Here is a 60,948-nt window from a genome sequence, read left to right as displayed (position 1 = left end):
TCAGCACAAACAGAAAACTGACCACACTGGGATGGATGTGCTCTCATGCCAAACATGGTGAGTTTGAAATAGGAAAGCAGAGGGACTGGCAGGATCACCGGGTATATCACACAAAGGAAGCAATACAAAGAGAACAGAATACTTTTTAACACAAGTACATGGCACAGCAGGCAGATATCAAGAATATGAAATGCTGGGGTAACATATTCTTTAAAGTGGTTGTAAATCCTTATGCAGGCCATAGACGGGTCGTGTGGACGAAAATTCAGCCTATAATCACGCCGTTACTGGGGCCAGCCTGTCCGCAGTTTTTCGCAGATCTCCTCATTTATTTTCATCAGTCATGCTGGAAAATCCGCAAAAAATGACCGTTTTTCGTGGACATGGATGGCAGCATTGGCAACGGGGCCAACCGATTTTTCATTTATCGGCCGAAAATTTGGCCGATAAACAGCCCTGGGTGTCTATGGCCTGCCTTAGGGGGGGAAAAAATCTTCCCCCTGCAAGTCAATGGCATAATGTGCTAGTATGCAAGTCAATGGCAGAAGACACCTGCACAGTCTCCTTTGCAAAAAAGTACCTTTCATCCATGCTCCTAGCAATTTTTGATTCTCTTCATTCGCAGAATGCCAAGAATAGAGCTGTTTGCCAGGTACAATGTAAATCCTGTGCACATGCATTGGTGGCCCATCAATGGATTAGGGTGCAGATTGCTGGACCCAGAAGACGTGGCAGAGAAGATAGTAGATGGGGCAACAACTGGAGCATGGACCTAACATTACTGGAAGAGGGCACACAGGGGAAGCTGATGTGCTATAATGAGCAAACATGCTATGCATGCAACAAGCTTAGACTGGGAGAGGGAGAAACTGCACAATTGTGCTGCAGTGCTCACGTGTCTGCCTTACCCTATGGGGGAGATTTCCTAAAACTGGAGCACTCAGAATCTGGTGCAGCTGTGCATGGTAGCCAATCAGCTTCTAACTTTGGCTTGTTCAATTAATCTTTGACAACAAAACCTGGAAGCTGATTGGTTTCCATACAGAACTTCACCAGATTTTGCACCATGCAGTTTTAGTAAATCTCCCCATCTGTGTTTTCCTTTCACTATCCAGTCACCGGCTGAAGCTGGCCATACACTGTTAAACTGGGTATACACTAGTAGAATTTGAAACAAACATTTGGATGAAAATTCTCAGAAAATGTGATCGTCGTTCTTAGTTCTCATGCACACTGGACGTTTTTACAGCGGCTGTTTTTGGATGTTTACAGCCAGTAAACCCCCCAGCATGTTATCCAATGTGTCCATGCACACATGGACTGTAATCAACGTTTTTTGGCAGGGACATTTTTTGGCTAGAAACTATTACTAGTGGGTTTCTAGAGGAGTTTTTTAGCTGTAAAAATGCTCTAACCCTGAAAAACACTGTAAAGCGCGGTAAACCAGCGTTTTTGGATGTTTTCTTGACCAAAAAAAAATTTTTTTTTGTAAAAAAAGCTAAAATATGCAAACGTGAAAAAACGCAGCATAATGCTAACATAAAAACACTGAAAAACTCACGTTCTTAACCACTTTCCACCCAGCCACTGTAGAAATACGGCGGCAGGCAAAACCACGTTTTAAAACGTGTGTTTTGTAAACAAAAAGGGGGCACGCACGAGGCGCGCTGCCGCCCTATCTGTCCCGCCGATCACCGCCGCGGATGTCAGTAGCCGGGTCACAGCCGGTCCTTAGCAGCTGTTTCCCGGCGATCGGCGGTAAACAGTGACAGAGAGCACAGCTGCAGTAGCTGTGCTGTCTGTCACTTCCTTGTCAGCTCGAGGACCAGCTGATCGAGACAGAAGAATTTCTCTCTCGATCAGCGGTGTCCCACGCAGCACACACCCCCGCCCCCTAGTAAAACACTCCCCCTCACTCAGATAACCCTTCCCTGCAAAATAAAGTTAACCCCTTCCTCCCCATTGCCATTAGTACAGTGTCAGTGTTTTTCTTTTTGCACTGATCACTGTATTAGTGTTTTTGGGGATGTCAGTGACCCCAAGTCAGTACCCCCCAATGTCAGAATGTCCGCCGCAGTCCCGCAGTCCCGCCATAAGTCGCTGGTCGCTGCCATAAGTCACTGATTGCCGCCATAAGTCGCTGATCGCCGCCATTATTAGTATAAAAAAAAACTAAAAATCCCAGTATCTTTCCCGCCATTTGTAAATGCTATAACTTTCACGTAAACCAATTAATTTACACTTATTGTTTTTTTTTTAGCAAAGACATGTCGCAGAATGCATTTTGGCAGAAATTTATGACTAAATTTGATTTTTGCATTTTTTTTTTACTGGACATGTTTTAAAGCAAAAAGTCCAAAATATTTTTTTTTCCTCAAAATTGTCAGCCTTTTTTTATAGCGCAAAAAATAAAAACCGCACAGGCAATCAAATACCACCAAAAGAAAGCTCAATTTGTGGGGAAAAAAAGGATGTAAATTTCATTTATGTACCATATTGCATGACTGCGCAATTGTCCGTTAAACTAGCGCAGCGCTGTATAGCAGAAAAATGGCGTAAATTGCAGTATCTATACCATAGTTTGTAGACGCTATAACTTTCACACAAAGCAATCAATATACACTTATTGGGATTTTTTTAACCAAAAACATGTAGCAGAATACATTTTGGCCTAAATTTATAACCAACTTTGAGTTTACTATATATTTTTTATAGCTGAAAGTAAAAAATATTGTTTTTCTTCAAACTTTTTGGCCTTTTTTGTTTATAGCGTGAAAAATAAAAAGCGCACAGATGATCAAATACCACCAAAAGAAAGCTCTATTTGTGTGAAAAAAAGGACGTAAATTTCGTTTGGGTGCAGCATTGCATGACCGCGCAATTATCAGTTGAATTAGTGCAGCGCCGAGTAGCAAAAAGAGGCCTGGTCATTAAGGGGGGGTAAATCCTCTGGAGGTCAAGTGGTTAACGTGACTTTACACAGCTAACGTTACCAGCATTATTAAAAAGCCCCGTGTGCTTGGAGCCTAAAGCAGTTAAAGATTTTGTTTGTTTTTAACAATCCGTTTTGAAATGAATGGACTTTACCGAAAGAATACCTCATACACAGTTAGAAATCCATTCATTCAAGAAAAAATGTCTATCCTGTTCTTCGAATTTTCTCATCACTGCGGTTGAAAACAAATGTCGATTTGACTAATGTTTAGAAAAACAAATGAATGTTTTTACAATGAAAATGTCGAACAATATTCTACTAGTTCATACCTAGCTTTACACTTCTGGATGGCCATGCTAAACCGCCTGGATGGGGAAATCCCCTTGCCAATGCCAGCTTTCTGAAATCATACAGCAACCACATCTGATTGGATACAGCCACTGTCTGGCTGAAATGTTTCAAGCAGGCTCCTTCAATAAAATCATCATTTCATGGTGCGGGAACGTCCACGGAGAAAATTTCAGCTGGTTCATCAGGAGCTGGCCGAAATTCTCTCAGTGCATGGCCAGCTCTCAGTGCATGGCAAAGCAGACCTTTGTGCATGCCATACAAGGGTCAAATTCTGAACTAATTTTCTTTCGAAAATCGGAGATTTCATGCATGTTTGGTAACCCAATGCTGCCACCATTGATTTTGAAATTCAACCAAGTCTTCAATTTCTTCTTATGTTGCTACAGAAAAGAATTTTCATGGCCAAGAATGTTCTTTTCTTTCCAGGTCACAGCTTTATATTTCTTGCACGATTCTCCCATCATTGATTCGAAATTTGTTAGTTTTTCAAAAAATTTCCAACATGTCCGATCACTCAAATTCAATGGTCACATGAAAATCGCCTGTTTTTTTTGACCAACTAATGGTGAAATTCAATGGTGACTAATGCGAAATTCAAACGAAAATTCTTAGAAAAGATTTTTAAATGAAAATTATTTCAGAATTCGACCCGTGTATGACCGGCTTTACCATCGTTAAACAAAATCAATTTCCCACCAGGCACTTTCACCTTGTTCCTGCTCAGGTCAATTTTCAGCTTTCAGCGTTGTCGCACTTTGACTAAAACATTAAACTAAAACACTAAATTTTTATAATTTTTTTAGACAGAGATTTCTTTTGGTGGTATTTAATTACCACTGAATTTTTTATTTTTTGCCAAATTAAAAAAGGCCAAAAATTTTGAAAAAATATTTGTCTTAGTTTCTGCTAAAAAAAATTTGGTGAAGAAATTTTTGTTCTTCATTGATGTGCGCTGATGAGGCTGCACTAGGTCACAGATGGGGGGGCTGGTGGGCAGTGGTTTGGCTGAGGCGGGTGCTCAGGGTGTGATGTCCTCTCCTCCGGTGTGATGAGGCTGCTGGCCCATGCCAGTCTTTGCCTCGCCCTGGCTGCGGCTCTTAGCACCGATCACTGGTATGAGATGGACGCCTGAAGACACCAGGACCAGTGCAGGAAACCGGGGGAAGAAGAATGACCTGGGATACATGTACACCCCAGGACAGCACCTCCCCCTCCAGGGGGAAAAAATCATGGACCGCCTGGGGAAGACAGCCAATGTCCAGAGGAGTCCGCCTGATCTCCAGGGTGGAGGAAATGTCACACCGGGAAAACCGGCACTGGGAGATCCCCTCCCCCGCCCATACATGGCCATGGACAGCCACTGCACACGCTGCTTCAACTCCACCGTCTCTGGGCTCTAGAGGAGATGTCACCAGGAGGGTGGTGGAGGGGCTGTTTTTTGTCTTGCCTAGGGCAGCACAAATTCTAAATACTCCTGGATATAGTTTAGTGTAGTTAATGAAGGGGCAAAACCTGCAACTAATACTAATCTGCAGCAGTGGAAAATCTGCTTACCTAACAGACAGGGTTGTGCTTTGTAGCAGGACTGGATGGACAGAAATCAAAAGCTCCCTTATATTCATTTAATGTGTATTTAGCCATTTGCCTGGAGTTCAACTTTAACCACTAGCCTACAGGGCACTTATACCCCCTTCCTGCCCAGGCCAATTTCCAGCTTTCCAATTGCGCGGTCATGCAACACAGTACCCATATGAAATTTTTATCATTTTTTTTTTGACAGATAGAGCTTTATTTTGGTGGTATTTTATTACCTCTGGGTTTTTAATTTTTTCGTAAACAAACCAAAAACCACTGAAAAGTTTGAAAAAAAAATTTTTTTCTTAGTTTTTGTTATAAAATTTTGTAAATAAGTGATTTTTCTCCTTCACGGATGTGCGCTAATGAGACTGCAGTGATGGGCACTGATAGGTGGCACTGGTAGGTGGCACTGACAGGCATCACTGAAAGGCAGCACTGATACATGGCACTGATAGGTGGCACTGACTGGCACTGTTAGGTGGCACTGACAGGCGGCACTGATGGGTGACACTGAAAGGCAGCTCAGATGGGCACTGATATGTGGCATTGATGTGCACTGGTAGGCACTGATATGTGGCATTGATGTGGCACTGGTACGAGGCACTAATGAGTACTGACACAAGGCACTGATGGACAGTGACAGGTGGCACTGCTGGGGCTACACTGATCATCAGGGCACACTGATCATCCCTGATGATCAGTGTACATGTCCCCTCCGCGGAAAGCCGATTACCGGCTCTCCTCTCCTCTCGAGCTGTCAGCGTGACAGCTCGAAAGGAGAGAAATGCCAATAACCGGCATTTCCCCGTTTACATGTGATCAGCTGTGATTGAACACAGCTGATCACATGACCGAGCCGATATCTTCGGCTCTTTCCGTGATTGGTGATCCGCTGTGTCCGAGGGACATGCGCGGTGAGAATGGGAATACGTCATGACATCCTCCCAGAGCGAGAGAACCACCTTGCGTCGGTCATATTACTATATGGCGGGCGGGAGGTGGTTAAAGGGTTAATTGACCTTTGGCAAAAACTGCCCATGCAGGTAAAGGGTGCCTGCAGATAAAAACAAACTGTGCAGCTTTGGCCGAAGTTAAATAATGCCCCTGTCATAGGTGGAAGGCCATCTACATACCTCCTGAAGCCTGACTAAAAAACTCCCAGAGGTGGCATCATCCCATCATGCCTTCTTATTAGGATTCTGCAAAGACACTGCCAGCTGTTGCTGCTCACCCCCACCATCACAGGAGCAAGCTCTAAAACCCCTCTACATGCATGGTTCATATCTCCTCCATTGTAGCATAATTGAGCTCTCATTTACTGTGACAGGATAGAGAGAACGCATGCAAGGGGGTCTGAATCCAGTGGGAGTGTCTTAGAAACATGGCAGGATGGTAAGATGCTATCCCTGGAAGTTTTTACTCATGCTTCGGGAGGTACATAAATGGTCTATATCAAGGACATTATTTAAAGTGTTACTAAACCCAGGACCCTGCATTCACTATATCTGGTCTCCAACAGCACACAGAACATGGAAATGCAATTATTTTAGTAAATATAAACTGCTAAATATCTTTCTCATCAGTCATATATAGCAGTCTTGTGACTTCTATCCATGTCCAGCTGAGCACTGGTTAAAGCTTGTAGAAGGAGTTTTCTTTTTGCTCTGACTGTCCTATGAGGCTGCATAACCCCTGACCCTCTCTCTGGACAGTGCTGATTGGCCCTGTCACAGGCACCCTCCCAAAGAAAAAAAAACTCTCTAGCAATACACACCAAACTGAGCATGTGCAGAGTGACTCCTAGGGCTCTGTACTATCAGCAGATAGACTGGGGACAGTTGAAGAAGGGGAGGATCAGAAAAGCCAGGATCAAACAGCCTTTTTAGACAATGTGGAGGATTAACTCCTTAGGTTCTACAGTGAGTATAACAAGCATGTTTTACTGCACATACAGACTGATTTTACTGTTGTGGGTTTAGTAACACTTTAACCACTTCCCAACCGCCCTATAGCAGATATACTGCTACAGGGTGGCACGGGTGCGCAAAATCACATATATAAACGTTATTTTGCATTTCCGGGTAGGAGGCGTGTGTGCCCTACCCACACCACCATTCACGGCCGCCAATCACTGGGTCCCAGCCGGTGATTACTCGCCAGAGCCTGGTGATTGCCAAGCATCTCCGACAGGGAGGAGAATTGTATGTAAACAATACAGTTCTCCTCCCTGTCAGCTCATGCACACTGCTTTGGATGGCTGTGCACAGCACAGCCATGCAAAACAGTGTGATTACAGTGTAACGCACACACACAGACACAAGTAAAACAGCACACAGTTAACCCTTTGATCAACCCTCATGTTAACCCCTTCCTGCCCAGTGCCCTTAGTACAGTGTCAGTGCTTTTTTTAGCACTGATCACTGTATTGGTGTCACTGGGGATGTCAGTGACACCAAGTCAGTTCCCCCCAGTGTCAGAATGCCTTTGATGCCCAAGTCGTTGATCGCCGCCATTACTAGTAAAAATAAAAAATTTCAGTATCTATACAGCCACTTGTAAACGATATAACTTTTAAGTAAATCAATTAATTTACACGTATTGGGATTTTTGTTAGCAGACATGTCGCAGAAGACATTTTGGCCTAAATTTGAATTTTTAAGTTTTTTTACTGGACATGTTTAATAGCAAAAAGTCAAAAATATTGTTTTTTTTTCCTCAAAATTGTCGATTTTGTTTTTTTTTCTAATAGAGCAAAAAATTAAAATGCATAGGTGATCAAATACCACCGAATGCTCAATTTGTGGGGAAAAAAAGGACATAAATTTATTTTGGGTGCAGCGTTGCATGACCGCACAATTGTCAAAGTAAAGCAACGCCGTAACGCAAAAAATGGCCTGGTCAGGAAGGGGGGTAAATCCTCAGGAGGGCAAGTGGTTAACTTTGGTCAGGGCTGCACAGTTTGTTTTCGTCTACAAGCAACTCTTATCTACATACGGCTGCTTTTTTGTTACAGGTGAACTAAGCCTTTAAGACTGTATAGTCAGTATAAATCAGGTACATTAAAATGTATATATCAGCATATACACCCTGATCCTTGGAAGAATTCCTCAATCGGCCGTAAGTAATACGGCATAACAATAGCAAAGAGGCCCATAACAGAAAGTCATGGCTTACACTCAGCTAAAATTGCACATATGCATTGCAAAATAATCGTCAGGCAGGTAATTATTGTGGGATCTGTGCACAGCTAAGTCTCACAGCTTTTGTCCTGGGTGAGGACGCTCTGTGGGAACGGCTTCGCAGATACCGATTGCCTCCTCTGACATGCTGGCAGATGGCCCAGAGACTAAACCTGCAATCCATATTCTCTTACACCTGTTCATCGGAGTGCTGAGAGCCGGCTGAGGGGCAGGTTTTTCTGGCCAAGGCCTTCATTGTTCAGCCAAACTTTTCTGCACACCAGAGCAGATTAGAACAGTCAGCAGAAACTAAAACCAATCTCAAGGGATGTGGCGGCTACTCCGCTTACTGCAAAGCCACTTTCACTGCTGGATCCCTATTGTTCTGTGGAAGAGTTGGAATGTAAACCGAGACCTGCAGATTGTAGGGGGAGTATTGCCAGGCAGACAGTGAAAAGTGCAAGTGAAATCAATCACGGACTACCATGGGAAGAGGTGCCTATTCCAGTCCGCATTATTTAAAGGGAACAGGCTATGATTAGACTAATTTCATCTGTTTTAATTTGAGGATTAACATTGCATACATGTTTTCATTTCATATAGGTCTTGTCCATCTCTGAGCCTGTGACGGAACAGTGAAAAGAGAAGCAGCCCACTGAAGAGCTCATCGCTCTGTTCTGTCCTATCTGCATGTCTATTGTAAGTGCATGACAACAGAAAGGCTCCTTGTGCTGCTTCTCTCTATTCCACTGGGGATGGCAAGAGTCTGTAAAGCTCCAGCCTTGCAAAGTTGTACTGAAATGGCTTGTTTTATTTTTTTATTGCAGGTACTTAAATAGCGCCATCAATTTACACAGCGTTTTACATATATCTAGTACATTATTTATGTCTTTATTTCAGGTACTTATATAGCGTCGTCAATTTACGCACCGCTTTGCATATATATATATTGTACATTAACATCAGTCCCTAACCCTCAAGGAGTGTACAATCTAAATTCCCTAACTCACATTCATACATACACATACTAGGAACAATTTAGACAGGAGCCAATTAACCTACCAGCATGTCTTTGGAGTGTGGGAGGCAACCGGAGTACCCGGAGAAAACCCACGCAGTCACAAGGAGAACATGCAAACTCCAGGCAGGTGGTGCCGGGGTTGGGATTCGAACAGACGATCCTAGTACTGCCAGGTGGAAGTGCTAACCAGTCACAGCAGACCCTAACCCTCAAGGGGTGTACAAACTTACTCTGCATTTCCACAAAGTGTGCATTAGAAACTGTAGCAAATCAGAGTCCACCTCATTTCTTGGCTGGGTGACACCCAGCATTATGTAGCCCTTTCCTTCCCAGCCTCAGTCCCTGGTCACCCCTTTCATTCAATTAATTTTAGTGCTTTCAATCATGGAGGCTCAGCATAATATGTGGGTGTTACCTAAGATGATCTGCATGTAAAATTACCCCAGAACAACATATTTAAAGAGGCATTGGGAGCTTTTAGACATGCAGGTGTAGTCAGATGAGGAAAATGTCAAACAAGCTCAATAGCCCTGGTGAGGGAGCTCACCATCAAGGCTACCAACAATATAAATACAGAAAGGAACGCCAGACCAAAACGCAATGAAAGAGTCCAAAATGATTTGAATTGCTTATAAAAAAAGGTTGTATAAAAACCCCCAAACCCCCCCCTTCATCAGGGCTACAAATATAAACCTAAAACAATAATAATGAAGAAAAATGATGTTTAGAAATGCATAAACATTAGAGAATATCACAATGATCATTATGTGATGTTCTAGAATGTGTGGTACATGCATGTCTAGACACTATTTTCATCATTATGTTTTATGTACAAGGGTTGGACATAATTGTGGAAACACCAGAAGAATGAAATTGTTACCTAGTATGGTGTTGGATCGCCTTTGGCATCCAGGAGAGCCTGAATTCTCTTGGGAACTGACAAATATAAATCTTAGATGGTGGATAATGGAATCTGATACCACTCTTCATGCAAAAATTGCTCTAGTTCTTGCAGAGATGCTGGAGGCGGAAAACAAGCCCAGACCTTGCTCTCCAAAATTGACCATAGTGACTCTATGATATTTAGGTGCGGCACCCAGAGAAGGTGCAAGACTTCCTCTGCATGCTTGTCAAACCACGATTTGACAACACCAGCTGTGTGAATTGGAGCATTATCGTCTTGGTAAATGGTGCAGTCATTGGGAAACAATGTCTGCGCCATGGGGTGCACATGGTCGGTCAAAATTTGTAAATAGTCCCTGGAAGTGACTATACCTTTCAAGGGGATGATGGGGCCTAAAGAATTCCAAGATATGGTTGCCCAAACCATAATTGCACTGCCACCATGCTTTACTGTTGGCACAAGACAATCCTGGTCATAAGATTGGGACAGTGTTTGCCAAGTAAACACATCCAGTGGTTGGGAACAGTGTGAAGCTCGATTCATTTGACCATATTACAGTCTTCCATTGATCGATAGTCCACGATTAATGGGTGTTGTACCACTCTCTCCTCTTCTGAGCATTAATATCAGTCATTGGTGGTTTGGAATTTGGCTTTGGAAGACTGAGATTGAACTCTGCAGTCACTTTAGCAGAAGTTTTCTTACTGCGGTTCACTATCCTGCGCAATGTCCTTTTTGTCTCTTTCGGTCAGGTGACCATGTCAATTGCACTTATGCTTATCAGATGATGTTTTCTTTGGAACTATATGTGCCATCTTAACCTGTATGTACAGCATCTCACAGAAGTGAGTACACCCCTCACTTTTTTGTAAATATTTTATTATATCTTTTCATGTGACAACACTAAAGAAATAAGACTTTGCTACAATGGAAAGTAGTGAGTGTACAGCAACAAAAGTGAGTACACCCCTAAGTGAAAATGTCCAAATTGGGCCCAATTAGCCATTTTCCCTCCCTGGTGTCATGTGACTCAGTGTTACAAGGTGTCAGGTGTGAATGGGGAACAGATGTGTTAAATTTGGGGTTATCGCTTTCACTCTCTCATACTGGTCACTGGAAGTTCAATATGGCACCTCATGGAAAAGAACTCTGAGTATCTGCAAAAAAGAATTGTTGCTCTACATAAAGATGGCCTAGGCTATAGGAAGATTGCCAAGACCCTGAAACTGAGCTGCAGCATGGTGGCCAAGACCATGCAGTGGTTTAACAGGACACGTTCCACTCAGAACAGGCCTCGCCATGGTCGACCAAAGAAGTTGAGTGCACGTGCTCAGCTTCATATCCAGAGGTTGTCTTTGGGAAATAGATGTATGTGTGCTGCCAGCATTGCTGCAGAGGTTGAAGGGGATCAGACTGTCAGTGCTCAGACCATACGCCACACACTGCATCAAATTGGTCTGCATGGCTGTCTTCCCAGAAGGAAGCCTCTTCTAAAGATGATGCACAAGAAAGCCCGCAAACAGTTTGCTGAAGACAAGCAGACTAAGGACATGGATTACTGGAACCATGTTCTGTGGTCTGATGAGACCAAGATAAACGGATTTGGTTCAGATGGTGTCAAGCTTCTGTGGCGACAACCAGGTGAAGAGTACAAAGACAAGTGTGTCTTACCTACAGACAAGCAAGGTGGTGGGAGTGTCATGGTCTGGAGCTGCATGAGTGCTGCTACTGGGGAGCTACAGTTCATTGAGGGAACCATGAATGTCAACATGTACTGTGACATACTGAAGCAGAGTATGATCCCCTCCCTTCGGAGACTGTGCCGCAGGGCAGTATTCCAACATGATAACAATCCCAAACACACGTCCAAGATGACCACTGCCTTGCTAAAGAAGCTGAGGGTAAAGGTGATGGACTGGCCAAGCATGTCTCCAGACCTAAACCCTATTGAGCATCTGTGGAGCATCCTCAAAAGGAAAGGTGGAGGGGCGCAAGGTCTCTAACATCCACCAGCTCTGTGATGTCATCATGGAGTGGAAGAGGACTCAAGTGGCAACATGTGAAGCTCTGGTGAACTACATGTCCAAGAGGGTTAAGGCAGTGCTGGAAAATAATGGCGGCCACACAAAATATTGATACTTTGGGCCCAATTTGGACATTTGCACTTAGGGGTGGACTCACTTTTGTTGCCAGCAGTTTAGACATTAATGGCTGTGTGTTGAGTTATTTTGAGGGGACAGCAAATTTACATGTTATACAAGCTGTACACTCACTACTTTCCATTGTAGCAAAATGTAATTTCTTCAGTGTTGTCACATGAAAAGATATAATAAAATATTTACAGAAATATGAGGGGTGTACTCACTTCTGTGAGATACTGTATGTTCTTCTAGCCCTGATGAAGGGGGAGTGGTGTTGGCAAGACTTTTTTATTTTTTAACCAGCGAATAAAATCATCTTGGATTCTTTCCTCTAGCTCTGGTCTTGCGCTCCTTTCTGTATTTCTATGCATACAAATGCAGTCTGCTAAGGAATGCCTACTGCTCCAGAAAAATAACCACCCATTAAAAGGTATTTTATCATTTGCAAAACTCCTCCCAAGAGGCAGCCCACTGCTTGCATCAAGGCTGAGGGCTCCCAAGAGGAGGACTTAGGCAGGGATTGTTGAGGTTTTCAGAAAACTATGTAGAGCACCCTGTTGGCCCATCCCACCATCCATGATATGCTTGCACTACATAGAGAAGCATAGATGCCCAATTGATGAAGTCACAGTCTTTAAACACCTACATCAGAAAGAAATGAACTGGTATTTATGAAGTTAATACACAAACATAACAAAGCAGTTCAATCACAATGTAACCAATGCTAAATCTACTCCCAACCCATCCTAATATTATTCTCTTTACCCTGTGACAGAAAAGATGCTTACACTTAGCTATTCTGAAGCTGCTCCAGGAATGGAAAAGATGCTTATACTTCCCTTTCAGAAGGCAGAAGAATAGTCTGAGAATGGGGTTGGAAGTAGGTTTAGCCTTAGTTAGATTTTGACTGAACTTCCACTTTAAGTGAAGGCTTACATACATGATGCAATACAAAGTTAAAGGAAAAATTAGGAGCACAAGAAAATCAAAAACAGATTAAATATCCTTTATTAGTTTTGTCAAATAAAATGAGGTGAAACACTGTAAGGCAGATGACTTGCAACGTATCTTAAAGACAATTTCTCCATAGCCCTAAAAATTAATAATAATAAAAAACCCCTGTATAATATTTACATGCTGCCTAAGTGTTAATCGTTTTGGAGAGTGAGCTGTCCACAGGGGATTTCAAATACGTTCTTCCATTTTCAATAATAAATAGAAGCTTTCACATGAAAGCATAGCACTTTCCAAAAAAACAAAAAAAAACAAAAAACAACCCACTACTGAGCACCGTTGGCAAGATTAAACGCCGGCTCCTTATCTGATTCGCCACCTCTTTGTATGAAAGTCATTTCTCCGTCTTGATGGACTTTAAAAAAAAAAAAAAAATATCTGTACGCTCAGGTTGGTCCTATCTGGGGACTCTCAGTCTGTTTCCATGGCGGCACTGCGGGATTCCCTGGCAACCATGAGCCGCATCAGCTGACTGTGGAATTTCTCAATCTTCTTTACGTCTTGAGCCTGGTCTGTGCTGTACAGCAAACACTGGAAGAGACAGAGAAAAGCAGCACGTCAGAGATCCATAGAGAAGGAGAGCGGGTACTTAATTCATTAAAGGGAACCTATCAATGGAAAGTGTTGTGCAAATTAGTGTTACTACGTGATGGCAAGCAGTAGGACGTGTGGGAACATATACTGTGAGGACCACAGGGTACAGATCAGTGCAATTAAAGGATAAATTCACCTTTTTTCAAAGTATTCAGGGTGTAACAGGTTACTGTTCAAGCAGCACTCGCAGCCACATTTTTTTTGAAAATGCAGCTGTACAGGGCTCTGCGCACCCAGCCTTGTCATGCTTTCATAGTTCTGTGAATGGGATAACTACCACTACCATTGCGGCTGTTGGATTTAAGTTATATCATAATTTTGTGTATGAACTATCAGGTGTTCACTGAAGACTTACCATCTTGGGGTGATAGGGCAGCTACAGAAATGGTCAGTGGTCAATCTGTATTGTTCCTAGTAATTATATCACAGACTGGCAACCAGAATGATGATAAAAATTTGGTTCTGCCTATAGTCAGAGGACTGAAGAAGAGTGCTATCAATTAAAAAAACACAAGCCCACAACATCATACTCAAGAGCTGCCATCTCCGTTGTCCAGTGTTGTTGGATAGCAGTGGAAGGAGGAGAGGCCAGCTATCCAGTCACACTACTCAGGAACCACAGCACAGTTTTAAACAGAGACAAGTACTATGTGCACTGGGGCCCCTGGGGAATTTAATGCTGATGTCCATGTTTGCTTTCACTTTAAACAGTTCATGTGGACCAAGCTGGTCCAAACAGACTATTTCATTCACCAAGTGCTGCAGTGTCTCTAAGCGCTATGTAAACTGCATGTAGCTTCAGCTAGATACAGTACACAATGCCAGGTTCCAGAGACTTCAAATCTCACAGCATGAACAATGCAAAGTTAGTCTAAGGGGCGCTCGGCCATTAATAAGCAGCTTTGTATTTCGTGAGTGAATGAAAGTCGGAGAGTGTGACACCATCAGCCTGCCCCTCGGACTCAGCCAATCAGAGAAAGCTTTGTATTCATTCACAGAATGGAAAGCTGCCTATGAATGGCAGAGCACCTCTCAGACCAACTCTGCATTGTTTTGGGTGTGAGAGGGGAAGTCTCTGTCTTACAGCTGGAACCCAGCACTGTGTACTGTGTGTTGCTAAAGCTATATGCAGTTTGAACAGTGCTTAGAGACACTGCAGCACTTAATGAAGGAAATCATTCACTTGGACCAGCTTGGTTCAAACAAACTAAAGTGAAAGCAAACAAGGAAATCAACTTTAACAAACATTTTATACTAAAAGTGTTACTAAACCCAGGACCCTGCATTCACTATATGCAGTCTTCCACAGTACACAGAACATGGAAATGCAACTATTTTAGTAAAGAACTGCTAAACGCCTTTTCTCATCAGCAATATATAGCAGTCTTGTGACTTCCATCAGTGTCCACTGGGTTATCTTGTAGGAGGAGTTTTCATTCTCCTCGGACTATCCTAGAGCTGATTGGCCAGTGCCGATCATATGCACCCTCCCCAATAATAAAAAAAACACAACTCTCCTAGCAATACACACCAAACACAGCATGTGCAGAATTGTCTCTGCTGCTCTAACTATAGCAGATGGATTGGGTACAGTAAAAGAAGGGGAGGATCAGAGAAGACAGGATTGAACAGCCTTTTTTTTACACAATGGAACCCCCTTAGGTTCCATAGTGAATATAACAAGCATGCTTTACTGCATATACAGACTCATTTTACTGTTGTGGTTTAGTAACACTTTAAGGCAATATTACGTCTTAAAACCTTCAACTCTTATTTATGGTCTTCCTCCAGGTAAATGTTCATACCAAACACCTTCAATGTGATTTTCCTAATTTGACTCTGAAACACACTTTTTACAGATGACTAGATCAGTGTCTGCTGGTTCCCTGTACTGTCAGGGAGCACACACTGTTCGATCACAAATACAAGAGCCAAGGAAACCAGTGGTCAACCTACAAGCTGGTGGGCAGGACAATGCTGCAGTTCACAAACAAGACTGTGGTGTGCTGGCTCTTGGCATACACAGCATAATCCCAGCAGCACGTATGTAAGGGTGGCTCCACAGAAAGCAAGTAGCCACCCTTTAGGCATAAAGAAGACCTTCTAGTTCTCATTTTTTGCAGAAACTAGTTCTCTCGTAAGTCGAAGTACGAGACCCCATCCACTGGTGCTTGGAACAGAGACTCCAGTAAATACTTATACGCAATTTTGATTTCAGCATATGATAGCACAACATTCATGTTTTTTTTGTGGGGTTCTTTGTTTTTTTTAAGTTTGGACACATTTTATTGCTTAGCATGCTACACACATTCTTATTGTAGTTTATTTTTATTAAGGTAAGATTACTGTGTGATTCATGTGGGCACAGCAAACTGGAACCACTTCATATGTATTAAGCATCAGTGTATGATTAACAACATCATCATTGCTTATTAGGGTTACAATCCTAGATTGTAAACTCGAAAGAGCAGGGCCCTCAATCCCCTCATGTTTTGCATTGTATTGGTATTGTTCTGTCACATGTTCTGTCCCCCTTTGTAATGTACAGCGCTGAGCGAACCATTGGCGCTTTATAAATACTGTATAATAATAATAATAATAATTAGGGTTGCACCGACACTGTTTTTTGTATTGGCAACTGCCAATACTTTTGGTCAAGTACTCGCCGATACCGAGTACGGATACCTTTGCAGTGCGATTTGAGCCCACAGGGCTTGAGAAAATGTAGCTAGTTCCGAGACCCTGTGGGTATTGGGCAAAGGTGATGTCAGCTTGGGGACGGACAGCCTATACCTCTCTTCCAGCCCTGTGAGCACCACAAGAGCCCAATTTTGGATTTGACATGCAAGATATTTTGCACTTCTAACATGTGAGTTGTGATAAAATTTTAAACTGCCCATTGCTGCACTTCTTAGATGGTGCTTTCCTGTCTTGTCTTTCTATAGTGGGATCACACATGAGCTAGTGGGGGAAACTGCATGCAATTTGGACAGGAATCACACCGCATTTCAGTTCAAATCGCATGCTATTCTTTGCAATGTGATTTGAGCCCATTCATTTTCTACGGGCTCAAATCGCACCACAAAGGTATCGGTTGTGGGTATCAGGGAGATTTGCATAAGTACAAGTACTCGGTATCAGTGCAACCCTAGTGCCTATGTCAGGGAATGTGTGCAAATGTTGATACACCCTCCATTTATCACTACTCCTGTTTACATTTACACTTAGAGGCTGGCTTACAAAAAAAATAGTGTGTTCACTTTGGATGGTGTGGAGTATGTATGTGCGGGCAGCACAGTCTAGGGCTCAGTTACACTGCAATTCCCGCAATCCGTGTGCAGGTTCACATGCATGTGTAAAGGGTTTGTGTTTTTGTTGTTTTTTTTTCAAATGTAGTTACATTTACTTGCCGTTGTGGTATGTTAATGTACAAAAAAAAAAATGCAGCATGCTGTACTACTTTTTTTAAATGTACATGAATACACTGCAATGATGTAAACTAGGCTAGTTGAAATGCACTGCTCAAAAAAATTAAACACTTTTTAATCAGAGTACAGCATCAAGTCAATTAAACTCCTGGGATATTGATCTGGTCAGTTAAGTAGCTGAGGGGGTTGTTAATCAGTTTCAGCTGCTTTGGTGTTAATGAAATTAATAACAGGCGCACTAGATGGGCAACAATGAGACGACCCCCAATACAGGAATGGCTTTACAGGTAGAGGCTACTGATATTTTTTTCCCTACTCATCTCTTCTGTTTTTCACTAGTTTTGCATTTGGCTAGGGTCAGTGTCACTACTAGTAGCCTGAGGTGATACCTGGACCCTACAGAGGTTGCACAGGCAGTACAACTCCTCCAGAAGGGCACATCAATACATGCCATTGCCAGAAGGTTTGCTGTGTCTCCCAGCAAAGTCTCAAGAGCATGGAGGAGAAATATCAGGAGACAGGCAGTTACTCTAGGAGAGCTGGACAGGGCCGCAGAAGGTCCTTAACCCATCAACAGAACCGGTATCTGCTCCTTTGTGCAAAGAGGAATAGGATGAGCACTGGCAGAGCCCTACAAAATGACCTCCAGCAGGCCACTGGTGTGAATGTCTCTGACCAAACAATCAGACTTCATAAGGGTGGCCTGAGAGCCCAACATCCTCTAGTGGGCCCTGTGCTCACTGCCTGGCACCATAGAGCTCGATTGGTATTTGCCACTGAACACCAGAATTGGCAGGTCCACCACTGGCACCCTGTGCTTTTCACAGATGAGAGCAGGTTCACCCTGAGCACATGTGACAGATATGAAAGGGTCTGGAGAAGCTGCGGAGAACGTTATGCTGCCTATAACTTCGTTCAGCATGACTGTTTTGGTGGTGGGTCAGTGATGGTCTGGGGAGGCATATCCATGGAGGGACGCACAGACCTCTACAGGCTAGACAATAGCACCCTGACTGCTATTAGGTATTAGGATGAAATCCTTGGACCCATTGTCAGACCCTATGCTGGTGCAGTGGGTCCTGGGTTCCTCCTGGTGCAAGACAATGTCCGGCCTCATGTGGTGAGAGTATACAGGCAGTTCCTGGAGGATGAAGAATTGATACCACTGAATGGTCCCCATGCTCACCTGACCAAATCCAATAGAACACCTCTGGGATCTCATGTTTTTGTCCATCCGACGCAGTCAGGTTGCACCTCAGACTGTCTAGGAGCTCAGTGATGTCCTGGTCCAGATCTGGGAGGAAATACCCCAGGACACCATCCGTCATCTCATTAGCAGCATGCCCCGATGTTGTCAGGCATGCATACAAACACGTGGGGGCCATACAAACTTTTACCATTTTGAGTTGCTGCAATGAAATTTCAGCAAAATGGACTAGCCAGCTGCATAATTTTTTCACTTTGATTTTCAGGATGTCTTTGAATTTAGTCCTCTGTAGGCTGATCATTTTCATCAAACGATGGGGCATCCTTACGTTCCTAACATATTACGCAGTCCTGATCAATATAGATATCCAGCATGGCATTTTTCCCCATTGAGATATGTGTTTTCAAAGTGTTCCTTTAATTTTTCTGAGCAGCGTACATTTTTCTTGCAAATGTGTTCCTAGTGTGTATGGTGTACATAAGCCCTTAATGTTCTACAGCAATAGAAAAGTTGCTAAACCAGCAGCCTGGCTCATAAGGCAACTTACCACAATGTCATCTGTGACTTTTATACGTAAGCTGCCATCGCAATGTCTGTACTTCAGCACCACACGAACCTGCAGATAACAGCAACAGATAATATATATATACCACATATCCATATAACAGGTTCAAATAAAAAGCCTTATAGGTTAGTATTTTGCCAGTTTCAGCATTAAACGTGTACTCTTTTCTAAAAAGGGATCCTGCACATACCTGCGGCATCCTCCTGAACCCCCCTGTCAAGGCCACACCATTCTGACAGGCAAATGCCTGAAATGAAGAGCCAATAGTTATGTGCGGGGGCAGGGCTTAGTGTAAGTTCCAACACTACCCCAAAGTTTTGGAGCCTTGTCTGTCCAGGGGGCCCCGGCATTCAATTTATTCAGTAACGTTTGGGAGTTTGCAGCAGCTATGCACAACTTGAAGTGCCTATAATTTATACCAGCAACAGATTGGGGATTTTTCTCTACGATGCAGTTTCCTTGTTTTTAAAACTTTTTTTTTCTTCATAATTTATTTTACAGAAATATACTCGGAAGAAGCAATGTTTTCTCACAACTAACCTCCTAGTGCTGCACAGGAGGAAGAAGTATGTAAAAATGTGAAAGCCAAAAATATGTTTAAATCATATGTAATCCTAATCACAAAAACTCTTGAGCTTTAAAGCTAAACTGGTAGGTACTTTCCTTCAACAGTCTCCGGCCCTCACCAGCATCTTCTGCTGGGTGCCGGACTTTGGCCATCTTCTTTGGCTGACGCAGGATTACGTCACTCCTGGACATGCGCCGGAGCCAGTCATCCTGGCACACAGGGACTGCTGGCAATGTAAGCAGAGCTGCGCATGTGCAGCTCAGTTTACATGCCAGAGAAGCAAACAAACAGGTAGGTGTATTTTTTTGCAGAAGAGACATTGCGGGAGTTATTTACTAAGGCTGGAGAGTGCAAAATCTGGTGCAACTCTGCCTTATAAACCAATCAGATTTCAGGTTTTATTGCCAAAACTTAACTGAACAAGCTGAAGTTAGAAGCTCATTGGCTACCATGAACAGATGCCCCTGATTCTGCATGCATCCGTTTTAGTAAATCAGCCCCTGCATGTCTCTTCTGCAATAAAGAACCCGTCTGCTTGCAATTTGCAACAGCAGGACTTTAGTTCTGGTATAAAGTAAATGAAAAGCCAAAATCTAAATTTGGTTTACTGTATAGTTTTATTAAACAAATCTTTTGTGACCCTGTTTACTACCTGTTGATCCTGCCAGTAAGTGTACTTTCTGTTACAGGCTGACAGTGCTACGCCAGTCATGATCAACAGTCCAAGTGACAAGCGCTTCTGCTTGTCATTTTGGTAGTCGATCAAGACTTATCCTCAGCACTCTTGGTGTTCTTTCCCGTGTAGCTGCTGGGGACAAGTTATTTTTGCCTTTCATTATCTGGTAGAAGTCTCACTGCTATGTGTTTAGTGCCTGAATATTGTGGTATGTGAAGAGCTAAGCCAGTGCCATGCATTAGTAGCAGCATTATCAGTTGGCTGTAAAAGCCCATTTACTTAGATCAGGGGTCTCCAAACTGCGGCCTGAGGGCTGGATGTGGCATTTATCTGTCCCTGAGGGAACTACTCCTTCCACTGATATACAGCACTGTTCCTCCCATTGACACAAAAGATTGGACACAATTCCTTCCACTGACACTAGAGATGGGGAACAAATTCACCCACTGTCACCAATAATGGGCCCTATTCCTCCAACTGACACCAGTGATGTAATTGGCCCTTTTGGCATAGTTTACTCCCACCATTGCTAGGACATTTTCTACTCCCACTGGCCACAGTCCTGCCCCCATAAAGTTTGAAGGATAGTAAACTGGCCCTTTGTTTTGAAAGTTTGAAGACCCCTGAGTTAGATGATAGGCAGCCCAACAGTCAACTGAAGGAGCTCACATAGTAGGCGGACAATACTGCAGTTAATGGTAAAGCAGAGGCTTAGTGTTGTCAGTATGCAACAAGACGTGCTCTTACTGGCAGGATCAAGTAAAACACTTTGCAACAGATTCACAAAAAAAATATTTGTTTAATAAAACTGTATACTGTGCACCATGATTCCAAACATACTGAAAAATAGATTTGGAGTTTACATACACTTTAATGAAAGCTGCAGATTTTAAAAGATGAAAATGACTTTTGAAATACCAGTAATATGTTAAAGTGTATCTATAGCCAAAACATTTATTCTTAGTTTTGGACAGAATGGAGAATGTTTAGAACCCCTGTCAGGGTATGCTTCGTTTCAGGGGTCTGTAAGAGATCTCCCCTCACAAAGTTTTGGAAATAACCTTTTACCAGTCAGGGAGTGGGGGAAAATCTGCCACAGGAAACCAAACAAAAACTGACAAACATTCTAATATTCCACTACTAAACTGAAAAAAAAAAGCATTTCACTTCTGTTAGTGAGTTTCTTTCATGCCTTGTCTAGCAAAACTGTTATCCCGGAGACGGGAAGTATCCTTTTATAAAGCACTTTTTGTGATGTGGTGAGAGCAGTCTACCAGTCGTGCTCCTGTATTATCACCCTGTCATACATTGTGTAGGTATCGTCCACTGTTGCCACCATCTAGAAGCCAGTAAAGAGCAATGATGTTCAGCACAAGCTGGAGCGAGTAGATATAGACAGGAAGTGACTGAAAGAGGCTAAAGAAGATCAGCAGCACTGAGATAGAAAAAAAAAAAAAGGAAGAAGGAAGGAAAAGGGTAGAAACGGGCAGCACAGTGGCTAAGTGGTTAGCAGTCCCGCCTGGCAGTAGTAGGGTTGTTGGTTCGAATCTCAACCACGGCACCACCTGCCTGGAGTTTGCACGTTCTCCCTGTGCCTGGGTGGGTTTCCTCCGGGTACTCCGGTTTTCTGCCACACGCCATGCAGACGTGCTGGGAGGTTAACTGGCTCCTGTTTAAATTGGCGCTAGTATGTGTATGTATGAATGTGAGTTAGGGACCTTAGACTGTACGCCTCTTTAGGACAGGGACTGATGTGAATGTACAATATACAGTTGCAAGAAAAAGTATGTGAACACCTTGGGATTTTGCATGAATTGGGCATAAAATGTGCTCTGAACGTCATCTAAGTCACAATAGAAGAACACAGTCTGCTGAACATAATACTACACAAACATTAGATGTTGCCATGGTTTAATTGCACATAACATGTAAACATTCACAGTGCAGGGAGGAAAAAGTATGTGAACCTTTGGACTTAATAACTGGTTGACCCTCCTTTGGCAGCAATAACCTCAACCAAACATTTCCTGTAGTTGCAGATCAGACCTGCACAACGATCTGGAGTAATTTTGGACCACTCTTCTTCACAAAACTGTTTCAGTGTAGCAATATTCTTGGGATGTCTGGTGTGAAACGCTCTCTTAAGGTCATGCCACAGCATTTCAATCGGGTTGAGGTCAGGACTCTGACTGGGCCACTCCAGAAGGCGTATTCTGTGCTGTTGCAGCCATTGTTTTGTTGAATTACTTGTATGCTTTGGGTCATTGTCCTGTTGCATCACCCATCCTCTGCGGAGCTTCAGTTGGCGGACAGATGGTCGTATGTTTTCCTGCAAAATGTCTTGATAAACTCTGGAATTCATTTTCCCATCAATGACAACAATCCGTCCAGGCCCTGAGGCAGCAAAGCAGACCCAAACCATGATGCTCCCTCCGCCATGTTTTACAGTGGGGATGAGGTTTTGATGTTGGTGTGCGGTGCCTTTTTTCTCCACACATAGTGTTGTGTGTTCTTCCCAAACAACTCAATCTTAGTTTCATCTGTCCACAGTATATTTTGCCAGTAGTGCTGCGGAACATCCAGGTGCTCTTTTGCAAACTTCAAACGTGCTGCAATACTCTTTTTGGACAGCAATGGCTTCCTCCGTGGTGTCCTCCCATGTACTCCATTCTTGTTTAATGTTTTCCTTATTGTAGATGTGTCAACAAAAATGTTAGCATGTGCCAGAGATTTCTGTAGGTCTTTAGCTGACACTCTGGGATTCTTCTTTACCTCATGCAGCATTCTGTGCTGTGCTCTTGCAGTCATTTTTACAGGACAACCACGCCTAGGGAGAGTAGCAACAGTGCTAAACTTTCTCCATTTGTAGACAGTCTGTCTTACCGTGGACACATGAACATCAAGGCTTTTGGAGATACTTTTGTAACCCTTTCCAGCTTCATGCAAGTCAACAATTCTTGATTGTAGGTCTTCTGAGAGCTCTTTTCTGCGAGGCATGGTTCACATCAGACAGTGCTTCTTGAAACCAGTAAACCCAAAACAGGTGTGTGTTTTTTAAGGGTAGGACAGCTGTCAGCAACACATCCAATATCATCACAGTGATTGGAGTCAAGGTTGGCTCACTCCTGGCTCCAGTTAGCTCTGCGAGAAGTCATTAAGCTAGGGCCTCACATACTTTTTCCTCCCTGCACTGTGAATGTTTACATGTTATGTGCAATTAAACCATGGCAACATCTAATGTTTGTGTAGTATTATGTTCAGCAGACTGTGTTCTTCTATTGTTGTGACTTAGATGACGTTCAAAGCACATTTTATGCCCAATTCATGCAAAACTCCACGTAATCCCAAGGGGTTCACATACTTTTTCTTGCAACTGTATATGTAAATCGCTGCGTAAATTTACGGCGCTATATAAGTAACTGAAATAAATAAATATACAAGGTTCAAAAAGAAAATTACAATTGTTTATGATACACAGTGCTTTAGTGTGTAAACACTGCAATAACAAAAAATATTTTTTCTCTCTAAAACATATCACCCAGGATCCTTGTTAGACATAGCTCATGGCACTGTACAAGATTATGCACTTGTGTGAATCGGCAGCCCGCGGTCACCAGCCTTGCACAACACTTGGGACATGTAAATGTCAGATCAGCAGAGCATGAAGACAAAACGACTGGGGTCAGACACGGCTGCACGCACACGGAGCTCAGCTGGTGCGCCAAGAACACTCCCAGCACACCGACCATCTCTTGTCCTCATAAAGATCGCTTGTTGTTGAGTTTGCACTTTATCCAATTAACAGCCCAGGGCCCATCAGGCAACAGAATGAGAAGGTCTTCACAAGGCGGCTTGATTGAAAAGACAAGCCATTAACACCTCTAACATTCATGAGACAGGGAGGGAGCGTGTTGAAGAGCCGGGAGATAGCCTTAAAGCCAAAATATCCCCACCCCGCTCACACAAGACCGCCGATGAATATTTTATTACCTGGCTCTTAAGAAGAAATTATCATTCGGGATGGGTAGCGCCTAACACGACAAGCTGCTCCCAAACATGGGCACAGCATGCCTCTAGGAAAGGAGATATTTTTAGACTTTATGGAAATCCTGGAACAGCCCCGAATCAGAGGAGATTGAACACATTTACAGTTTTAAAGGAAACCATGCCTGGAAAGAGCATGGCAGCTGCCATAGCTGCATAGTTGCCTGGCAATCCTGCTGACCATCTTCCTTCGATAAACAAAATCGCCAAACTAGAACAAGTATGCTAGATTGTAAGCTCCGAGGAGCAGGGCCCTCCTAACCCTCTTGTATTGAACTGTATTGTTGCTGTATTGTCTCCTGTTATATTGTAAAATGCTGAGCAAACTGTTGGCGCCATATAAATCCTGTATAATAATAAAGTATGCAGACGGACTACGGACTTTTCTGTCATTCTTGATGTGCATAGATTTCCTCTTCAAGGCAAATTAATAGGTTCACTTATTATCCCACCTTCCCCAATCCCCACCAATACTTTTCCCCATGCTGCACAGTCACCCTGTTCACCTAGTCCTGTGTAAGCTCCGTGTTGGGTTTTGGAACTCCCACCCATGAGTGACTGTGTTTGGGCCTTAGGCTAGGCCCAAATACTGCAACCTGGGGAGAAGGAAAGCAGAGTACATGCTCTACCATAGGAGGAAGTACAAGCTATTCCTAAGGGCTCTGGCAGGCAAATATGGATTACAGGACTATTAAACACTTGATCTCCGGAAGGTTTTACTCCCTTCATGACCAGGGCATTTTTTGCTATTCAGCACTGTGTTACTTTAACTTGCAGTTGCTCAGTCATGCAACACTGTACCCAAATGCAATTTATATCATTTGTTCACACAAGTAGAGCTTTCTTTTGGTGGTACTTGATCATCATTGGGTTCTTTACTTTTTTAATTATACAATGTTCAAAAAAGTAACACTTTTAATCAAAGTATAGCATCAAGTCAAAACTCCTGGGATATTGATCTGGTCAGTTAAGTAGCAGAGGGGGTTGTTAATCAGTTTCAGCTGCTTTGGTGTTAATGGAATTAACAACAGGTGCACTAGATGGGCAACAATGAGACGACCCCCAAAACAGGAATGGCTTTACAGGTAGAGGCTACTGATATTTTTTTCCCTACTCATCTCTTCTGACTGTTTTTCACTAGTTTTGCATTTGGCTAGTGTCAGTGTCACTACTGGTAGCATGAGGTGATACCAGGACCCTACAGAGGTTGCACAGGGAGTCCAACTCCTCCAGGATGGCACATCAATACATGCCATTGCCAGAAGGTTTGCGGTGTCTCCCAGCAAAATGACCTCCAGCAGGCCACTTTTGTGAGTGTCTCTGACCAAACAATCAGAAACAGACTTCATGAGGGCGGCCTGAGGGCCCAAAGTCCTCTAGTGGGCCCTGTGCTCACTGCCCGGCACTATAGTACTCAATTAACATTTGCCATTGAACACCAGAATTGGCAGGCCCGTGCCCTGTGCTTTTCACAGATGAGAGCAGGTTCACCCTGAGCACATGTGACAGACGTGAAAGGGTCTGGAGAAGCCGTGGAGAACATTATGCTGTAACATCGTTCAGCATGGCCGTTTTGGTGGTGGGTCAGTGATGGTCTGGGGAGGCATATTCATGGAGGGACCCATTGTCAGACCCTACGCTGGTGCAGTGGGTCCTGGGTTCCTCCTGGTGCATGACAATGCCCAGCCTCATGTGGTGAGAGTATACAGGCAGTTCCTGGAGGATGAAGGAATTGATACCACTGAATGGCCCACACGCTTGCCTGAATTAAATCCAATAGAACACCTCTGGGATATCGTTTCGGTCCATCCGAGGCCACCAGGTTGCACCTCCAGACTGTGCAGGAGCCCAGTGTTGCCCTGGTCCAGATCTGGGAGGAAATACCCCAGCACACCATCCGTCATCTCATTAGGAGCATGATCCCACCCCCCCCCCCCCACCACTCTCTCCTAATTGGCTGTAATTGAGAGCAGTGCAAGCCAATGGCTCCCAATGAGAAGACAGAGACCTCCTCGATATCAGGCTTAGGTAAGTATTGTGAGGATGGGGAACAGTACACAAAAGGTTTTTTAATATTCATACATAGAATGCATGATGGTAAAACACCTTCAGCCTTTATAACCACCAGCTTACTTTTCACAGTGCTCCCATGTCTCTAACAAGCAAACTCATGTGCAAGAATTCAAAGTCACAGGACCTGTTCAGATGCCCCTCATCAATAGGTGATCTGACCAAGGTGGACAGAGCCACACATTTTGTATCAGGGTGTCAGGTAACAGACACCACATCAGAAGCTCTTCCACAGGAAGATTTCAGGTTATTTTTTACAACCGTTTTAATATATGCTCTTTTTTTCCCGACACAATAAAATGTGATATTTACCAGGGTTGAGGCAAAGTTTACAGAAGCTTGGGACTTAGCAAATCTTTAACCCTCAGACTACTGAGCAGTATGAATTTACTGTAAGCCTTGCAGGGTTCATAGTCATATATGCTCAGATCTCCATAGCAACCGGATCATTTTAATCAGTCTAAAAATAATGTACAGTAAGATTAGCCTTGTGTTCTGCTGCCTCCTTTTCTGTGGCCTTTCCAATCCCATTACAGCACAGCAGACACCAGCAATTCCACACACAGAGCTCAGTGTACAGGATGAGGCTATGGGGGCAACAGGCCTAACATCATAGATCTCAACAGAACCAGTTAAAGGAGAGCTCCAGCCCAACAGCTGAATGAACAGCTAAAACAGAACCAACAACAGATTTACCAAAAAGATTGGTAAAGTATCGTGCAAGCTCTTTGATTTTGGTGGATCTACATGCTGCATTATACAAAAGGTACAGCACTGCAAAGAGCAAAATGTTCTAAGTGTAGCACAATCACTATATAGCTCCATGCAGCTCTGGGTTCAGTTCCCACCTGGTGCACCATCTACATCACCATTTACACCTACAAATGCTCCACACTCCAATTAAATGCGAGAATCCCACTAAAGGTTTCCTCGGTTAGCTGCAGAAAGCAGCCCTACTGAAAACAATGGGAGGCTGCTAGCTCCAGCAGCTAATCCTGCCCACTTGCATATCATTTCACATGCTGCGACCACATGCGAGAGATCGCGTGTCCAGGGCCACTCACATGTGAGTGCTGCATCAGCTATTACATGCGAGTGGCCACTATTAGTTGCAGGAGTTGGCAGCCTCCCATTGCATTCAATGGAGCTGCCTCCCACAGCTAATTGCAGGAACACCCTTTAAGGCTCTTGCACCTAATTGGAGTGCGGAGCATTTTGGTGCGTTATTTGTGAACATTAAAATAATCATTTTAGATACAAAGGTTAGTTTAAAAACCCCAAACAGTATATATTTTCTAAATGTAGTAAATGTAGAGAGTCTGAAGAATAAAATGGTGCTAGTTACAATTTTTTTCCTCTCCCTTGCAGCCGCTGTCATAGTTGAAATCACCATTAATCATTCACAGCAATCTGTGAATGAGCAAACTACAAGTCGCATCTGTCACCACGGAAGACGGCTTGTCGTTCTCAATGGTAGTGGTGCACTGATATATCGGCCACCAACAATTAATGGCTGAACATAGGGTTATCGTCATTTTGCCAGCAGAAAGAAAAAAAAAATAAAAAGTGCCAATAATGATAACAGACTTCAATACAAAATCGCATCTTATTGACTTCAATGCAAAATCGCTGCTATTTGCATCACTTTAGAGTTAATCATGAATAATGGATCTAGAATGATTGCTCTCACTCTGGTGTTAGCAGTGATATATAACATATGGAGGGCAATCAGCATTTTTGTACTTGGGCCCCTCTAGCATGTACTGTACAGTCACCGGATGGCTTCCATCTGAAAATCAACAGTCGGCTTGTAAAATTTACATGCATGAGCGCAAAACCCCCACTGCTGCCAATGTATGACACACATCAGTGGCAGTAAAAAGGAATAAAGGCTCATTGTGATGTTCTTGGTTTCTGGAGTGTCACTGCATCTTTAAGGAAGGAACGACAGTCTCTAGGCATAGCTCTCCTTAAAGGATAGATTTACCTTTCAGGTTTTAGGTTTACCCTTATTCAGGGAGTAACATATTACTAAATCAGCAGCCTCCACACCCCCATTGTGACACCTCCATTGTCCCCGCACCCACTATTACAATTTAAAAACAGTGCGGCTGTGCAGGGTTCTGCCTGCCCAGCCACGTCACTCATTCATAGAGTTCTGTGAATGAATAAACTACAACTACCATCAGCCATTGAGGCTGACAGCTTGTGGTTCTCAATGAACTATGAGGGCAGTGGTGAGCGGTCTCGTAGTTCATTGGTCTTCCTGCAATTCAGTAATTGCTACACTGGCAGTCTGCAGAAACCTGACACTGCACCTGCGACCTGCAAAGATATATGCATTATTTTTTTTTTTAAAGGTGAACATATCCTTTAATTTATCCATTGCTCTATGCTCCAATATGGAGCCTCTCAGAGTAAGTTAGGACTACACTATACAGAGGGTAGAGGGGTCTTGACTAGCAAGTGAAGATTCCACATATGCCGTTCAAGTAAAACCTTTTTTTTGCTGTCTAGCTGGTAGACAAGCTAGGAAATATATTTTTTTTTCTCTGTGCAATCCCCTTCTTTGTACCTTGGGTCCCATTCACATTTGCGACTGTGGCCGCTTGCATTTAGATGCTGGGTCCTGGTTTTCCCAGATAGATGTGATATCCAAGTTTCCAAAGAAAATAAAATTCAGGAGCGTTCAAGGCATAATATTTACACTGTGTGCACAATTATTAGACAAGTATAAGCTGTATAAACTTGAATGCTTACTGGATTTAGGCATATCAGGTAATGTGTATATGTGTAATAAGGGAAGGTGTAGCCTAAGGAAATCAACACAAATCAACAGACTTAACCGATTCTGAAAAGTAAAAAATTGTAAAACAAACTCTTTCAGAGTCTTTCAAATTCTATTGAAACAGCTAAGATATTGGGGCATGATAACAGAACCATCAAACGTTTTGTTGCAAATAGTCAAAAAGGTTGCAAGAAATATGTTGAGAAATAAAAAGGCACAAATTAAAGGCTAAAGATTTGAGAAGAATCAAATGTGAAGCTACCAGGAACCCATTATCCTCCAGTGCTGTCATATTCCAGAACTGCAATCTATCTGGAGTGCCCAGAAGTCCAAGGTGTTCAGTGCTCAGAGACATCGCTAAGGTAAAAAAGGCTGAAATCCAACCACCAAGCACGAGACACATAAGTTGAAATGTCAAGACTGGGCCAAGAAATATCTGAAGACCGATTTTTCAAACGAAAGCCTTTATGGACTGAGGAGAGTGAATCTGGACAGACTAATTGGATGGGCCCGTGGCTAGATCAATAGCAGCACAGAGCTCCACTTCAACTCAGATGCCAGCAAGCTGGAGGTGGGGTACTGGTATAGGCTGGTATTATTAAAGACAAGCTAGTTGGTTTTTTCCAGGTTGAAGATGGACTCAAAATCAACTCCCAGACCTACTGCCAGTTTTTAGAAGACACTTTCTTCAAGCAGTGGTACAGGAAAAAAATCTGCATCTTTCAGGAAGACCATGATATTTATGCAGGACAATGCTAAATTAAGTACTCCACTGCGTGGCTTGCCAGTAAAGGCCTTAAAGATGAAAGAATAATGACATGGTCCACTTTCACACCTCACCTAAACCCTATTAAGAACTTGTGGGCCCTTCTTAAACAGGAGATTTACGGTGACGGAAACAATACACCTCTATGAACAGTGTCTGGGAGGCTGTGGGTGCTGCTGCACAAAAAGTTGATAGTCAACAGATCAAGAAACTGACAAACTCCATGAATGGAAGGCTTATGACTGTTATTGAAAAGAAAGGTGGCTATATTTATTATTTATTTCAGGTACTTATATAGCGCCATCAATTTACGCAGCGCTTTACATATATACAGTATATTGTATATTCACATCAGTCCCTAACCCTCAAGAGGCGTAAAATCTAAGGTCCCTAACTCACATTCATACATACACATACTAGGGCCAATTTAGACAGGATCCAATTAACCTACCAGCATGTCTTTGGAGTGTGGAAGGAAACCGGAGTACCCGGAGGAAACCCACGCAGGCACAGGGAAAACATGCAAACTCCAGGCAGGAGGTGCCGTGGCTGGGATTTGAACCAACGACCGTAGTACTGCCAGGCGGAAGTGCTAACCATTTAGCCACTGTACTTGACTTTTTTTATTAAATGTCAGAAATGTTTATTTTGTACATTTTGAGTTGTTTATCATTCTCACTTTAACAGATGAAAATAAGTGAAGTGGGAAAATTTTCATTTAGTTGCATAATAATTCTGCACACTAACAGTTGTCCAATAATTGTGCACACACAGATATTCTCCTAAGAAAGCCAAAACCTCACTTTTACTTTCTTAAATATTCAGGTTTGAGGTTTATTAACATTTTGGATTGGCCAAGAGCACTGTAGTTGTTCTTAAATAAATCCTCAAAAATACAACTTGCTTAATAATTCTGCACAGTGTATTGAAAGTGACACTAAAACGTTGTCATTGAAAAAAAAACAACACAAAACTAACAAGTTTATACTTACCTGCTCTACGCAGTGGTACTGCACACAGCAGCCCCTTCTTCCTCTTCTTTTCGGGTCCCTGTTGGCGCTCCTGGCTCCTCCACCTCGAGCAGTGCCCTCAGGGAAAACCGCTCGCCCTGAGGGCACCACCCCGTGCTCATCCCTGAGCCACTGCTCTATGCATGCATAAGACACAGAGCCGTGGCTCGGCCCCCCAACCCCCCCACTTTCTCCTCACAGGCTCACTGTCTATGATTGACAGCAGTGGGAGCCAATGGGCTCCTGCTGCTGTCTCAGTCAATGAGGAGGAAGAGTCCCCAGACAACAGAGGCTGTTGAGAACATGCTGGATTGGAGGGGGCTCAGGTAAAGATTGTGGGGGGGGGGGGGGGGTTACCTTCATGCACAAAATACATAAAGATAGAAAACCTTGAGCCTTTAGAAACACTTTAATTACCAGTTTATAAAAAGCCCAAAACAGTTAAAAATGTACATATCTGGTGTCCAAGACATGGCCTACCAGGTCTCTGTGTACATTCGCCATATCCTGGGCTGGGTCTACCACCTATGCATTTATGTGTGTTAATAGGACATGTCTAAACATAAAAATGCATGTAAGAATGTAAAATGGTATATTTCACACTGCTCCTTTACCTGTGATTAGGTGCCTCAAGGTGCAGATTAGGAACTCTGAACACACTTAAACACATACATACGCATATACATTTAAAAGACAGCAGAGAGTGATCTGGGTAGTATAAAGTTTGTTTTCCAGATCAAGTTCTCTGAGTTTACATAAAACAAACACAGGAGGCCTGCAGGAATGCAACCTAAAAGTGCTTTTACTGCTTTTCACTACTTTTGGGCACATTCTGCACTTTAAAGTACACCTATAATAAAGTCATGAACACAACGAAGCTCACATGTAGCATCACAGCATTGGGATCGGTAAATGTTCATTTATTCCTAATCTATAGGTGCTCACAAACAAAAGGCTGTTTTCCGATGTGAAAACATAAGGGATGTGTGGCTACCAACAGCTCTAAAAGGCTAGTGGCCCCCTCTTTCAGCTACATCACACAGAGTGTGTTGCCTCCTGGTGACATCACACCATCAGCACCACCCCCTTCCAGTGACAACACACCATTAACATTACCCCTTCATTCTCCCAATGCCTGCAAACCTACAGAGCTGTTGTGCTGATGACATGTCAGCATAAAGTACATGTACAACCCAACAGGATGACACTTAAGGTGACCATATACTCCTTCAGATCTACCATCAACTATGTAATACAAGGACCTGCTAAAAATTAAAAGTATTGTTTTGGTTTGTCCTATTATAAAATGTTGGTAAATATAAAGGAGACTGTACAGAAATTGTAAGATCGGATTGTATAGTGTATGGGCAGCTGTCGTTTGCTAAAGCACTCTGTATCATGAACAACCGTTTCTTTTTTTTTTTTACAAAATCCTAGTTTCACTATTTTCTCTCCTCTCCTCCAGCCTCTTTCAGTTTCTTCCTATCTACGTGCACTTGTTCCAGCATCAGCTGCACATCACTGCTCTGGACCGACCCCCTAAATAACAGCAGATCATGCCTGAGCAATGTGTGTTGGCACAGTCACCTGTAGTCTCCACCAGGGGTGCACATGACAAGGTGACAACACAAAAGCACAACTGGAAGACCACTGTCAAACAGGAAGTGCCTGATGCACTGCTTTCAAGGTGAGATCAGCCAGGATTCTTTTACCAAAAGCTGCAAATTAAAAAAAAAAAAACTGATAACACATTACAGCTTATGTGAGAACTTAGTGATTGAGTTCAGATACTCAGTTATAATACATATGTGGCTGCTTGGAGTTGTAGTTCCTCTTGATGAAACGGATTGCAAAGGCTGTTTTTTTTTTGTTAAAATAACAAAATGTTCTACTTACCTGCTCTGTGGAGGAGTCTTTTACCTCCTCTCTAGGGGCACTCATGCGATGCTCTCAAGTTGGGCTGTGTGTGTCCATAGACACATACAGCATAGCTTGACCCTGCTCCATCCTCATAAGACTTGACTGACAGCAGCAGAAGCCAGAGACTCCCGCTGCTATCAGTGCAGCTCGTAAGACCAGGAAGAGGGGAGGAAAGACCTGCAACTGGGCACAGCGCTGGATCGATTGAGGACTCAGATAAGCATTTAATGGGGGCTGGGGGGATGCTGCTATTGGAAGATTTTTACTTTAAAGCCAATCTGCAGCCAAACTGTAAAAATATAAAAAAGTCAGCAGCTACAAAAACTGTAGATGCCGACTTAAAAACAGCCACTTACCTGTCCCTGAATCCCACGGTATCCTCCCCACAGCCCGTTTTACCAACAATCCTGTGTTCCAGGCGCTGGCATCTTCAGTGTGGGCACCCGGCTGTGACAGCTTGCGGCTTTACAGCCAAGTGCCCACTGCACATGTGCAAGTAGCATTGCGCTTTGTGAATGGTCCCGTAGTCTTCTGGGACCTGTCACGTCATGTAGCAGAAGAAGGTGGGAGTGAGTACCTGTTAAATTCAGGTACCCCCCCCCCCCTGCATCCTTAATGGGGAGTGGGGGACCAGTCCTTAAAGAGGAACGTCCCCTTTAGGGTGGAGCTCCGCTTTAAGGCAGAGAAAGCATTAAGGTAAAAAAAAAAAACCTTTTGCCTTTAGAACCACTTTAAGGCTCCATTCACACTTACGCGACTCCAAAAACGTGCGATTTTCATTGCGACTTTACAGTGCGACTTGATGCGACTTTGGCTTTAACCTAGGATGATTGTTTGTGCTCTACAAAGTTGCATATATATCATTCAGGTGTGACTTTCTTGCAACTTTGAAAGGTTTACATTGAAGTCTATAGCCCTCAAGTCGCATGAAAGTCGGTCCAAAGTAGTGCAGGAAATACTTTGAAGTTGCACAGATTTGATTGGTACTCATTGGGGTCCAAGGTTGTATGACAAGTCACACCACATGTTTCCAAAGTCACATGACAAGTTGCAGAAGAGTGAATAGAGCCTTAAGTGATATTAAAGGCTAAAGTGTTTTTTTTTTAACAAGGCTTGTAGAAGGATATATATATATTGCAGCTCCTTTTGGTGTGAATACAAGGGCTTATTTTTCTAAATTTGATATGAAGCTTTCTGTGTGGAACACCATGCTCTGAAGACCAGGTTAATATATAATCAGGGTTGCTGGGATTTGTAGTCCCTTGGGTACACAGGGAATACTGGGGTGTGTATTACAAACACAGCCTGCAGTATGTAGAACTAACCTCCAGTCTAACCAGGATATAACACACACACAGCTGCTGGGAGTTGTAGTTCTTCTGGATACACAAGTCATTCTGGGGCCTGCCATGGAAGCTATGTCTGCCTATGTACAGAACTACAAGTCCCAGCCTCACCAGCTTCCACAAGCAGGGCTGCTGGGAGTTGTAGTCCTTCTGGATACACAAGTCATACTGGAGTCTGCCATGGAAGCTATGTCTGCCAATGTACAGAACTACAAGTCCCAGCCTCACCAGCTTCCACAAGCAGGGCTGCTGGGAGTTGTAGTCCTTCTGGATACACAAGTCGTACTGGAGTCTGCCATAGAAGCTATGTCTGCCAATGTACAGAACTACAAATTCCAGCCTCACCAGCTTCCACAAGCAGGGCTGCTGGGAGCTGTAGTCCCTCTCAATACAGTGGGCATTCTGGGACCTATGAGGGAAGTAAACCCTGTAAAATATTGAACTTCCCGGACCTGATATAAATGGGAATGTTGGGAGTTGTAGTCCCTCTGGATATACACGGCATTCTGGGGCCTGCCATGGAAGCTATGTCTGCCAGTATACAGAACTACAAGTCAAAGCTTCCAAAAGACAGGACTGCTGGGAGCTGTTGTCCCTATGAATACACAGAGTGTACTGGGGCTTGTAATGAAAGCACAGCCTGTGGTATGGGGAAATAAAAGTCCCAGGACATGATAAACACGGGAATGCTAGGTATTGTAGTCCCTCTGGAAACAGAGCATACTGGGAGTTAAATGAAGGTACACCCTGCAGAACTACAAGCCCCAGTCTCACCAAGGTACAGGCAGCTGCTGGGAGTTGTAGTCCCTGTGGTATACAGATCATACTGGGGCCTGCTATGGAGACCATGTCTGCCAGTGGACAGAACTACAAATCCCAGCCTCACAAGTTCCCAAAAGGCAGGGCTGCTAGGAGTTGTAGTCCCTCTGAATACACAGAGCATACTGGGACTTGTAAGGGAAGCACAGCCTGTAGTACAGAGAACTACAAGCCCCAGGACCTGATATAAACAGGCATGCTGGGAGTTGTAGTCTCTCTGCATACACAGGGCATGCTGAAGCCTGTAATGAAATCACAGCCTGCTTGGAGAACTACAAATCCCAGCCCCACCAGGAAATAACAGGTAGGTGCTGGGAGTTGTAGTCCATCTGGATACACAGGGCATAGTGGGACTTGTAATAGAGGCACAGCCTGAAGTATAGAGAAGTACAAGTCCCAGCCTCACCAGGATAACACACAGAGCTGCTGGGAGTTGTAGTCCCTCTGGATACACAGGCCTATACTGGAAGCCCAGCCTGTCTGTGTAGAGAACTAGAAGCCCCAGCTTATCCAGGATATAGTATAGATAGAAATGCTGGGAGTTTTAGTCCCCCTGAATACAAAAACCACACTAAGGCCTGTTCTGGGAGTAAAGCCGGTCTGTGTACAGAACTAGAAGTCCCAGCCTCACCAAGATGTCACACAGCCAGCTGCTACCATGGAGATGCACAGCCCCGCCCCCCTCCTCACCTTCATAGGGTCAGCCTGGTAGAGCTTCTCAGCGGCCCGGGTGAACTCCTCCCAGGCTCGGTAGTACGGCATGGTGTCTAATTTCTCTCCCCTATGGATGGATGACTGGGAGGCCGGAAGCCGGGATCACACATCAGCATTCCACATCCCCGCCATCCGTGCAGCTCATTGGCTGCCGCTTTGACCTCCGTCCAATCGGTGTTGACCGCCGAGTTCGAGCAGCGAACACTTCCGGGCCGCGGCATACTCTGTGGTGGGAAGGAGCGCCGTTGTGAGGGAAGGGCTGTGCGGCGCGCCCTCTGGCGGCCCGCATTTGAACAGCACCGTGCCCTCTATATGACTAAGGGTGCTGGAGGTACCGAGACTACATAGCTGCAGAAGGTTCCTAATTGCCTGAAAAATTCCTCCATATAACTGCCCTTTATACTGACCAACTTCATAATACAAATACAAATATATTTACATTATCGTACATATTTATGCATAGGTGTTTACAGTATATCTATGACCCCGTTAGGGAAATTTTCCCTCTCTTCCTGTTCTAGTAACTCCCAAATGACGAATACAGGAGTATTGCTATTTCTGGGACAGGAAGACACAGACAGCAATAAAAACATGAAGTTTTATCCTTTCTCCACTTTACTAAAATTGCGCTTTTGTTTTTGCTTGCGTTTCCTTTTGCAGGAATCTCCCCTCATTTCCTGTCCTGACAGGTTTGAATGGGACATAGCCCAACTAAGCCCCCGGTTACATCGGGTACGACTTGGCATGTGATTTGTATGCAATGCGACTTGCAAATCGTATGCCAAGTCATCACACCCTATTGTGCGCTATTAGAGCGGTCATATCGGTGCGGTTCTGACTTGGTCGGAGCCGCACCAACTTCTAAAGTAGTACATGCACTACGTCTGCTGCGATTTGCATAGACATCAGATGTCAGACGTCTTGCAAATCACCATGAAATCGGCAAGTCACCCGATTTTGAAATCGTGCAACTTCACTGTAAGTTGTACAATTTCAAAATCAGCATTGATGTGACCAGGGGGGGGTAAAGGGGCTAATAAATCCTCTTCTCCAGAAGACCGACAGGCTGAGCTGTCACTATAATCAGAGGTAGGTCCGCTGATGGAGGTCTGAATAGGCAACGATCATTCTAATAATTATTTCCGTGAGTGCACGCTATAGTCCATGCTGTATGTTCCTTGGTCCACGCTAATCCCATGTGCCAAGCTGTAGATTCTATTCCACACTGCTCGTTCCATACTTTTACTGCTGGGGGATTTATTGTTACTGCTGTGGAGCCCCTCTGTTACTGTTGGGTATATTAATGTGACTATTGGGAGAATAGTTGTTACTGCTGTGGAACTTATTGTTACTTTTGGGGGATTTATTGTTGCTTTGGGAGATTTATTGTTACTGTTGGGGGATTTATTGATACTGCTGTGGAGCCCCTGTGTTACTGTTGGGTATATTAATGTTACTATTGGGGGAATAATTGTTACTGCTGTGGAACTTATTGTTACTGTTGTTGAACATATTGTTACTGTTGGGGGATTTATTGTTGCTTTGAGGGATTTATTGTTACTGCTGTGGAACCACAGTGTTACTGTTGGGTATATTAATGTGACTATTGGGGGAATAGTTATTACTGCTGTGGAACTTATTTTACTGTTGGGGTATTTATTGTTACTATTGGGGTATTTATTTTTGCTGTTGGGGGATTTATTGTTACTGTTGAGGGAATTATTTTTGCTGTTGGGAGATTTATTATTACTACTGTAAAATTTATTGTTACTGTTGGAAGATTTATTGTTGCTGTTGGGGATGTATTGTTGTTGTTGGGGGGTCCATTGTTGCTGCCAGGGAATTTGCTGTTGAGAGATTATTTAAATATTCTTTATTTAAAAATCTATACTTTAAAAGGATGTGGTGTTAGGAGGAGGGTAGGGATGGAAACAGGGGGCAGTGCTAGGTGGTGGGTAGGGGGCTGGAACAAATGTGACCTAATGGGGGTGGGGTGATTTCTACACCTATTCTCTGAGAAGAAATGTCCTCATTATAATCCTCCCATACTCCATCCAAAGTGAACATAAAGTTTTGCTTTAGTTCTACTTTAATGTGGACTTAGCTTCAGTTATACAGCGTGTAATGTTATAATGTTAAATTAGTTTAAACTCGAGAAGAGACATGTAAGACATTGCACCTTACCAGTCCTTAGATGTGTTGTCTGCTTTAGTTTTCTATCTTGAAGTGATTATAAAGGCAGAAGGTGTTTTACCTTAAAGTGTTACCAAACCCAGGACCCTGCATTCACTATATCTGGTCTCCTCGGACCCTGCATTCACTATATCTGCTCTCCCTGGACCCTGCATTCACTATATCCGCTCTCCCCGGACCCTGCATTCACTATATCCGCTCTCCCCGGACCCTGCATTCACTATATCTGCTCTCCCACAGTACACAGATTATGGAAATGAAATTATTTTAGTAAATACAAACTGCTAAATACCTTTTCTTATCAGCTGTTAGAGCAGTCTTGTGACTTCTATCAGTGTCCAGCAGAGCACTAGTTAAAGCTTGTAAGAGGAGTTTTCATTCTCTCCTGATTGTCCTATGAGGCTGCAGGACCCCTGACGCTCTGCCTGGACAGTGCTGATTGGACCTGTGTTGATCACATGCACCCTCCCAAAGAAAAAAAAAACTCTCTAGCAATATACACCAAACTGAGCATGTGCGTAGTGTCCCCAAGGCTGCATTCTATCAGGAGATGAAATGGGGAACTTGGAAGAAGTGGAGGATCAGAGAAGACAGGATCAAACATCCTTTTTTACACAATGCAGAGGATTAACCCCTTAGGTTCCACAGTGAGTATAACAAGCATGCTTTACTGCATATACAGACTGATTTTACTGCTGGGGGTTTAGTAACACTTTAATGCATTCTATGCATTAACCACTTCAATACCAGGCACTTTCACCCCCTTTCTGCTCAGGCCAATTTTCAGCTTTCAGCGCTGTCACACTTTTAACGACAATTGCACGGTCATGCAACACTGTAACCAACTGTATCGAAATTTAAAGAAAATATAATTTTCTTAGTTTCTGTTATAACATTTTGCAAATAAATAATTTTTCTTCTTCCTGATGTGCTCTGATGAAGTGCCACTGATGGGCACTAAAAGGCTGCATGATGGGCTGCTCTGATAATGAAGGCACCGTAAATGTGTCCTGTCAACCAGGGGCGGACTGACAACTCATAGGGCCCCCGGGCAATAGGGGATCATGGGGCCCCTGTGTCCTTGCCCAAACTCAAAAAAGCCTATGAAAAAGGTACCAGGGGTATCTCATGGGGCCCCCTACTGACCCCGGGCCCTCGGGCAGTGCCCGAGTTTCCAAATGGTCAGTGCGCCCCTGCTGTCGACACAGGATTGCCCGACAGTGCGTGAGGAAAGAAAATGCAGATAACCAGCATTTGTGTACATATGATCAGCTGTGATTGGACACAGCTGATCACATGTTAAAGGGCTGCTGTGATTGGCCCTTTACCGTGATTTGTGATCAGCTGTATCCATAGGACACAGCGAACACAGACCATGCCTGATGCATGACCCGGGGGCACGCAGGGGGGAGGGGTGCAAAAATTGCACCATAGCTGCAAGCTAAGAATTTGGCTCCTGGTTGCAGTGCATTCCCATTGAACTCAGGAGGTGAGTTTTTACAGGCAGTGCCACCTGTCAGATTATGCAGCCTATGCGGGATATGTGCAGCCCTGAAATATTAGTATTCTGATGGCCAGCCAGGAGGAGGTAAAACTGCAACTCATCCACCTGTTTTTACTGTCTTCTTGCTGCCCGTGTGAAAGAGCCCTTACTGGTAGAATCACCAGGTGAGAATAAAGGGAAGGAAGACTAAAATAAAAACGAATGCAGCCAGCCACCACATCTAAGAATTGGTAAACCGCAATAGATTACATCTTTTAATCTATTTTTAAGAGAGATGAGCTTGTCAGTCTACTGTTTCTCCTTCCACTGTCCAATCACAGATCAAGGGAGGGGCATGACCTGTAAGTGTTACTGAACTGTAGCAGGGAAAAAAAATCAGGTCTCCTGTCCTGCCAGACTAAGCTGTGCTCTATGGCAGAGCAGTGTAAATCTCAAACTGGGTGGGCAGAAATACAAATTATTTTGTGGGTTAAATAGCTCCCTCATATGTTTACCCGGAGTTAATCTTTAAAAACAAATATAAATCTTTTTAACCAAAGCCCAATTGTGACCAGTTATCTTTAGAATAAATGCAGGATCAGGGGAGTCTGTATTTATATATAGCCCCCAGCAGCCAGCACTGTTCCAAAATTGTTTCCCTATAGGGGACCAGCAGAAAGTTATTTTGTTCCCTCGTCCTCCGCAGTGTTTTTTTTTTTTTTTCTTACGAACCTTCATAGACGGCGTGCTACTTTTCCAGCACTCTGTCACTGCGCCTTTGTGAAGGGATTGCACACAAACAAAGGGCATCGAAACATTAGTTTGGAAATAGCTACCTAAGGGAACTATCTAACCCGCTCAGGAGTCCTCGAGCCGGCTCACAAAGGGAACCGTTGTTCTGGATTAATTTCTCAAACCGAACATTCCAAAGTCACGTCACGTTAGAGAGTAAGAATTCTGGGATCACAGCCAACTCAAGGAGTCCAAAGTGAGGGGGGCGGGGCACGGTATTTTGGATTTATCTTTTCTTTATAAACTAAGTGTGCTCAGAATGAAGGTGTTGTTGGAGATAGGTAAGAGATTCAGAGTAAGGGGTCAATGATAAATGCACTGACAATACAGTATAAATCTCAGATATATTTTCCTTCATTTGTATCTTTTCAAAATTAACTCTGAATGATATTTAATTTGCTAAATCGCTACATATCATTGTCAATTTTTTTAAATACTTGTTTTCATTGTTTTTATCTTTTGTTCTCCCCCGAGTCATCTCTTGTCTCCACCCCTACCTACCGCCATGCACCATCATTGGTTTCACCCCCCACCCTCCTCCAAGCACCCTCCCTTGTCCCCACCCCTACCTGCCACCAAACACCATCATTGGTTTTACCCTCTACCCACCTCTGAGCACCTTCCCTTGTCTCCACCCCTACTTGCTGACAAACACCATCCTTGGATTCACCGCCTACCCACCTCCGAGCACCCTTCCTTGTCTCCACCCCTACCTGCCACCGAACACCATCCTTGGATTCACCGCCTACCCACCTCCGAGCACCCTTCCTTGTCTCCACCCCTACCTGCCACCGAACACCATCCTTGGATTCACCGCCTACCCACCTCCGAGCACCCTCCCTTGTCTCCACCCCTACCTGCCACCGAACACCATAATTGGTTTCACCCCCTACCCACCTCTGAGCACCCTCCCTTGTCTCCACCCCTACCTGCTACCAAACACCATCATTGGTTTCACTCCCTACCCACCTCCGAGCACCCTTCCTTGTCTCCAACCCTACCTTCTGCCGAACACCATCATTGGATTCACCGCCTGCCCACTTCTGAGCACCCTCCCTTGTCTCCACCCCTACCTGTGGCTGAACACCATCATTGGTTTCACCCCCTACCCACCTCCGAGCACCCTTCCTTGTCTCCACCCCTACCTGCCGCCGAACACCATCATTGGTTTCACCCCCTACCCACCTCCGAGCACCCTCCCTTGTCTCCACTCCTACCTGCCACCAAACACCATCCGTGGTTTCACCCCCTACCCACCTCCATGCACCCTTCCTTGTCTCCACCCCTACCTGCCGCTGAACACCATCCTTGGATTCAACGCCTACCCACCTCCGAGCACCCTCCCTTGTCTCCACCCCTACCTGCCAGTGAACACCATCATTGGTTTCACCCCTACCCATCTCCGAGCACCCTCTCTTGTCTCCAACTCTACCTGCCGCCGAACACCATCATTGGTTTCACCACCTACCCAACTCTGAGCACCCTCTCATCTCCACCCCTACCTGCTACCAAACACCATCATTGGTTTCACCCCCTACCCACCTCCGAGCACCCTCCCTTGTCTCCACCCCTACCTGCTGCCAAACACCATCCTTAGTTTCACCGCCTTCCCACCTCCGAGCACCCTCCCTTGTCTCCACCCCTACCTGCTGCCAAACACCATCCTTAGTTTCACCGCCTTCCCACCTCCGAGCACCCTCCCTTGTCTCCACCCCTACCTGCCGCCAAACACCATCCTTGGTTTCACCTCCTATCCACCTCCAAGCACACTCCTTTGTCTCCGCCCCAAACCCACATCCCAGTACCGCCCCTTTTAGAGAATACAGAAACAAGTATCATTTTGTGGTGACAAGTAGTTTGTATGGAAATTGTTAACGATAATAAAAAAGGTAGTAATATAGATCCCATAAAGCCAGCAACAATAGATTCCTCTGACAACAACAGACCTCCCCCCCAGAAACAACAGACCCTCCACCACTGGCATTAGACCCCACCTGGAACAACAGATCTCCCAGCAGCAACAATAGACCCCCCCAGCAACAACAGACCACTCACCAGCATCATAAGACTCCCACAAGAACAATAGATCCCATAGCATCCAGCAACAATAGTCTCCCTACCTTACAAAAGTAGATTCCTCCAAGCAACAATCAACCCCCCCAGCAACCCCACCAACCACACTAGACTCCACAGCAACAGTACCCCCCCCCCCCCCCCGGGACAATAGATTCACTAAATCCCCTAGTGGCCAGCATTAATAGACCCTCCAGAACACCCCAGCTTCTCTTGGCAGTACATACATTTAGACTAGGTTCACACCTATGCCGTTTGCATATGATCCGTTTCTTCAGTGCTTTTTGCAGTGCATTTTGTGTTTTTGCACATGCGTTTTGTGTTTTTTTTTTCAACTTGTTACTGGGCAGAATAAAACGCATCAAAAATGCATAAAAACGCACTACATGCTTTTCTGCAGCATCTCCATTTAAGTCTATAGAACCAAAGATGCAACGTTTTGCGTTTAAAAAAGTCCCTGACCCTTTCCAAAAAATGCAGCAGGTGAAAACACGGAGATGTGAACATGTCCCATAGGAAATCATGTTAAATGGACTGTTGTGTGTTTCTACACAACACAGCAGAAAATGCATAGATGTGAACCTAGACTTAGTGCTGGAGGTGCTGGAACGGCTTACCCCCAGGTTCCCGCTACAAAAACAAGTTTTGCCTCTCAGCGCTGCTTTGCAGCCACTTGTAGGTAGGTGTTAGTGTAGTTGCTAGTCATGCACACTTGACATTTTTACAGCTGTTGTTTTTGGCTTTTGAGGTTTTTTTCTACAGCGAGTATCCCCCAGCATGTTATCCTATGTGTCCATACGCGCTTAGACTGTAATCAACGTTTTTAGGCCAGGTCTTTTTTTGACCGGAAAAAAACCCAGGACTAGAGGGTTTCTATAGGAGTTTTTTAGCTGTAAAAATGCTCTAACGCAGAAAAATGCCGCAAACCAGTGTTTTTGGATTTTTTTGACCCACCCAATTTTTTTTTTGTAAAAAAAACACAGAAAAACGTGGCTAAACGCTAAAACAAAGCTGAAAAACTGATGTTTTTAACGTGACTTTACACAGCTAACGTTACCAGCGTTATCAAAATGTCCAGTGTACATGAGGACTAAGAGGTGATGCAGTTATTGCAGGATCACTAAATCACTTTCTACGTCAGTGGTACATAAATCGGTCAAATGACCACTATTGTTCAGTATTACAGTTGATGCTAGAGGAGAGCCTGGCATAGGATCAATGTGTCTTATGCCAGGAACTCCAAGCGCCATCTTGGGAGAGCCTGTGTCTCATTGGAGACAGAGCTCTCTCAAGATCTGGGTGGCCATCTTGGACACATAGGTGATTCTGTGTAGCCCCTGCTAGGTTATATGGGTGGAGCCCGAGTGACACTGCAGAGATGCTCACAGATGCCTCTAGAGCTGGCTTGAGATCCAAGAAAGATCGCCATAAGCCTTTACAGCTTTTTTGATCTGCACAGAGCACTGCACAGGACAGCACCCTGTCAGGGAAATCACCACTGGGAAGCCCTATGGGTACATGCCCAAGGAAGCACACCTTCCTGTATGTAAGCTCTGCTTTATTGAATTGCCTTGTAACAACAATGACAGAGCGTTGTCACCCTAAAAGAAGAAGTGGCTGCACAAGGACATCCATGTTTGGGTAACTCTTCATCAGAAACACAGACAGAAATCAAAAGGCTTTTTTTTTAACAGAAAGGGGGAAGGCAAGAACATACATCAGATTTCAATCTCTGTTTTTTATTTGTGTCCCTGTTGCAGATTTTCCTTCCTTTCCTCTTTGGTAAAACTGTTGTCACTGGAGCAGGAAGTGAGGGGAAACCTCTCTAATGGAACTTCAGACAGCATTAAAACCCAACAGGGGTTCTAATTCCCCCCCCCCCAAAAAAAAATGCCAACAAAGTGTGTCACTCTGGTCACTTCCCGACTGTGGGGGGAAGTCTTCTTGTTCACTTCCCGACTGTGGGTTCAGAATTAGTGGGGTCCGTTCTTCTCCTCCTTACTGGATTGATACTGGACTAAGCCCCTATTGGAGAAAAATATGTCGGGGAGAAGAAGAGTCTGGCCAAGAGCTTTGTGCTTTCACTTGTTCTTGTGAATGCATCCAAACTGTAATAAAGTTTTTTGAAGCAGAAAAAGATATGGCGGAAAGTTAGAATAAAGTTTTGGCTGAACTTAGGTTTATACTTTAATGTTACATACTTATTTCTTTTTTATCCTTTTTTCTATAATAGATTTCCTGACCTGTCTCCTTTCTGTCTGTAAAAATTTGCCACGTCAGGTCTTTAACAAACCACTTGAACCACAATTTTCCACTTTTGGATTCTATAAGTGTTATGGGACTCTAAGGAGAACCGCAGCCTAAAAATGTATAAGTTGTTTCTTATACATTGACCAATATCACATTACATAATATAAAGGGGGAAATGCTGCCAATAATTTCTTGATAGTTTGATACTAAAGCCAAGATCCAGGCAAGATGTTTCCTTTTGTTGAGTTTTAAAGGGTGTAAAGCTCTGTGAGATTTTTTCTATTGCTGTCTTTGTTCCCAAAGAGGATATTTCTGGTGGTCATTTCCGAATTGGTCTGATGCCTTTTACCTGGACAAGTGAATGGAAATCTTCCCATAGGGAACCAGACAGGAAGACCTGACAAAGGTTCTAACTGTTCCCCACTACACTAATACCTTAGTTGTAGTTAGGCTCCAAGAGGTTCTCAGCTCCCCCCACCCCCTATGTTTTTTTTTCTCACTTACCTGTAGTGCTGTAATGCGCTTCAGAGCACATAATAATCCGCATAGAAAATCCAGCTCTGTCCCTCTGCGATCTGCTGTTTGGGTGCTACACAGTGGGTCGCCATCTTGCCGCCATCTTGGTCCTCCTCTGCTTGCTGCTTCTTCCAGGTATAGGCAGCTGGCTCCAGTGATGCACCAGACCTGCCCCCTCCAGCCCGTCCTGCAGGTTGCTCTCCCGGTCGCTATATGTGCTGATCCTGCAGCCTTCTGGATGATGTGATATAAATATCCCAGGAGGCTGCAGGACCAGGTACATGTCATTCAGTCCCACGCTGGAATGACAGTGGGGGGTGGGGTTAAAATAAAACAAAATTAAAAAAATAGAAACAAAAAAGAAAAAAAATTCATGTAATTCTACTTTGAAGTGCAGTTGCACTTTAAGGCTAAGATCACACTAATACGGTGCGGTACATCGCGTGTGATTCACACAGGATTCGCACCACATTCCTGTGCAAATCACATGTGATTTGTGTGCGTTGCGATTGGAAGCATACATTATGTATGGCTCAAATCGAACCGCACCTGCACCAAAAAGGTGCAGGACCAGGGGCGGACTGACAACTCATGGGGCCCCCGGGCAGTAGGGGATCATGGGGCCCCTGTGTCCTTGCCCAAACTCCAAAAAGCCTATGAAAAAGGTACCAGGGGCATCTCATGGGGCCCCCTACTGACCCCAGGCCCTTGGGCAGTGCCCGACTTTCCAAATGGTCAGTCCACCCCTGTGCAGGACCCTTTTTTGGGTCCACACTAGAATCGGGTCACATGGGTATTCACACCGATACGATACGATTCTGCACATCACACTGCGTTTTGTGGACCGATTACAGTGTGTTGTTAACTTAACATATACACCTGCATCGGTTTGAATGATTGGTGTGCAATTCTGATGCGGTGCAGAATTTGCACAGAAAACGCAGCGAATTCTGCACCACATCAGCCAGCCTTAATAAGACTTAAACCCATCATACACTGCAGACTTTATCACATTAATGTCATTTTAGTCTTTTAAATGTTGCCCATGTTTCCCAGCTGGCTTAATTAGAGCTGGGGGGGGGGGGTGGATTTGGATATTATAAAAGGAACTTCCAGATTTTGATGAGCCCCAAACCCTGCAAACTCAAAATCCATTCTTGTGGACAGGATGTGGTTCTTGTCTCTGAACATGGTGACAGGGTGAATTTCAAGCTCCCTGTATGCTCACTGCCCCACCATTTCCAAGCCAACAAGGCTGCATGCCAGGATAAGGGTCAGGTATGCATTTTAAGGGGAATCCCACTTGTTTTACTATTTTTTTAAATTTTACGTGCAGCTTTAATTTCTCCCCAAGCATGTTATTTAAAATATTTGTGTTTTCATTGTTGTCTCTGAGTCACACTAAAGACCATTTCTCCACTAAACTGTATTTTTTAAAAATATTTTTGAGCTGGTATGTCCCATGTGGCAGTGCCCAGCTATCCATGGCTTTTTGTTAACAAAAGCTTGCAAATTAACCTTCAAAGAGACCAGAAAAAATATAAGATTCACCGCCCATTGACTTTCAGTGTATTTGCCCAGTTCGCTCATCCCTAACCATGTCATTTGTGCCTGGGAAGGGGACTACATGTGGCTGTGCTGATACACTTTGCACAGACAGGGTCCATCCAGCATCATTTAATCCAGACGACTGAAGACATCCTGTAAGTACAGGTTGTTATTTAAAGTATTACTAAACCCAGGACCCTGCATTCACTATATCTGGTCTCCCACAGTACACACAACATGGAAATGCATTTTGTGTAATAATATAAACTACTAAATACCTTTTCCCATCAGCAGTTAGAGCAGTCTTGTGACTTCTATCAGTGTTCAGCCAATCACTGGTTGTAGGAGGAGTTTTCTTTCTGCTTTAGGAGGATGCAGAACCCCTGACCTCTGTCCGGACAGTGCTGATTGGCTCTGTGCTAATCACATGCACTCTCCTAAGCCAAAAAAAAAAAAAAACCTTTCTAGCAATACACACCAAACTGAGCATGTGCAGAGTGTCTCCATATGTCTTATCAGGAGATAACACTGGAAGAAGGGGAGGGTCAAAGAAGTCAGGATCAAACAGCCTTTTTACACAATGCAGAGGATTAACCCCTTAGGTTCCACAGTGAGTATAACAAGCATGCTTTACTGCATATACAGACTGATTTTAGTGTGGTGGGTTTAGTAACACATTAAAAACACCTTTAGATACATTAGTTACCTGTAATGAAGTGTGTCCTATAATGTTTAGGCTGCTGGATTCTGTAGAAATCTTTACTGAACATCCAGCGGTGAAGTGGTTGACAGGTTTGGGTCTTCAGGCTCCGCTGCACTAAAAATGATCCAGCAAGGACATGCCTCTCCTTCCTCCCATTCCTTTGAGGAAAAAAACTTTAAAAAAAACTTTACACAGCTTGTAACATAATCTTTGAATGCAGGAGAGAATCCGGTGACTGATTAGACTCTTCCTCATTCACGGATCTTATTACAGGCATTATAATCAGTGAAAGAACTTTTCTCAATGGAGGAGAGGGTGGATGGGGGTGTCTCTGCCACATCATCTTTAGTGCAGCGGAGCCTGGAGATCCAAAGCTGTTACCTACCACAGTGCCGAACATTCAGCAGCAGGAAGAGGACAGGGCAGCCTTGCAGTGAAGATTTCTGTAGAATCCAGCAGCCTGCAAATCGAAGGACATACTTTATTAGAGGGAAGTAATGTAACTAAAGCTATAGAAAAATTAAGTTTTTGGGGTTTTTTTTGTAACTAAGCTTCAACTATATTCAGAAATGCATACTCTAAGGCTAGGTTCACATATGTGCAGTTGGTGGCGCTGCGTATCCGCACAAAAATCCATGTAGCTGCACCACCCGCACAGAGGAATGCGGACCCGCGGGCGGGTGTATTTAATTCTAATGGCACGCCGCCCGCACTGGAAATCGCAACCACACTGGGAACCGAGGTTCTCATGCAGGCTGCGTTTTCAGAAGAAGTGCAGGGACTTCTTCCCTGCGTGTCCCAGGGCACGGGAGTCCATTCAAATGAATGGGCTCTCGTGCCCGTGTAAAACGTGGACCGCAGGAACGCGGATATGTGTATAGGGGTACATGTATGGGTACTTTTAATCACATGAACTATCCATTAGGTCACTTAGACAACAGCCTCATGTAAATGGAAGGCCTCCAACCCCATCAAGTGTCAGGGAAACATTTGGGAAGGTTAGGATCCCATTTAAACTTCTGTGCAGGGGCGGACTGAGAACTCATGGGGCCCCCGGGCAATAGGGGATCATGGGGCCCCTGTGTCCTTGACCAAACTCAAAAACGCCTATGAAAAAGGTACCAGGGGCATCTCATGGGGCCCCCTACTGACCCTGGGCCCTCGGGCAGTGCCCGAGTTTCCAAATGGTCAGTGCACCCCTGCTTCTGTGTTATTTCCCTGTTAAGCAACCCATGGCCTTTTTTGCTCCCATCACTGCCCCCCCCCCTTCCCTTCTCCATTGACCTGAGGTATAGCTATCCTTCCAAGCCCATGGACTGCTTTCCTTGTGGGAGGCATGAGCGCTCCTGTGCAAGCGATAGATGGTCTCATGTCCAAATGCAGCTTTACACTACTGCTATCACAGGGGTTAACTGATTACAAACTGCTGTTTTAAGTCATTTAAGATGAAACAAAGAAAAACAGCCAGTTTGGAGTTGGTGAACAAAGACGCTTCTATAAATCTTTATGTCTCCAGTTGTGCTAATCTGCAAAAGTCTCTTTTGTGTTTTCCTGCTTCCTACACAATGAGGTTTTCCAGATCCCCCTGTGATTGACTGCTTAGTGGAAACATTTAGCAATGGAAGTGCCTCCTGGAAAATGTACGACAATGATATGTATGGACAGTCATCTGCGATGAGCTGGAGATCCCAGGTCTTCTCTAGATAGGTAATTGTATTATCATGGTATGTTCTCTTTGTCTGTTGTACTCTGGACAAGCAGGAGCCTAAAGACAGCCACAGGAAGGGCAGTAATCACTCTTTATTGGAATGCTGATCATTCTAAGATGTTTGTTTTCTGTGACATGCTCCTATAATGGAGAGAAACAATTGACCAAATTTATTAAAGAGACCTTATCACCAGACCATGTATTTCAACAAATCTCCCCATAAGATTATATGTTCATATAATGTGTTTTATACACATTTTTTACCTGTAAAAGCCTCCCTTGTGTGGACATCCAAAAGGCTTGAGACTGCCGCTGGGTGTCACCTTGTTGAATGTGACATCAACAGCCCCAGCAAACTCAAAGCTGTCATTCAAGTGACACCCTATAGCAGGGGTCTCCAAACTTTCTAAGCAAAGGGCCAGTTTACTGTCCTTCAGACTTTAGGGGGGGGCCGGACCGGAAAATGTCCCAGCATCAGTGGGAATAAACAATGCCCCATCTTTGGTGTTAGTGAGAAGAATTGTGCCCCATTGATGGTGTCATTGGGAGAAATTGTGCCCTATCATTGATGTCATTGGGCTCCATTCTTGGTATCATTGGGATGAACTGTGCCCCATCGTTGGCGTCATTGGTTGGAATTGTGCCCCATTGTTGGTATCACTGGGAAGAATTCGTTGGTGTCAGTGGATTAAATAGTGCCCCAAGGGCCAGATAAAAGCAAGCAAAGGGCCGCATCAGGCCCCAGACCGCAGTTTGGAGACCACTGCCTTATAGTATTACCCTTCTCTCCCTTCCCAGCAGCTACAAAAAAGGTTATGTATTCAGCAGAGGAGCAGAGGAGCTGGAACAGCACAAACAGTAATTAGACCCTATAAAAAAAGAGGAGCGGTCTATGACATGCAGGGAGGGAGTGGGCTGTTCTAGGGTATTGGCTCTTCCTGAAGAAGTCTATTTTTTCTTAGCAATTGCAAGTGAATAAAATATAAGCTCCACTTCCCTGCAATTCACTGGGTAAAGGACAGCCTGCAAAGCCTGGGAAAGAACCAGCCCAGCGGAAGGCCTGAAAGCAGTTCTATCCACAGTTGCAGTACAAGGACAGTGTGTGGACCTTTACACCCCCAGGGCCTTTAAGGGAGAAGTCTGCTAGATGCAAGTTCTTAGCAAGTCTTCAGGGAACGGTCTAATGCTTACCCAATCCCTTGTCCTAGGATCAAATACCGTAGCCAGGTGGGCTGGCATTTTGTTCACAAAGTTGACCGAGAGCTCCTACAAGTTGTCACTTATCTTGCTAAAGATTGTTGTGAATATGACTAGAACACAGTCAAATATCTGTCATTTTTCCAGTGTGCTAGAGAAGGAACCTGTCCTCATTCCCTAATAAATCCAAAAAAAACCAAGCCCATGGACTGTTTCTCATGTCTGGAAATGCGTGTTTCCTGGCTGTGCAGCGGTTCTCAAAGGGTAGCACTATACCATGATAAGTACATATTGTCTAAATATGAGCCATGTGTATTCCAACTGGAATATTGGTGTGCTTGGTGTATTTCTTCCAGATCTATGCAGTAATCCAGTGTGAGACTTTCCTCTGTGTAGGAGCTTCCTGTAATAAAGACCGGTCACTGCTGTTCTCTCTCCTTGTGCAGGCCGATTAGCCTTGTCTCAGCCCCCTCCTGTAGTTTTTTGCAGACTGTAATACAAGGACCTCTCCCACAGCTCTGCTCTCTACACAGGATGTACAGTACAGTGATGATGTCACTGCTACTCTCCCAAGGTAATATCTGAGTTAGTACATACATTTTGGTTCTTTGTGGGTATTGAGGAATATAAATAAATAAACGTTTTTGTGTCCAGAGTTAAGCTTTAAGCTTTAGTAATGGCATTGCCTAGGCTGATATAATGCCATCAGCCTGCTGCACGCAGGGGGAAGCATTTCCTCAGTCTCTTCTCCCCCCCCACTGATCACATTGCACTATTGTCCACCTGGCAGCACTAGGGTCGTTGGTTCGAATCCCAACCACGGCACCACCTGCCTGAAGATTGCATGTTCTCCCTGTGCCTGTGTAGGTTTCCTCCGGGTACTCCGGTTTTCTCCCAAACTCCAAGGACATACTGGTAGGTTAATTGGCTCCTGTCTAAATTGACCCTAGTATGTGTATATATGAATGTAAGTTTAGGACCTTAGATTGTACGCCCCTTGAGGGTTATGGACTGATGTTAATGTACAATATATATATGTAAAGCGCTGCGTAAATTGACAACACTATATAAATATTTGAAATAAATAATAACAGTAACTATATAGCAGTTCACAAGGTGAGAGACTGTAGCAGGGCTGATCTGTGTCCAATATTAGTGATTACAGCCAAGAACTGCACAGGCACCAAGTTAAAGTACATGACTGTGGGCACAATTCACTAAAGCAGATCGCATGCTGTATTTAGGTGATCTGACACATATTTCCCAAATACCACATGTAATGCAGAAAATGTCCATTCACTATCCCTTTATGAGGTATTTACCTCAAAAAGAAAAACCGCTTGGTAAATACTGCATGAAACAGAGTTAAAATCAATTCACTAAAGGAAATAAATTAATGCGGTAAATAAGAAGTGGTCCAGGCATGCGATAGTTAAAGAATGTATTTTATTTCAGCTGGTTGTCAAAGAGCCGGCACATGCCGGCGTCCTTAAAATGTCACTAAACCCGCTAACATTAAAAAATGATGATCCTTCGGGTCTGGTATGAATTTTGAGGTGAACCCCACACCAGAATTAAAAAAAAAAAAAAAAGGCGTGGGGTGCCCCCTAAAATCCATACCAGACCTTTATTCAAACATGCATCGCGGCAGGCCAGGAAAGGGAGAGATGAGCGAGCCCTCCCTTCCTCCTGATCCATAACAGGTCACATGCCCTCACAATGGGGGGGGGGGGGGGGTGCTTTGATGGGGACAAGGACCTCTTCCCCACAACTCTGGGCAGTAGTTGTGGGGGTCTGTGGGAGGGGGTCTTGTCGAAATTTGGAAGCCCTCCTTAGATTCCCAGATCCCAGTCCCCCACTATGTGAATTAGTATACGGTAGTAAATAAAAACACACAGCTAGTTTTTTGACAAGTCCTTAGTTCAAACCCCGCCCCCCAAAAAAATGCCCCCCCTTCCTTGAAGTATATCCAACGTCAATCACGATGACCGGTAACCACCGACTTGAACAAAAAAAAAAAACAATCTGCACTGACGCTTGTTTCCCGCCGAATGACAGCTCTGCTGCCTCGCACTGCTAAATAATCTAAGGGGCAGGGCCATTGGATAATGTCACCAGGAGACCCCTGCTCCCTATGATGTCATCGAGCTAGCATGCCCCAGTCAATGACATCATAAGGAGGCTGCTAGCTTTTACTACTAAAATACTACATCACTTCATAAAATAGCACATGCAGTATTTTAGTAGCATTTTTTAGTGAATTGCAAAAACATTTTTGAAAAATGCTAAGAGGTATCTCACAGTTCTTTCAGCGGTAGATAATGCTTTGAGAATTGAGCCCTGTGTCATCTCTGAGCATATACTGTATACTCTTTGATATCTTTCTATAGTATACATGGGGAAGTTAATGGAAAAAAGCGTAATGGAAACTTTTTGATAACTTTTTAAGAGGAGTCACATTGACCACATTGGTTGTTTGATAAGATTCTTTCAAGAAAGACAAAATAATTATCTGTTACACAGACATGGTATCTACATCATTTTTCTTTGCTGACATGACAGCTCTGTCCATTGGCCAACAGCCATAAAAAAAAAAACCTCCCCCCCCTCCGCTGTAGTACAATCCATTCTCACACAACATTCACTGCACGGAATTGTGAAAAGTGTGTCTTATGCAAATGTATATGTAAATGAGACGTTCCCATCGAATTAGGTATTCGCAGAAGATTTAATGAATGTCAAGATTGCATTTCACATAAACAGTTGTTAAGGAATCCCGGGGCCCCTCTGGGCCTGGAGAAGGAAGGTTTTTTGAAAAGATTAAGGGAGAGGAAAAAAAGAGAGGAAGGAGAAAACCATTTCTCCATATACTGTGTACCTTTTTTATTTGCTCTTAGGCTGGCCACAGATGTAAGGTGACAACCACCCGATCTGGCAGTTTTAGGGCTCATTCATACGGTTGGCGGTTGGATTGCAGTGTTCAGATGTGGCTAAGCTCTACATCTGGACGCAGCAGCGCTTGGTGCTATGCCTGCATACAAACTGGACTAATAGATGAGGGCCAGAACGAGCGGCCCTGGATGCAAAATGTCTGTGTCCAGGGCCAATCAGACATTCTGAATGCATGTGCCTTCTTGTGTAAGAAAACAAAGTTGGCACCCTGCTGGACCCTCCTACCAGCCATGAAGCATAGAGACCCCGTGATGACATGTTCTGCAGCAGTCACTATGACAGCATGGTTGGCTTGTGAACAGGGGCGGGCTGACCGTTTGGAAACTCGGGCACTGCCCAAGGGCCCGGGGTCAGTAGGGGGCCCCATGAGATGCCCCTGGCACCTTTTTCATAGGCTTTTTTGAGTTTGGGCAAGGACACAGGGGCCCCAGGATCCCCTTTTGCCCGGGGGCCCCATGAGTTGTCAGTCCGCCCCTGCTTGTGAACAATTAAAAAAAAAAAGAGGGAAAAAAACTCAACATGTTAAGGGACTTTCTCTTATCCACCTTAACAGCTTCCTCACTGCCCTATAGTAAAAGTGCTGCTATAGGGCAGCAGGGCTGCAAAAAATCATGTGTATATATACGTGATCTGCATTTCCAGGTAGGAAGCCCAATAGCGGCTAGGGATGTCAGTCACTGGGTCCTGACCAGAGATTCCCCGCCGGCATCCAGCGGTCGTCAGGCAAAGCTGACAGAGGAGAGACCTGTGTGTACAGGTCTCTCTCCTGCCAGCAAGGACACACTGCTTTGTATTTCTCTGCACAGCAGAGAAATACAAAGCAGCATGTCTCCATAGTAAAACACACACAGCACATCATGTAAAAAAAAACACTGTTAACCCTTTGATCGCCCTTGATGTTAACCCCTTCCTGCCCAGTGTCATTAGTACAGTGCCAGTGTTTGTTATTAGCACTGATCACTGTATTAGTGTCACTGGGGATTTCAGTGGCAGTTAGTCAGTTCCCCCCCAGTGTCAGAATGCCCCGCAATCCTGCTATAAGTCGCTGATCGCCACCATTACTGGTAATAAAAAAATAGAAATAAAAATCCCAGTATATATACCGCCATTTGTAAACACTATAACGTTCACATAAACCAATTAATTTACATGTACTGGGATTTTTTTTAGCAAAGACATGGAGCAGAATACATTTTGGCCTAAATTTATTACGAAATTTGATTATTTAAACATTTTTTACTGGACATGTTCTATAGCAAAAAGTCAAAAGTATTGGGTTTTTTTCAAAATTGTCAAAATTGTCAGTATTTTTTTGTTTATAGCGCAAAAAATAAAAAACGCAGCGAGGATCAAATACCGCCAAAAGAAAGCTCTATTTGTGGGAAAAAAGGACATCAATTTAATTTATGTACAGCATTGCATGACCGCGCAATTTTCAGTTAAAGTAACACAGCCCCGTATTGCAAAAAATGGCCTGGTCCGGAAGGGGGGTAAAACTTCTGGAGGGCAAGTGGTTAAATTGCACCCATAATTTGACTCTTTCCTCCAATCAGTATGCACATGAGCAGCGCAGCAAAATGGATCGGCTCCTTGTGCTGCTTCTTCCTCTTTCAGTCCAAGCTCAGCTGTAGAGAGATAGCAAAAGGCTGATACCATATGAAAATTACTTATACAAAATATACCTTTTTTTGATGTATTAGTAACTACAGAGAGGCGTTCATTTGTGACTTTTCAAACTGGCTGGAGTTGAGATTTGGGGTGAATATAAAGGATGTCATAACTCTCCTATGCTCTGCCCATACTGCCACACTATATACTGTACATAGATAATCTAGGATCCCCTCATGTGACCAAATGCTTTCATTTTGGTGATATGATCTCAGCTAAAGGGGAGACTCAGGGCAGGTTCACCCCAGAACACATATTGGGAAAGGCGCATTTGAATCTTAGTGCCTTTGCGATATGCTGCAGGTGCCAATACACTGTTAATGGCACCCCAAATGCAGGTTTATTTATTTATTTCAGGTACTTATATAGCGCCGTCAATTTACGCAGCACTTTACATATATATTGTACATTCACATCAGTCCCTAACCCTCAAGGGGCATACAATCTAAGGTCCCTAACTTACATTCATATACTAGGGCCAATTTAGACAGGATCCAATTAACCTACCAGCATGTCTTTGGAGTGTGGGAGGAAACCGGAGTACCCAGAGGAAACCCACACAGGCACAGGAAGAACATGCAAACCTCCAGGCAGGTGGTGCCATGGTTGGGATTTGAAACATCGACCCTAGTACTGCCAGGCTGAAGTGCTAACCATTTAGCCACTGTGCTGCCCAGGTTGCAAACACATTGCGTTTGTGGGCATTAGATCACATCTTTAAGCAAGAGAAAGCGATGTAAAAAGTTAATTTGTATATGAAGCAGAATTACTAAAAGGATTAGAGAGAACATCGGTGTGTTAGCAGCAGCCACACGGCACAGAAAGATTCCAGCTGTAGAAATCTGTCACCATTCTGTTGCCCCACAAAGATAATTTGCCGTATTTACAGCCATCATTCGTAATCTTCTCAGCATCCAAACGCACATCTATTTTTGCTCAATGTTAACAGACACAATTCCATGTTTACAAGTTATATGCATGAACAGTGAGGATCTCACTGTGCTAGTTATGCGTCGCTTGACGGCAGAAGCCAGTCGCAGCGGGCTGTTGTTTGAAATTTAGCTTGATATCATATTGTGTTACGTTTCTGAATGCGCCGTTCCTATGTTTCATGCATAGGTATTATGATCCAAAAAGCTCTCCCTGCAAGAAAAAAAAAGTAAAGTGGTAATAAACCCAATAAACAAATATTCATTATATTGCAGCTTACCAATTCTTAGGTTCCATGTACACGGGGCACTTCTGAACGATGGAAACTGACTGCTGGAAAACGTAGGTTAAATAAATGTCTGTTTAGCCACGTTTGCATACTGCGTTTATGAGCGTTTTTTTTAAAGATAACCTGAGGAGACCTTCCAAAATGCCCAGAATGCACTAAAAACAGTACAAAATTAACTATGTCAGACATTTTGAGAGAAATAGAGAGAGCAGAAGCAGAGAGAGCAGTATTTGTTGAGATTAGCTGTCTTTTTTATTTTTGTGGTGTTTGGATGTGTTCCAGCTCATTTCTGTGCAGAAATTATTGCAGCAGTGTCTAACATATCTTCTTTCATGCAAAACCTCAAAGTATGGTGTACCGGGTCCATTTGAGTACCGGGAAAACGGTTTGCATGCATTTTTCATGATGAAAAAAGGCTCTGGATAGCATCTGGAAATGGAAGAGTTAAAAAAATTTCCAAATGCAAACATTTATAAATGCAGTTAGCCGCGTTTACAAGCGTTTGGCATTTGAAATGCTGATAAAATCTACTCCTGAACGCAAGTTTGGTGCATTCAAAAAACGACTGTAAACTCAACTGCCTGTAAACGACATACACCTTGTCCAAATTATTATGCAAATTCTATTTAAGTGTCACAAAGATTAAATATTTTGTTTTTCAGTTTAACTCATGGATGGCATTGTGTGTCAGGGCTCTTTTGATCACTGAAAACAATCTCGGACACCTGTGATAATTAGATTGGCAGGTGAGCCCAATTTAAGGAAAAACTACTAAAGGAGGGTGTTCCACATTATTAAGCAGAGCACCATTTTCAAGCAATATGGGGAAGAAAAAGGATCCCTCTGCTCCCGAAAAGAGTGAAATAGCTCAATGCCTTGGACGAGGTATGAAAACATTAGATATTTCACGAAAACTTAAGCGTGATCATCGCACAATTAAGAGATTTGTGGCTTTTTCAGAGCACAGACGGGTTCGTACAGATAAAGGCACATTGAGGAAGATTTCTGCCAGATCCATGCATCAGATCAAGAGAGCTGCTAAAATACCATTACATAGCAGCAAACAGATATTTGAAGCTGTTGGTGCCTCTGGAGTCCCACGGACATCAAGGTGTAGAGTCCTCCAGAGTCTTGCAACTGTGCACAAACCTTCTATTCAGCCACCACTAACCAATGCTCACAAGCAGAAACGGCTGCATTGGGCAGAAAAATACATGAAGACTAATTTTCAAACAGTCCTGTTCACTGATGAGTGCCGGGCAACCCTGGATGGTCCAGATGGATGGAGTAGTGGATGGTTGGTGGACGGCCACCCTGTTCCAACAAGGCTGCGACGTCAGCAAGGCGGTGGTGGAGTCATGTTTTGGGCCGGAATCATGGGAACAGAGCTGGTCGGCCCCTTTGGGATCCCTGAAGGTGTAAAGATGACCTCTGCAAAGTATGTGGAGTTTATGACTGACCACTGTCTTCCCTGGTACAGAAGGAAGAACTATGCTTTCCGTAATAAAATCATCTTCATGCATGACAATGCACCATCTCATGCTGCAAAGAATACCTCTGCATCAATAGCTGCTATGTGGATAAAAGGAGAGAAAGTCATAGTGTGGCCTCCATCCTCCCCTGACCTCAATCCTATTGAGAACCTTTGGAGCATCCTCAAGCAAAAGATCTATGAGGGTGGGAGGCAGTTTACATCCAAACAGCAGCTCTGGGGGGCTATAAAGGAGGGGAGGGAATAAATAAGGTCAGAAGGGTTTTTAGTCCCCCCCCCCCCCACTGGTGTGAGGAGGAGAAAAAACCATTAAAGTTTCAAGTTCCCCCATGATATACTAGTAAATGGGGAAGCTTCTAGAAAAAAGGAATTTAAGCCACCCACTACACCTGTGAAGTTTTAAGCCCCCCCCCCCAGGTATATTATATAATGGGGAAAATTCTAGAATTGGGAGTTTTTAGCCCGCCCCACTACACCTGGACATTCCTGGAAGGAAAAAGTGACCAATAGGGAGAAGAATTGGAGAGAGGAGAGGGGGGTCCAATAACGGAAAATTCTGAAATCTGGGAGGCTTCTTGTGTTGTTCCCTCCCACCCTTTTCGTTGCGGCCAATTATTATTGGTAAATATGATATTTGATGATGGTAAAATACGTAAGTACGTAAATTGAAAAAGTTGTATAGTTAACCCCTTGGCGCCGGAGCCGGGAGGTGGGGCAGGGTTTTAGGGTCATGTGACCGCCGTGATTCGCTGTCACGGCGGTCACATGATTGGGAAAGGTCCCGATCGAAAGAGGAGATTGGGACCTTTCCGTGAGTACTGGACAGGTGTGCTGGGAGAGCGGAGGGTGCGTGCTCTCAGCACATATGTTTTTCTTAATTGCACGCAAATGTGTGGCCGCTTGACGTCAAGGCCCAAACACCGGGAGGCCGCACATATGCGTGCGGCTGGCGCCAAGAGGTTAATGGGTATGGTTGATAAGTGTTGTGTTAATAAGTACAGCTTGAGTCGTAGTGGCCAAGCTGGGGTTTTTTGAGTAAGATTAATTTAAGTAAAAATGTTTTACAATTAATAGTAAGCTAATATGTAAAAAATAAAGTGTTATTTATATATTATAAATATATATGTGTGTGTATGTATATATATATATATATATATAATATATATATATATATTATATATATATATATATATATATATATATATAAATTATATTTATTTCTATATAAAGAATGATACTGCCTACAGTCCCATATAAGTCTGCTTTCACACTGATGTGCTGCGGTTTACCCACACCTCGGGTGCAGCACAGTGCGTTTGCAACTTTTCTGGGTTTGCTGCACTTAGCCATAGCATCTTTCATAGCCTGCAGGTGTGGTGCACTTTCTGAAAGTGAACCAAAACTCCTGCATTCAGGAATTTTTGTGTGCTTTCAGAAAGTGCACCAGACACACAGAATATAATAGAAGTCTATGTCTAAGCGCAGCAAACCCGCAGGAAGGATGTAGGTACACTCAGGGGCATCCCTAGGCAGGTACAGGGGGGTGCACGCCGCACCGGGTGACACCGGACCCGCTCCACCAGGGGCGGACTGACCGAGGGTCCGGGGTCACTACAGGGCCCCATGAGAAGCTCAGCCCATCCCTGTATGTACCGCTGCTGAAATAAGCAAGCATTGAGGCCACGGACAGTGAGGCAGACACTTCGGACACCTCTCCTTCTCGGAGTTTCAGCAGAGGGGCAGGTCCACATCCCTGCCATGGGTGCTGAAGTTGGAGAGCTGGAGGGTGGGAAGAGTATGCAGCAGGTCAGTGTGTAATCCCCCGACCCTGCTAACAGCACTGCAGATTCAAGTAGTAGGTAGGGGGGAGAGAGAGGGGGGGAGAAAGAGAGCAGAGAGAGGGGGGGGGAGAAAGAGAGCAGAGAGAGGGGGGGGAGAAAGAGAGCAGAGAGAGGGGGGGGAGAAAAGAGAGCAGAGAGGGGGGGGGAGAAAAAGAGCAGAGAGAGGGGGGGGGAGAAAGAGAGCAGAGAGAGGGGGGGGGAGAAAGAGAGCAGAGAGAGGGGGGGGGGAGAAAGAGAGCAGAGAGAGGGGGGGGGAGAAAGAGAGCAGAGAGAGGGGGGGGGGAGAAAGAGAGCAGAGAGAGGGGGGGGGAGAAAGAGAGCAGAGAGAGGGGGGGGGGAGAAAGAGGGCAGAGAGAGGGGGGGGGGAGAAAGAGGGCAGAGAGAAGGGGGGGGGGAGAAAGAGGGCAGAGAGAAGGGGGGGGAGAAAGAGGGCAGAGAGAAGGGGGGGGGGAGAAAGAGGGCAGAGAGAAGGGGGGGGGGAGAAAGAGGGCAGAGAGAAGGGGGGGAAGAAAGAGGGCAGAGAGAAGGGGGGGGAGAAAGAGGGCAGAGAGAAGGGGGGGGAGAAAGAGGGTAGAGAGGGGGGGGGAAGAGAACAGAGAGAGAGAGAGGGGGGGTGAGAAAGAGAACAGAGAGAGAGGGAGGAGACAAAGAGACCAGAGAGAAAGAGAGGGGGTGTCACCAAGTGTTCCGCCACCAGGTGACACCAACCCTAGGGACGCCCCTGGGTGCACTGCACCCACCAGGGGAAAATTAAATAAAAAAGCGTGGGGTGTGTAAATCACAAGAGTAGCTAAACAGCTAAAAAAATATTTTGCAGGTAAAGCCATTCACATACATGAATTTCAGCTCAGACTTTAGTTGTTTTGCTTTAAGATGCTGAGCTTGTACTACATGACGGCGCTTGAATTTGCCTTTGAAAGGAAACTGTGAGCGGCTTCTGTACAAATCTTTTTTGCCCATGAATGAGAACCCGTCTCATGTTTTCTGGAAGTGCGTCCTCTGCAGCACGCCAAAACCTGAGAGACAATTACTGCTGTCACCGTCCGGCCACAGACATAAACTCCTCCAATTTATTATAGAACTGGCTGGAAAATTGCATCACGGGGCAGGATAAAAATAAAGCGCTCTAGAATTACGTCTCCTGCTGCAGACCGCTGTCTGAGCCACGCTCAGGAAAATAAATTTCACTTTTTTTTAGCCTTTTGTCTTTAACCCCTGACTGGATGCTGGATGGACTATATTTAAAGGCTGCTTCCACTTTTAAAGCAGACTTAACCGCAGATTTCTTTTTTAAAATGTGTATACAGTGTAGGAGAAGCAGGGAAAAGCAGTCCTTTGCTGCAATTTGCATTTGAATGCATGTGTTTGATTATTGCTGCATACAACTGTAAACCAATTTGTAACCAAAAAGCTATTTAATTAATTTTTAATAATCGAAGCATAACCACGCATCCATCCATGTGTCCATGCTTTATTTTGTTGAGAAATTACTTTCAAAAACACCCCCTAGCACTTCTGGCCATAGCCATCTTGAGTAAGGGCAAATTATTCTTGTAGTATTTACTTCCTGTAATCCATCTGCCCTTAGCTTAGGCATGCAGGCAGTAGGGTGTGCTTAGCTGTAAAAGTCCTTTGCACTCCTGAAGACTCTGGGATTTATGACAACATTCACCTA

At 44.1% G+C, this 60,948-nt stretch overlaps 1 protein-coding gene across 1 annotated transcript; it reads right to left on the bottom strand.

Annotated features, from left to right (window-relative positions):
• Window positions 1-13,099: 13,099 nt before the first annotated feature.
• Window positions 13,100-35,787, bottom strand: SRP9 (signal recognition particle 9). Its single transcript, XM_089685079.1, has 3 exons — window positions 35,615-35,787; window positions 18,900-18,968; window positions 13,100-13,654 (listed from the first exon to the last, which is right to left on the bottom strand). The coding sequence occupies exons 1-3, from the start codon at window positions 35,684-35,686 to the stop codon at window positions 13,535-13,537; spliced, it is 261 nt and encodes an 86-aa protein (XP_089541205.1). The 5' UTR covers window positions 35,687-35,787; the 3' UTR covers window positions 13,100-13,534.
• Between the last annotated feature and the right edge of the window lie 25,161 nt (window positions 35,788-60,948).

The sequence above is a fragment of the Staurois parvus genome, unplaced genomic scaffold (assembly GCF_062004578.1).
Source record: "Staurois parvus isolate SC_StPar_1 unplaced genomic scaffold, SC_StPar_1.0 ptg000362l, whole genome shotgun sequence".
NCBI classification, from domain to species: domain Eukaryota; kingdom Metazoa; phylum Chordata; class Amphibia; order Anura; family Ranidae; genus Staurois; species Staurois parvus.
This window is presented reverse-complemented; position numbering and strand designations above follow the sequence as displayed.

Coding starts and splice junctions, on each gene's coding strand:
- SRP9 (XM_089685079.1), bottom strand. CDS start 35,686: ATGCCGTACTACCGAGCCTGGGAGGAGTTCACCCGGGCCGCTGAGAAG. Junction 18,969..35,614: donor ACCAGGCTGACCCTATGAAG/GTGAGGAGGGGG, acceptor TGTTATCTGCAG/GTTCGTGTGGTGCTGAAGTA. Junction 13,655..18,899: donor AAGTCACAGATGACATTGTG/GTAAGTTGCCTT, acceptor TGTCTCTTCCAG/TGTTTGCTGTACAGCACAGA.